This window comes from Hydra vulgaris, chromosome 03 (assembly GCF_038396675.1).
Source record: "Hydra vulgaris chromosome 03, alternate assembly HydraT2T_AEP".
In the NCBI taxonomy this organism is placed as follows: domain Eukaryota; kingdom Metazoa; phylum Cnidaria; class Hydrozoa; order Anthoathecata; family Hydridae; genus Hydra; species Hydra vulgaris.
This window is the reverse complement of record NC_088922.1, coordinates 27,092,214-27,164,302: the sequence shown is the minus strand read 5'-3', so window position 1 is coordinate 27,164,302 and position 72,089 is coordinate 27,092,214. Positions and strand designations below refer to the sequence as shown.

The 72,089-nt window shown below is 27.9% G+C and overlaps 4 protein-coding genes across 4 annotated transcripts; all 4 read left to right on the top strand.

Moving 5' to 3' along the window:
• Nucleotides 1-29,408: 29,408 nt before the first annotated feature.
• Nucleotides 29,409-30,746, top strand: LOC136078594 (uncharacterized). Its single transcript, XM_065794375.1, has 3 exons — nt 29,409-29,436; nt 29,483-29,782; nt 29,995-30,746. Exons 1-3 carry the CDS (start codon nt 29,409-29,411, stop codon nt 30,744-30,746), a joined length of 1,080 nt encoding a protein of 359 aa, XP_065650447.1.
• A 30-nt stretch (nt 30,747-30,776) lies between these two features.
• On the top strand, nt 30,777-31,934 carry LOC136078593 (zinc finger MYM-type protein 1-like). The gene has a single exon (XM_065794374.1). The coding sequence runs from the start codon at nt 30,777-30,779 to the stop codon at nt 31,932-31,934; it is 1,158 nt and encodes a 385-aa protein (XP_065650446.1).
• A 4,442-nt stretch (nt 31,935-36,376) lies between these two features.
• On the top strand, nt 36,377-43,293 carry LOC100202227 (large ribosomal subunit protein eL32). Its single transcript, XM_065792814.1, has 3 exons — nt 36,377-36,496; nt 37,032-37,284; nt 43,099-43,293. The coding sequence occupies exons 2-3, from the start codon at nt 37,042-37,044 to the stop codon at nt 43,255-43,257; spliced, it is 402 nt and encodes a 133-aa protein (XP_065648886.1). The 5' UTR covers nt 36,377-36,496; nt 37,032-37,041; the 3' UTR covers nt 43,258-43,293.
• A 15,804-nt stretch (nt 43,294-59,097) lies between these two features.
• On the top strand, nt 59,098-60,848 carry LOC105847178 (muscarinic acetylcholine receptor M3). The gene has a single exon (XM_065792813.1). It carries the CDS (start codon nt 59,537-59,539, stop codon nt 60,671-60,673), a length of 1,137 nt encoding a protein of 378 aa, XP_065648885.1. The 5' UTR covers nt 59,098-59,536; the 3' UTR covers nt 60,674-60,848.
• Nucleotides 60,849-72,089: the final 11,241 nt, after the last annotated feature.

Here is a 72,089-nt window from a genome sequence, read left to right as displayed (position 1 = left end):
AACACGGTATAGTTTGCGATGAATATTAGTTCCTTTATTTTAATTATCTGCAGCTGATTTTTTTAGGAATTATTAAGCGATAATATATGTTCAAATTATACTATAAATATGTTTTAATAGCGAACGTTGCATTTTACATAGATTTTAAATTTACAAAAATATGCATTTTTTAAAGTATATTCATCTAGTTAAATATATGGAATATTTTATAAAAATAAAACGAAAATGAATATTTGAACTATTTTTAATAATTTTGGTAGCAAGTACGATTGTATAAAGAAAAAAAATGTTTTTGAACATGTATTTATAAAAATAAAACAAAGAGACAATAGTATTTTTGATGTCATAACATAGGTATATTTTAGGAACTTTAAAGCTGGTTTGAATAATTATATATTTTTTAAACAATAAATGTATATTAGGATTTAATAAAATCATATCGATCAAGTCCATGCATGCGGACTTTAGTTTAAGGAAGAAGTTGAAATTGAAGAAAAAACTTTTATTTTATGCTAATTTCAAACATAAATAACTTGCAAAAATACAAAAATAAAAAATTATCATTATTTTAAATAAAACTCTATACTAAAATATTTGTTTAAAAAAAAGAAATCGATGTGCATATAGTTATAAATTTATAGACAAAAGAAAAAATGTTGTATTTTTGCACGAAATAATTCATCGATTTTTAATCGCTCTTGGATACGGTTATTGACTTTTCTTTCAAGAAAAAATATGAAACCTATATATTTTGAAAAGCCTGGATAATGTTGTGTTTAAAAATAATAATAATAAAAAAAATTACAAGATTTTTTTTTTAATTTTGGCCAAAAATCAAGTTTTTCAGACTACTGTGGATTGGTTTAATAATTGTCGTTTTTAAGAAAATTTTATTTATTGTTTATTACGCATACGTAAATAACTTTATTGTTTATAAAATATTTTTAGGTTCACGTAGACTTAGAGATTATAAAATTAGATAACTGCATGTTCGGTTTAGTCTTTTTTTAAATCAAACCGATTTTTAAAAGGCAGCTTATTAGCATTAAAATAATCGTAAACTTTATTGTACATAATTTTTTTAGTCTTTAAAAATACGCAAATGAAAAGATTTTTATAATTACTGATAATACATTTTTATTTTATCTTCTTTATAAATCGGAATAACTTTGGCTGCATATCTCGCGTATCTCAAACAACCCGTTCAGTAAGTTCAAAAATGCAAGTCTTAAGCAAAACGAATATTATTAAAAACCACACTCTAACCAAAACCTAATTTAAACCATACCTTTACCCTTAGAATCAGGATTAAGGTATGGTTTTTAATAATAACTTTATTGCCTAAGAATAATTTTAAAGGACTTACTAAAATGAGGTGTCTGAAATTCACTTCCGTTCAGCAATATATAATATATTGCTGGGGTGGATGTATGTATACAGGGCCGTATACATACATCCACCCCTAGAGGCGAATGCAGGTTATTTCGTATTTGAGATAGCTAACTTTTAGACATAGAGCAAACTCCAAACATTTGTATGTCTATACTTATTTTAAGTAAGGATGCTTTGCAAAAAGTTGCGTTGATTGTAGCCTCGGTACAAAAAAGCCCTAATATATATATATATATATATATATATATATATATATATATATATATATATATATATATATATATATATATATATATATATATATATATATATATATGTACATATATATATATATATATATATATATATATATATATATATATATATATATATATATATATATATATATATATATATATACACATGCATTTATACATTTGCCCCCCCCCCCCCCCATAATTTTTCAAATAAATAATTTTGATATAAAGTGACTGAAAAAATGACTGAAAAAAAAATTGAATGAAAAAAAGGTTCTTAAAACTATTTTAGGGTCACTTAATTCAGGGCTCCCCCCCTATAGTTTGTGTTCCTAAGGGCCTGTTATATATATATATATATATATATATATATATATATATATATATATATATATATAAATATATAGGGGAACCTGCTGTACCTTTGACAATTTTTTGCTTTAAGGCGTTTTTTGCATAGTCCGTTGAGTAAATTTAAACTATTCAAACTATATAATATTCTCTCATATTTTGCTCAAAAATTATACTTAGGACTTTTTTTTCATTCAACCAAGAAGTATCTTTTTCTCGCGTTTTAAAAAAAGAAGTCAATTGTAGTACAACACGTACAAAGGTACAACACGTTTGTTGTACCTTTGACCGATGCGCGTTGTTCCTTTGACCAAAATGTTATTATTAAAAAATCATGCAATGTTTGAACCTCTTTAATATTTTAGCTTGTTACATATTATATAGCAACTTCTGGCCTACCATATATCAATAAAAAAACAAATCTAACTATTTTGTAATCAATCAATTGTCTTAAAAAAAATTAGAAAAATCTATCCTTACAACCTTGCAAAGACTTGTGTATCGAAGTTACGATACTCAGTATTACTAATAGTATTACTAATTTTTTATAAATAAAATCAGTTATTATAACTATTTAGATAAAGTCACATTTTTTCTTTAGTTTTTGTTGGTCAAAGGTACAACATCCTAGTCTGGTCAAAGGTACACGAGATGGGTTTCTTTAACAATTATCGTCTTAATCCCTATTTACGGTCAGACATAATCATCCAAACTTTTCCATAACAAAAATAAATATGTTGGGTAATGTTTATAAAGTCGTAGATGAATCAAACAACAATTTATCATATTTTAAAAATCAGAATAAGATTAACACAAATATTTTCTTTTTAAGAGCCAAAACTTATAATTACTTGTGGATCGATACCGTCTATCCCAAGTATGATGTTTTACTATAAGAACAGTCGTCATGAACTATTATTTTAAATGGCACTTCACTTTTTTTTTTAAATGATAGTAAGTCGACAGAGTAGAGTGACCAAAGGTATAACGTTGTCAAAGATACAACAGGTTCCCCTATTTACAATGTATATTTGTATAATTCGTAAATATTTATTTTCATTGTTTGTACAATTATACAAACAATGAGAATAAATATTTAACAATTATACAAACAATTTTTAAATGAAGCGCCTTAAATGTAAACCATTTTACCAGTATTAAATCAGCATTAAATTTTTTTCAAAATTATAGCTGCTAAGAAGCAAGATGCAGGTCTTTTTGAGTATCCAGATATAATTAAGACCCCGATGTAAGCTCGATATAGTACGAAAACTCTATTGTACAGGAGAGAATAGCAAGGAAAATAAGCAGTGTATATAAAATATAAAATGTTAGATAGTAGCAAGAACTTTTCAAAAACAGTTGTAAATAGTAATGATGGTAAAAAATCACTAAGAGGAGATTGCAGAATATTGTTATTGTTTGTGTTCTGAAACTGTTTGTTGTGTTCTGAGAGTGGAAAATATTTGTTCTATTTTGTAAATAATTCAGAGAAGTTAAAAAGTCAACCTCCTTGTAAAAACATCGATAAACAGTTGTATGAACGGATAACAGAAGAATTAGATACAAGTTATTTGTTGTAACCTAATTCAGGTTTTACTAGTTGCAACACTTTTAGTTAATATACGTAATAGGAATTCCTGAAATGAAAGACAAGTAGGGTTGGAAGCTTCCGAAAAAATTTTTATTGCAATAAACTTACAGTTATTATATAGTTTTATAAAATTAATTTCTTTGTTTCAAAAATATGCTTTTTATCACCGTAGGGTTTGGGAATTCTTTAAATATTTCAATAAAAAATATAAAATAATAAAGACCAACAAGCGAAAAACACAAATTTTTATTTGACACAATTTGACAAAACAAGTCAGAACTTTTTATAAATTCACCTCCCCCCCCCACCTCTCAGTTTTTAATTTATTATTCATCTGCGACTAGCGGTAGGCAACCCGTAATACGGGTTTGAAGTAAATAAATTATTAATAATAACTTAATTTGTTTTCTCTAATGAAATATAAATTTTTAATACGTTTTTAGTTCTGCTAACTTTTATTTTTCTTGGCTTTTTAGTTAAACAATACTGTTAGCTTCATTAAAGATACAGTTAACCATTTATTTCGCAACGTTCGGACATTAAATGCGCAAATCACAACAAAATCGTTTTGTTAAAATATGACTTGAATTATATGCATAGATCATCCAAGTCTTATTTAAAAATTTTGAAAAATTGTTTAGGTAAAATATCGGAAACATATTTTCCATTTCCTTTCTCTTAATTTTGCTTTTAGTTGAGTAGTTTCTAATTTTTTTTAAACTTTTCTTTATTTTGCTTAGAGTGATGAGTTAAGCTTAAAAAATAAATATTCACAAAAATTATACCTTAACTTGTATCTTAATATAACTTATTAATATATAACTTGAAACTACTCTAGCTGAATTGAAAGAACTGAAAAAAAAAACGCAATTCCAAATGTCGAACTAACAGATAACATAAAGTTTAATGACAAAAACAATGATGTGAAAGACAAGCTTGCCGAACTTGAAGATCGAAGTCGTAGGAATAATTTTAGGTTTAATGGAGTCGAAGAAAGCGAGAACGAATCATGGGAAGACAGCGAGAGAAAAATTCAAGAAGTCTTAAAATCTAAGTTTGGTTTTACTAATGATTTAGAAATTGAAAGGGCTCATCGAATAGGAAGAAATGAAAAAGGAGTTAAAAAAAACAGAACAATAATAGTCAAATTTCTTAATTACAAAGAAAGAAACGCAGTTTTTGAAAAGTTTATCAAATTAAAACTTTGGAATGAAAAACTATGTTAATGAAGATTTTAGCGAAAGAACAACGAAAATTAGGAAAAAGTTGTTTAAAGAAGCAAAGGAATTAAGAGCAAAAGGTAAATTTGCTAAAGTTATTTACAACAAACTTATTGCGCGCGATTTTTAAATGAATTCTTTTATTTCTAGTTATTTAAATTTTAAAAATGGATTCTAAATATCAAAACAATTTTAAATCGCTATCATTTAACTTTTTTCAATTTAACGACTTGGTGCTCGACACTAATTCAGATCCGGATCTAAACTATTTTAGCAATGTAGGAGCTTTGCGAAACAATTGTTCCTACTTCTATAACAATGAAATAAAAGAATTTCTTTCTCGGGATCATTTAAATGTTATTTATTTTAATATTAGAAGTCTTAAAAAACTTTGAAAATTTGTGTAATTTAATTGAGGAAACTTCAAATACATTTAGTATAATTTGCTTAACTGAAACGTGGTGTGAATTTTTTCTATTTTCGAGGTTTTAATATGATCCCACTAGCGCGTAAAGCAAATAAACGCGGAGGTGGTGTACTTTTTTATATTACGGAAAATTTGAGGTTTTTTATTAGGCCTGAGATGAGTATTTCTGATGACAATAAAGAAATTTAACAATTGAACTTTTAACCAATAGTTCTAAAAACATACTTATAAGCTGCTGTTATCGCCCACCATCTGGCCATATTGAAAGTTTTAATGCATTTTTGTGTAATGATATTTTAAAAAATAGTTTTAAGAAAAAGAAACTAAATTATATAATGGGTGACGTAAATTTAAATTGTTTTGAATATCACGTTAATAACAACATTAAAAAATTTTACGATGACTTATTCGAACATGGAGCAATTCCACTAATTAACAAACCTACTAGAGTAACCTCAACTTCAGCTACCTTAATTGACAACATTATAACAACCGATATCTTTAATGAAACTCTTAAAAAAGGGATAATAAAAAGTGACGTTTCTGACCACTTCCCTATTTTTTTCTCTATTAATATTGACAACAAATTAATACAACAACATAAAAAAGTCATTATCAAACGTTTTTTCACCGATGCAAATCTAGCATCGTTTAAGGATCAATTATCTTTAATAAATTGGAACCATATTAACAGTTCATTTGAAGCTAATGAAGTATACGATACATTTTTTCAAACTTTCTATGAAATATATGATGCAAATTTTCCAAAACGTGAATTTATTATAACCAATAAAAGTTTAAAGTCACCATGGGTCAATAAAGATCTTAGGAAATCCTAAAAAATAAAGCAAAAACTGTATATAAAGTACTTAAAAAAACCAACACCAGAAAATAAAGTTATTTATAAAAAATTACGCTAAAATGTTTGAAAGTCAAAGAAAACAATTTATAAAACGATATTACTATGATTTACTAGAAAAATATAAACATAATCCAAAATGCACATGGTAAATTATAAGTCAAATTACTGGAAATAGTAAATTAAAATTATGCTCTGTGCCTAACACTATAAAAGTTGATGGCGTATTTTTATATGAACCCAAACAAAGAGCAAGAGAATTAAATAAATATTTCGTGTCTGTTGGCCCTAATTTAGCCAAAAATATTCCAAATATGATTAATCCAATAAATGATTACGTGTTTCCATTAATCTCTAGTTTAGATAAATTTGAAGGTCTTCTTCAGAATTTGAAAGTGCTTTTAAAATGCTTAAAACTAATAAAGCAGTTGGTCCTGATGATATTAATTGTAATATAGTCATATATTCACGAGATACCATAAAACGTATTCTTTTTAAAGTTTTTAAATGTTTTATAAATAAAGGGAATTTTCCCCGATCAATTGAAAATAGCCAAGATAAAGCCTATATTTAAAGGAGGTGAACCATCAAATATCAGTAATTACCGACCAATATCTATCCTCTCTGTTTTTTCAAAAGTTGTAGAAAGAATTCAGAACCAAATATCTAATCATCTTGCTGTTAATAATATACTTTACAAAAATCAATACGGTTTTAAAAGAAGTAACTCTACTGAACATGCAATAATTCATCTTACTCGTAGTATAACTGATTCATTCGAAAAGTCAGAGTTTACTTTAAAACATCGCAAACAATTTGTCTATGTCGACGGATCTTCTTCACAAAATTATCTAAATATAACCTGTGGTGTTCCACAGGGATCTATATTAGGGCCCTTATTATTTCTGATTTATGTTAACGATCTCCATGAAGTCTCAAAATTAACAACTATAATGTTTGCTGATGATACAAACCTATTTCTATCTAATAATAACATCAATAAACTTTTTTATGATATGAACATTGAACTACCAAAAATATCAGACTGGTTCAAGTCAAATTAACTTTCACTCAACATTGATAAAACTAAATGGATTTTCTTTCATCCACAATTTAAAAAACATTTACTTCCAAGTAATATGCCTCTTCTTCATATTGATAATATTCAAATAAAAAGAGTAATTTTCACAAATTTCTTAGGTATCATTCCAGATGAAAATCTATCATGGAAGAATTGCATCGGACATTTATGCAACAAAATTGCAAAAAGCATTGGAGTTTTGTATAAAGCAAGAAGTGTTTTAAACAAGCATTCATTAACTCAACTATATAACTCTTTTATACACTGTCATATTAATTATGCCAATATTGCATGGGGTAGTACCCATAAAAGTAAATTAGAGACACTTTATCGTCAGCAGAAGCATATTGCACGTCTTATAAATTTCAAAAATCGTTTTACTCACTCAAGGCCACTCTTATTTAACATGAATGTTTTTAATATATATCAAGTAAATGTTTATAATGTTCTTTGTTTTATGTTTAAATTTCCAGCTTCCTTTTTTGATTTATATTCTTTAAAAGAAAAAAATAAATATTCTTTAAGAAATGATAATTTTATTAAACAACCAAAATTTCAAACAAACTTTGGTAAACTTTGCATTTCTTTTCGTAGAGCTTTTTTATGGAACCAAATAATTTTAAAAAATTTTGATTTTTCTCATAAATGGAATTATTATATGTTCAAATGAAAACTAAAAAAAGTAATTTTCTCAATTAAAAATATATTTATATACTTTTAATTGTACCCAGTTTTGTCATCACTCATTTATATTTTACTTTTATACAATATTGATTTAAAGTTTATGTGAGAAACTATATTTAAACACCATTATTTGAATTTTGTTAAAAGTTGCACAGACATTAATTGTACAGTAGTCATTTATTATTTACTTGTTTACTTTAATTTTTATTTTAATTCGTAATATTTGTAAATAATTTGTATCACGAACGAAAAAGTTTAAAATTTGTATTTATTTATTTTATTTATATTTACTAAGTTCAAAGTTCTTCAACAGCGGTTCTCGGTGACAAGACCTGTATGGTCTTCTTTGAGTATCCGCGTTCTTTATCTTTATTCATTATTTTTATTTATTTATTTTTAACGATTTCTTTGCATGTAATTTTTCTTATTGATATGTTTGTAAATATTGTGTTAAATATTGTAATAAAGAACAAAAAAAAACAACAACAAAAAATAACTTGTAAACTTGTATAAAAAGAAATTGTTTTGGATATCCGGAAAAACTATAAGTTGAAAAATATATCCGCAATTCCAGATAAGGCTAATCCCTGTTTACTGCTCCTATAATATTAAAGCTTATTACTCAAGCTATCTTTTTTTTAATAATCCAGCAGAAATTATAATAATTAAAAAAAAAAAAAAATACGGTAAACAAATATGTCGATTTACTTTATATTAACGTATATTAACATATATTTATTTCAGCATTCATCCAATCCAAATTTATACTAATGCAGAAAATATTTAGCGGAAAATGTCCGGAATATATTTTGCCTTGCGTTTGTCTTAACTTTGCTTTAAAATTATTAGTTATATTTAAAACTTTTTAATTATTTTTGTATAAGTCAGGTTGATAAAAAAAAGCAATTGCTTTTATTCGACATTTTTAAAGTAATTCTTACGCTTTACGTTAATACAAATTTGAGCAAAATCGATAAATATTTTCATATAAAGGTGAGCAATTAGTCTAAAAGCGTTGAATAAAAGCAATTGCTTTCCTTTATTCACCCGGCCTAATGACCCAGCGGGCACAACAACGTTGATACAACGTTAAATGACGTTGCTTTTTTGGTCGGATTAACGTTGGATTAACGTTGGAAATGGAAAGGATGGACGACGTCAGATTTGCCAACATTAGCTAACGTTATAATTTGGACGAAGATCGATATGTTATAATGTTCCTCGATGTTTTTCCAACATTAATTAATGTTGTATTAACATCGAGCAACGTTGGTATAAAAACATTCTAACGTGGTTTTTTAGGTTGGTTTGGCATTGGGTTAATGTTGGAAATTGAAAGGATGGGCGACATCAGTTTTGCTAACGTTAGTTAACGTTGTAATTTAAACGCTAAAACGAAATGTTACAATTTTTATCTTGACGTTTTTTGTCAAGATAAAAATTATAACATTTTTTCTTGACGTTTTGACATCGAACAACATCGGATTAACACCATTCAAACGTTGCTTAACGTTATTCTAACGCTTATTAAACGTTTGAGTAGATCTACTTAGCTGAAGGTTAACGTTCAATAAACAACAGGTTTGACAACAAAATGAGAAGAAATTGTTTAAAAACGTCGATTTACAAAAACATTACAACGTGGTAGAGTAATTTCGTTCATTAAGAAATATTCCGAGGGAATTTTTACATAATAAATTTAAAAATAAAAAGTTAGTTATTCTCTTGTTGCTGTAGTTTTTTGGGACGTCATTTAATTTGTGGTTGTGCTTTAATTTTGTTTTCGCCCGCAATCTTCTACGTTCACCTTGTCTGGTGCTTATCTCAGAACTTTCTGTATTTCAAAATTAATCTCTTTCAACGTGTTTTCTTTCAAAGACATTACCAAGCCTAAAAATGCATAGCTTGGTAATATAAATTTAATTATCTATAATATCTTTAACTATATTTATTATTAATTAATATTAATACTTGTAATATTGATGACAAATAATAATATTAAAATTTATGATTTTAAACTTTGGCCATGTTGCAAAATAACAATAAAAGTAAGATTTGTGTTTTGTGTCAAACACACAAAAACTTGAAGAAATACAAATAAATTAGAACTCTGTTAGAAAATAAAATTTATATACATTGATTTATAAATTTTATTTCCTAAAATTTAATACAGTGAAAGTATTTAAAATAGTATTTTAAATACTTGGCATTTAAAGTACTCCCAGCACTGTATATATATATATATATATATATATATATATATATATATATATATATATATATATATATATATATATATATATATATATATATATATATGAAAAACACATACTCGTGTCTATACATACATACATACATACATACATACATACATACATACATACATACATACATACATACATACATACATACATACATACATACATACATACATACATACATACATACATACATACATACATACATACATACATACATACATACATACATACATACATACATGTAATTAGTTTTACCAAAACGAATTAAAATTATATATGGATTTCCTCATTTGTCGCAAAATGCGACTCAAGAGGAAACACATGTTGACAAAAAATATTTTAATTAACCAAATCTAATTGCAAAGAAAAAAAGTCCGCTTCATTTAACGTTAACAAAACGTTATAATTCCGATTTAAAAAAAATGTTAGTATAACCGACGTTGTTATAACGTTGTAATTCGATGAAAAGAAACGTTAGTGTAACTAACGTTACCACAATGTTACGATTCCGATAAAAAATAACGTTAGTGTAACAAATGTTACCACAATGTTGTAATTCGGATGAAAAAAAACGTTAGTGTAGCCAACATTAATACAACGTTGTATTTCCGATGATAATGGGAATTAGTGATGCCGATGTTATTACAACGTTATTACAACGTTATAACACAAACGTTACAAAACCACCGTTAGTACAACGTTGAAATTCTGATGAAAAATAACGTTAGTGAAAATAACGTTATTACAACGTTAAATATAGTTGGTCGACGTCGCCCAACATAACCTATCCTAAATCCAACGTTGGTTCGACGTTGGGTGCCCACTGGGGAGCTAAAAAGGCTATAAAAGAGGTGTTAAAACCATGTAAAACAGTTGTAAAAATTAAATATTTAAAATTGTGTTCACTTTTTTTTTAAAATAAATGTATATACATGATAAATAGTTAAATATGTAACAAAAATATTTAAAAAAAGTCTATATAAAACATATTTTTCTTAAAAAACAATTAACGTTGATAGTTCTTTTTCCAAATGAGTTATAATAGCCGCCATCTCCAGGACCGAAGAGTCAAGCATAGCCTATTGTAAAAAAAACCATACTAGAATAATTAAAAATATTTATTATCGATAGAACGATTAAACATTAAAAAAGCTACGCGATTCCATGCTAGTAGGAAGTAGAAAAATAAGTAAAAATTAAAAAAAAAAAAAAAATTAAAAATGAACAAAATATTCGCAGTCTGACCCGGATATAAATTTTCTGTTATTTCACGCCTTTTTGGGTTGCAAGTAAAAGTCATGAAAAGATCTGGTTTACTATACTTTTTAATAATTGCCATAGCATCTTCAAAGTTTTCTTTTAAAGCTCTCGGACTTCTTACATAAGATGATGGCAAAACAACTACTCGCCCTGGTCTAACATTACGTTCGTTTGAAATGTTGTTAACATGTTCATGTAAGGCATCATACTGCTCGCTTCACAGTTTATCTTGATTATTTCTGATAAAAGCAAGACGCTGGCCTTCAATTTTTACATATGCATCTACAGCACATTGCTGAAATAGTTTCTTGCCATAAAATAATGAACAGAAAAATTGCCGAACAGAAAGTCTATAATTGTAGAACAGAGATAATGTAACATGATTTCTAACCAGTGTGGCACGCCTAGGGTTATGCACTACTGATTATGCCAACCATCATCACCTCTTGGGAAAAAAGAGAGGATAAATCATAGGATCTAAGTTGGCTGACATACTTGATACAATTTTTAAAGGATGACCTCTTGGGTAAAAAACAACTTCCCTGGAAGTTATGGGAGTACCATCTTTGCCAACAAATACAACTGCAACTTCATCGTGTGAAGGTAGATTATAGCGACGTTTATCAACCCCTTCAAGTAAAGACATTTTCACAACAGAAGCTTGGCGACCTTCTATAGCCGCTTGACGAATTTCTTCATCTTCTACTTCAGCCATTTTTTTAAATGCATGAGCAAATGGACTTTGTTCAGTAATTATAGCAGTTGAAACATTAAATCACGTAAAAAAAGATCATTACCACGTTAATGCATTCTAAAATTTACTGCTGCAAGTGGATCATATATATATAGTTGAGAATATATTGGTGGAATACCTTGATCTGGCCTAAGATTACCTACACGATGATAAATCTGGCCACATATTTTAAAACATGGAGGCCCATGATTTATTGGTTGAACTACAGTTGCTTTAAATGAAGCGAAAGAAAGACAGGCATTATAATTTCGAATATGTTTAAAAAAATTAACATTAGCATTACGATCTACATAACTGTAAAATAAATCCTGTAAAACTTGTGTAAAAGGTGAAAGCGGAGGCAAAGCTATCTTACCATTATGGCAACATAGAAAATGTGTTTCATCTGGAAATTTCTTAGCACCAGAGTGCTGACAAATTTGATTCATTTCTCCTAATAATTATAATCTGGAATAGCATTACTTCTTGCTATAGAATACATTCGTCCTTGTCCAACAGATCTTCCTACATTTTAGTGACGATTAACTTCGCCTCGATTTAGCCTATTTCTTTCATTTTGGCGACGATAAACTTCATCTTGATTAAGCCTATTTCTTTCATTTTGTAAATTATTAATTTCATTTCGCCTAAGTTTATTTCTTTCATTTCGCCTTCGATTATTTTCAACACGCCTTATAGCACTTACATCATCTTGTAAATACATAACTTCATCTAGCCCATCATCCATTTTAATGTCATCATTTTCATTAAACATATTTATCAAAGCAACACTAATTATTTCTTTTTTTTACTACTCTAACGTTAACAATAAAATAAAAAAACTTAATAAATAACTAAAAAAATCTTACTCGAAAAATTACAAAATAAAGAAACCAAATAAATGCAAAATAAAATTAATTTGCCATCATCAAAAGTAATACACCTGTATTACTTTTTCTTAAGTTTATTTAATTAAAGTTAAGAAAAACCTGCAACCATATTAGCAAAGACTTATAAAAAAAAGTTAAAATTTATTTTGTTTCTACTAAAAAAAATTCAGAAACAAACAAATATCCTTTTTTTATTAGAAATAGTAAAGTGTTTATAATAGTAATAGTAAAGTATTACTTATAAATGCGTAATGTACAATACAAAACAGGTTATTAACGCAGGTTTGTAAACTCCCCCCCCCCCTCCAACACACAAGGTATGACACTGCGGCGACTCCAAGGATATATATATATATATATATATATATATATATATATATACATATATATATATACATACATATATATATATATATATATATATATATATATATATATATATATATATATATATATATATATATATATATATATATATATATATATATATATATATATATATATACATATATATATATATATATATATAATATATATATATATATATATATATATATACATATATATATATATATATATATATATATATATATATATACATATATATATATATATATATATATATATATATATATATATATATATATATATATATATATATATATATATATATATATATATATATATATATATATATATATTGAACTATTTATTAGTGAAAACATATGAAAACCAAAATTTTCTTTATAATTTATATAGCATATTTTATAAATAAACCTCTACAATTTCCTTTGTACAACAACTTGATTATGATTAATTTTCTAATAATCTAAATCTTAATAAATTATAAACAATTAAACTTAAATAAAAATGTACGAAAATGATTAATGCTATATTAAATATAGAAAAACAAACATATAATAACACAATTATATTCCAAACCACAATTCATTCATGCAAGAGAAATTATTATACCTTTATTAAAAATGCCAGAAATATTTTTTTCAAACAGCAAAGGTTTTAACAATACTATAGATAAATTTTATTTATAACAAAATGTTATCATGGCTTTTATCCCAGTTATTAAAAGTATGTGAAAGCATGTAACTACCCATAAATATCTTCTAACGCTAGACCCCATCTAAGAATTATATTAATCTATATTTTTAATATTAACATCTATAACACGAAGCTTTAAATTTAAAAGTACAATTTAAAAAAAGATTACAATAAATTAATAACTTAATAAAATTTTAAAAAGATTTTGTATTACCTACCATTTCAAGCTACTAAACATTATCTACCTAATGTCTACTTAAACATTTTGAACTCGTACCATGAAAGGTCGTGACTTCTTTAAGAAAATACTTGGTTAAGAAAAGTCTAGAAACTACTTAAAAACTAAGAAATAGTGTATTTTAAAGAATACAGAAACGTAACTAATAACGAACAATAGGTGTAACTATGCGCACTAATAATAATAATATTCACTGTGCTATTTATATTAAGAAACAAAATCAGTGAGTTCTAGTAATGAAACTACCTATTAATCATTTTTAACAACAGACACTAACATAAAGATAAGCCAAAGGTAACAACATTGCACAAAAAATTATCAAAGATAATGTTATGCATTTTCAGAATAGTTATATTGAAGGCTAGACAACACTTAGACCTAAAGCAGTAACACCGCTTGACTGGTAAGGTTGACGAATTTTGCTCTAGATCTATATCTCAAATATATTGCGTGTTATAGTTATACTAACTATAAAACACAATATTTTTTTTAATGTTATATAACATCCCAGGTAGCAAACAATATTGGCGCGATATTGTTCACAATATTGTAAACTATATCGCGCCAATATTGTAATGTCAACATTTTGCCAATATTGGCAATACAATATTGCGCCAATATTGTTAAATCAATATTGGCCAATATTGGCAAAATGTTGACATTACAATATTGGCGCGATATAGTTTACAATATTGGCCCAATATTGTAAATAATATTGCGCCAATATTGGGGATTTAATACTGACCAATATTGGCGTAATATAGTTTTACAATATTATGCCAATATTGTAAACTATTGTATTGTCTGTTACAAATTTTTATTTTATATGTATATTTTAATAAAATACAATATTGTATTTTATTAAAATACTGTACTATAGTACCAATTTGCGTTATTCTTTTGGGTTAAGCAATTAATTGTTTAACCCAAAGGATTAACGAAGACTATTAGATTGTAAACTTAAGGCGACAATATAGGAACCCTTCTAAAAAACAAGATTTTTTAAAATCTAATAATAAAATTATTATTGGTTATACCCAACTGATACAAATGAAAAAAAGAAAGAAAACCAAAATATAACAAAATAAAACAATCAATGCTATCTAAAAACAGTTTTCTTTATATATATATATATATATATATATATATATATATATATATATATATATATATATACACACACACACACACACACTACTGCATTATAGTCTCGCTATCAAATAGTGGTCATTGAATTTCAATATCTCGTCGAAAATCGTTTTCATCGCTCAATAGTGGACGTGGCTCAGTTGTGGTTCTATTCTTTCTTCCACCGTCTCTATCAATGGCCGTGGCCAGAAAGCTACCAATTCTTTCTTTAATGTTTTTGTCATTAGCATTTTCAAACTTTTTTTTTATGGCAGCTGTAAACAAATTTAAATTTGATAATGGTAAATGAAACATAAATAAAATGTAATTTTACATATTATTAAATTTGTAAATTAAACAAATAAGAGGATAAATAATTATATAAATTACCTATAACCACCTTGCATGACGTAAGTGCCGAAAATGATTTCTTTTGTTTTCTGCCATACAATGAATATAGCAAACATACTTCTTTGGCCATTAGCTGTTTTAAGATAGCCGTAGTGAGTTACTTATAATCGTCTCCTCCAACTGATGCAAGGAAGTTCATCTTAAATAATAAAAAAAAAACCCAAATATTTAAGAAAAAATAAAAAATAAATGTAATTGATTTTGAAAAAGATGAATGGTTAAATAAATGTGTGTATTTAAATATGATATAGAAGAAAAAAAGCATTAAAAATTTGTTACTAATAGACCCATGAGGTCAACCTGTCTTGCAGATCAAGATGGCAAATTTTCATAAATGTTTTATAAAGTGATAATAACACTAGGAAAGAAACCATACAAAATTCCTTTCAGGTTTATGAGCTTCTCATACCCTTACCCACAGTTATACAATATTAACAGATTTTCATTCACCAGCATAGGTTGTCTTTGCCACACACAAAAGCGGACCCTAAAGTTGCTAAAGTGGGGCTCCATATGACTCTAAGATTAATAGACTCATTGCTCTACTAAATGAGCTAACTGTGCATAAAAGTTAAAAATCACAACACAATTTAGTAAGTATACTTTATATAAAGCATTTTATTCCATATCTAAATTAAAATAAATGTATCGTATATATAAATGTAAGGTATACTAATTTTAAATGCACATGGAACTGTTTCTAAAAACTATTAACGGATATGAATTCTTTGATACATACCAAAGATTCATAGGTGTCTTTATTCCTTAATTTTTCATCCAGGTCTAGAAGATCTTTTTCCTCTCTAACCGGCAAATAATTCCATTGCATTGATGGGGATGATACTGCTATGCTATGATTGCAGACTGTAGAAGGCAACACTAAACCTTTTTCTAAATTGATTAGACGAGTGTTTATTTTTTTCAAATCATATTGAATGCCCACAAGCAGATCTAAACTTTTCTTTTGAAACGCTGCAATAAAATATGTAAAATAACATAAATAAAAATGACTGGCTATGACTTAAATAAAAAGCAAACAGATTAGATCTAAGAACACACAAAAAAAAAAGGAAAAAAAAGGTATAAACAGTACATTCAATTAAACATTCAAATAAATAACCCATCTATGGAATTCTTTACCAGCAAATCGGGTGCCTAAAGCAGCCACAACAGTAGCCAAGCTCTGGTCAGGAGAGGGAGATATTGGTTGATAATGGTTCGATATAGATGGTTCAATGTATTGAACAGCATTACAACCTGCTAACTTTTTAGCTAGAGGCATGGGATATTCGTCGTCACTCTCAACGGCCGTTTCAGCACTTGATGTAAACTCTAATGTTTCCATCTGTTCTAAAGCAGTTCATAACTGTCTAAAAATATATAAAGTAAAGATGAATATAGCTGTTCACATCATTAGCATCTTGCACAAATGTAACCTAAAAGACAAAGCAAGACTAAACACTAAAACAAGCAAAAATGACATAGTAAATAGCGACAATTACCAGAATAATAAAGAATTCTTATTTTCAGATGTTTCCAATTACTTTCACGAGTAAGTGTGGCTTCCCGAATTGCAGCTGAAAGGCGAGATGATCGTAAGTGATTTGGCCAACACACCAAACTTTCACTGATCAGCCATGACGAACAGATAACGTCCATGGCACACATACCTTTTTTTTTCATCAAGAAATTCAGCAACAGCAAATTTTTAAAACTTGGTTGCCATCTTTAATTTAACCGTACAATATATGTATATAAATAAAAAAATTCTAAAAATTCAAAAAGTAATATAATTAAATAAGCAATTTTTTAAGTTTAGTGGTTCCACACTTGTGTGATCAGCGTAATCAAGGAAAGAGCCGAAAATAACAAAACTGTTTAGGTTCTATCTTTTTTGGGTGCTTTTTTTTATCTTTATTGGTTCATTTTTTTAAATCATGAAACTCACTGTTTTATTTTGTTTTTAAATGATTTTAATTTCTACGAGTTTCAAGTTTAAACTAATTACAATGGGGCAAGTGTTTTAAATGTTTTCACGGTATATGGAAAGGTAAATTATGAGGTGATTTATCAAATATTTTAATGCTGGAAACAAGGAGACTAGATACACTTGAATGAAAGAGACATTTTCAGATTGAAAATATTTAAAACATTTGTTTGAACTGTTTTATGCTGCCCTTCCGTGTTATATATTTAAGTGATTTTATTTTGTTTGATTCTTGGATTAAAAAAAGATTTACAAAAAATAATAAATTATATATGAAAAGCCTATAATCTACTTTTAAAAAATATATAACATTAATAGTTTAAGAAACGCTATTTGTTAGGATCTTTCCTCAACTACGCTAAGATGCAACACTAAAAAAAATAAAAATTAATCGGTACTATTTAATTTCATATTCATTTTTATATAAAAAAAAGAGTTTGTTAACTTGCATATTGCAGTAAATATACAGTGAATTGTATAAATTTGCTTTTTAAGATAAAAAAAACTACTGTAAACTTAAACTCAACCTGAAAGCAAAATCTACTTTAGTGAATAAATTATTATCTCTTTCTATAAAATAATGAAATATATAACATTAGAATAGCGTCCTAACATTTAGGACGCTATTCTTTGTACGTTTAGTGGCCCCAATGAAGTAAAGCAAAACTAACAAAATAATTTTCTCTAGGTAATAAGGCATTTTTCAGTATAGGAAAAGCAAAAAATTGATCAGATAGTTGACTAACTCTAAAAACATTGAGCAAAGAAGATTCACAAGGATAGGGGTAGAAATTTTCTTTTAGTCCAAAAACACGTGTAATTATCATAACATCGTAAGCATCAATAGCATTTTCAATAAGGACAACTTTTCCATTATCAAGTAAAGCACAGTTGTTGGAATTTGCAGAAAAATATGAGAAACCAGCATATTCAACCTTTAGATATTGCTTTCCATAGTACCCCATACCCGTTGCTGTGTATCCTTTTCAAACTTGCTATCAGGTTCATATTGCGACTAACATATGTGTTGCTATCAACTCTTTCTGACAAACGTCGACACAACTGCTGCAGTGGTATGTCACCACTTCTTAACAATCGTTTCATAATGCCTAAAGCATTTTCAAAAGGAAATGCACTGTACTCATCAAGTGAACCATACTGTCTTACGTCATCACAAATGTGACAAAGGCTATGCATCGTGTAGCTTATGGAATTATTGCCATATAATTCTGGCTTTTGCATGACAAATATGTTTAACAACTTTTCTGCATAATCAACATGTGTCCAACACATATTTGGATTAGCTAAAATACTAATTGCAACATGCAATAACATAAAATGCTGGTACAGATTATTGGTAAGATGGCTTCGTAATACAAGAGGCCCAAGGTAGCACAAAAATAACCGAAACTCCGTGGCTTTCCATCGATCAATGTCCTTTAGTGATCTTGGCTCACGTGCAAATTCAACAGTAACATTAGCTGCAAAATTTTTCAAGCCATTTGAAATTATATCTGCAATTAGCGTGCTTATTTTTACAGCACGTTTTCCACGAATCTAATGCAGAAGTAATCTTCGTGTGGCACCAAGACAAACTAGATGCATATATTCTAGTGGAAATTGAGAGATGTGACCAATATTAAGCTCTAACAATGGGAATACTGCATCTGGTTTGTGATGCTGAACTTGTTGGAATAAAGCAAATGAAGCATCTGTTCTCTTCAATGCATTTATATCAGGAAAGACAGTTCTATTATCTACCCTAGTTCCCTTTTGAATGCATCGCTCACAACCATAAAACCCATTATGTCCTTTTATACATTTAACAAAAGCACGTGCCTGTGCATCACACACGAAGCCTTTAGCATGCATGGTAAAGTGATTTTTACCTATAAATAAACCTTGTTCCTTCAAAACATTGAATTCAGCTACAAAACTAGCTAGAAAAATAGCTGAACTTTTTGGTTTGCTGTTGCCACATAATATGCTAACTACAAACGGTTTATAAATATTGTCGCCAAGTGTAACACTGCAAAGTATCGGCCAAAACTGTTTTCCCGAGCTCTTATACAAAGGCAATCCATCAATGCTAAACAATAAATTGACTTTGCAGCTTTTAATGCTGTTAAACACTAGTAAATCAGTTAACTGATGTTTCAAACCAAAATAAACGAACTCTGCTTTTTGCCCATATATGTCTTGCATGATAAGTGATGTATATATATATATATATATATATATATATATATATATATATATATATATATATATATATATATATATATATATATATATATATATATATTTAATGCTAAGATCTATTTAAATTACTTATTAAATTAGGGATTACGCATAAAAAAGAAAAAAAAAATTTCATAAGATTTTATTTATCAAATTAATTAACAACATCAAGGCTGCAATTGTCAGTCATTATTGGCTCAGTGTGATTAAATACTGATCGACTTCTACAACCTCCATCCCAGTCTCCAGAAGTTGCAAGACAAGATCCGATTCGTTCGCGTAACTGCTTTTCCGTTGTTTCTGGAAACTTCCGTCTGACAGTAACTAAATGTTTTAAAAATATAATTGAATTTGTTAACAAATTTTTTTAAAGTAAAAGTTGTAACTAATTAACTTCTGTAATTAATTAATCTTCTGTGATATATGTATATATATATATATATATATATATATATATATATATATATATATATATATATATATATATATATATATATATATATATATATATATATATATATATATATATATATATATATATATATATATATTTATATATATATATTTTGCTCATTTTATGAAACAGTTAGCGCAATTGTGCGGATTGTGAAATCTTGATTTTTTATTGTTTATTTTAATACATACTCTATATAATATATATGTTTTATAAATTATTAGACTGCCTGCTTATACCAAAACCCTTCGTCGATGCATGTACATTCCCCTGCGTGTTCTTCCTAGATTGTCAGTCGATACATGTACACTCCACTGCACAATTTCCTATTTAAGTCAATTTCAATATATATTATATATAGCATATATGAATACTTTTAAAATAGTCAATAAAAATTCAACATTTCACTATCTGCACAATAGCGTTATCCAGTTGACGAAATAAGCAAAATATTACCCAGTTCGTGGTTTTGTAACTTTTCAAGTCGATGTTTTTTTTAGGACTCGCATCCCTAATATATATATATAAATATATATATATATATATATATATATATATATATATATATATATATATATATATATATATATATATATATATATATATATATATATATATATATTATGCATATAATATTAAAAATATAAATAACGAAACTTGCCAATTATAACATTATAGATTGGGTGTTTGATTAGTGATTTTTTGCCTTTTTTGTCGTGTACAGAATATGTAAGGCTAAGTTGCTTTGAAAATATGGACTTTATTACATCCGTTGTCATTCTTTTATAATTTTCTCCGCCCAATGAAGCAAGGTGACAAACCTAAAATTAGAAGTAGATTTATTAACTAAATATATTACAACTGCTTCAATTTAAAAGAATAATATAATACATTAAATAAAAACTTGAATATATACTTATTTTATTATTATTATTATTATTATTTTATTATTATTATTTTTATACTTATTACCAATTTTGTTAATTCTTCTATAAAACAAAATTGGATTGCAAAATGCAATAAAAAAGAAGATAAATATGGTTAAAAAGAATCCATACCAACTTTAAAAGTTTATTAGATTTTTTTTAATTCTTCTTTCAATGTTAGGCATATACATAGATATTATACATATATCAATCCCCCCCCCCCCATGCAACTCTCTCTGGTACGCCACTGTAAACAATGAAGATAATCTCTTATTATACATAGCATGTATCTCAAAGCCATAGCCTAAAACATTGTAGTAGCATGCAGTGTATGCATACTACTGCAGATATTAATTTTGCCTTGTGTACCAAATCCTTTTTCTTAAATATTACATTGCAGTGGTATGCAGTAGTATGCAGTGTTGATGAACATATATGTTCATCAACACTGCATACCAGTCAAATATTTAAGACAAAAAGATTTGGTGCACAAGGCAAAATTAAATAATAAAAGTATCTACAAGAAAATTTAAGTTAACTTGCATATTCAGTATATTATGCAATATACAAGTCAAGTTCCGTATACAACTTGACTAACTGCAACTTGCATATCACATTTACCTGTAATTATAACTAGCATTAACTTGCCCTTTTATTACAATAATACTGCACACTATTAAAATTTATTATTTAAGAGCGATGTTTGGTAAACATAGGAAAATTATAGCATAAAATGCATCACATCTTTATTTATGTCTATCATATATACTGTCTACAAATAATTTATCACATTACTTAAAATCTAACTAAAAATAAGGAAAAGACTGTAAGAAATTTGAAAATATACATTACACACCAAAGACTCACTGACAGTTTTTTCCGCTATCATAATTTCTATATTTTCTAAGTGTGTGTCACTTAATACAGGCAAAATATTATGCCATTGCGTTTGGAGTATAGTTGATGCTGCTAACATGGTTTGGTCAACAGCAGGTTCTTTAAAACTTTGCAGGGCGCTACTGCAGTTTCTCCCCCCCCCCCCTTTTTTTTTTTTTTATTGCTAAATATGATAGAGAATTTTATCCTGATTAAGAATTGTATAAAAACATAGGTCTGAAAACCAACAAAAAGTGCTCTAAATCACTGTTGAAGTTTAAAAAATTACAATAAAAAAAAAAGCTAATATTCGCCATTTTTTCATACTCGGTAATAGATAAAATTCTATTCAACGATGAATTAAAAAAAGTCTGGTTTCTATCAATAATGTAAAGCAAATCTGTTGAAAAATGCTGAGCGCATCATTTTCTGATTTATCTCTAGCTCAAACCCTAACCCTGTCTCAAATCATGTACTTTTAATTGCGCCAATCCCTATTTGTCAGTCGATGTATGTGCATTTAGTTGTGCCAATCCCTATTTGTCAGTCGATGTATGTTCATTCAATTGCGTCAATCCCTATTTTCAGTCGATGCATGTACATTTAAAAAGCAAAATCTTAAATTAATTTTTAAAAAATTATTTAAAAATATATAAAATATATCAATAAAAACATTTAATTTAATTTAAATATAATTTAATTTTGACGACAATAAAAACCGGGTTGCGTAATTAAAAAAAAAAAATCAAACGTTTTTTCAAAACGATTGATTTCAAAATGTAAACTTTTTAAAAAACGTTTTAAAAAAATGGCGAATATTAGCGTTTTTGAGTGTAATTTTTTAAAACTTCAACAGCGAATTAGAGCACTTTTTTTTCCATGCTTTATATAAGGTTACTTTCTATATATAAATGTTTGTGTAGCACAAAATTTGAAATCAATTTTTGATACCATTGAGAAGATCTAAGCATGACTTTTAAAATGCTATAAAAATAAAAAACACAGTTCATATTAAGATCCGCAGTAACTAAAAAGAATAATTCTTATTTATTTATTCATTTATTATATTCTAATATGTTCATTTTGCAAGCACCTACACTAGTGAATCCTAATCCGGATTTCGGAATTCCGAAGTTCCGTCATATTTTGAATTTTTTAAAAATCCGGAATTCAAAAACGCAAATTCCGGATTTTTCGAATTTAGAATTTCGATTATTTAATTCTTATTTTATTTTTGAAGTTATTTAGAACTGTTTTTATAAAAATTTCAAAAAAAACTTTTGTTTTTTTTTATATTATGTATTTCTTCCGTTTTAAAAATTTTAATTTTTATTACTGAAAACGTTTTTCAACAACAAAGTTGTCATCCTCAGTAGTATAATACAACAGTTTTTAGTAATAAAAATTAAAATTTTTAAAACGGAATAAATACATAATATAAAAACAAAAGTTTTTTTTTGAAATTTTTAGAATTTCGAATTTAGAAGAACTTTTACTATAGATGGCAGCATTGTGTACTTTGATTGTTATAAATTCAAAAAATTTAAATTTTAGTAAGCTTAGGCAATGCAATTTTTTTAATGCAAATGCATTAAAAAAAATTTTTTTAATGAAATATTAACATTAAGAAATTAAATTGTATGCAGAGCAGACAAAGTAAGTCATTATATTAATTTTATGTTTCAAAAATTTTGTAGACTTACATTGCTATTGTTTTAAATTCCAACCCAAGTATGGTAGATAAATCTGAAGAAACTTTTATGGACATTTCAAAAGAAAGCTCATCAAATTCAGTGTGGAATATTTTCTACAAGGGAAAACAAATCAGGTGGCGAAATGCATGCAATGCAAGCAAGTTTTAAAGATATTGGGTGGATGTACAACTCCCATGCACACACATCTTCGTTCTAAACACAACACAGTTTTGAACAAGCGAAAGTTTGATGAAAATACAACAGCTTCTACATCTGACAGTAACGATAGTGTTGTGAGCACAACTAGAAAAACGAACACGATCATTGATTTTTTCAAGTCAAAAAAATATGAAACTTTTCCTGCCGTAGTAGCTAGAATGATTGCTTCTGATGGTTTACCGTTTCGTGTTTTTTGTACGTCAAACGATTTAAGAAAATGTTTAACAATGCGTGGATTCGGTGATATTCCAAAATCACCCACCAGCATACAGAAAGTCGTGATGGATTATACTAAAAAAAATTAAACAATTGCAAATTGCTGAAATAAATCAATTAAAAAAGAATTTATGCTTTAGTCTAACATTGGACGAGTGGACGTCCTCTCGAAATAGACGTTATATGAACGTTAACGTTCATGGGTCGAAAAATATCTGGAATTTGGGTCTTTCTCGAATTAATGGTCGATTTGCGGCTGAAAATTGTGTAAAATTGTTAGAGGACAAGTTAGAATCATTTCAGTTAAATATAAGGAACGATATTTCGTGTATTGTAAGTGATGGTGCTTCTATGATGCAAAAAGTGGGTAGATTATTACCATGTGAACAAATTTTGTGTTTTGCTCATGCAATTCAGATTGCAATTGTAAATGTGATCTACAAACAAACAGAGAAAGAGGTAGATGAAGATGATTATGAGAGTGTCCTAGATCTGGACTCTGATGAAGAAGATTTAAGTGATGATGAAGGAATGCAAGTGGGGACGAGAAATGAATGTGATGTAGAAATTACTGAAAAGTTTACATTGCGAAATGTAATCATGAAAGTTCGGGTAATTGTTCGAATGCTTCGACGTTCCCCTTTAAAAAATGAAGTGTTGCAAAAACATGTGAAGGAAGATCATGGAAAGGAATTGCAGCTATTGCTTGATTCGAAGACTAGATGGAGTAGCCTGATGTCCATGTTAGAACGTTTTAATCTTTTGAAAAGTTCAATAAAAAAGGCAATAATTGATATCAAAGCGGATACATTTTTGAATGATTCAGAATGGAATATAATATCTATAGTTTCTAGAAACTTGAAGCCTATAAAATTAGCCGTAGACGCGTTATGCCGTGCTGATGCAAATTTACTTTCTGCGGATGCAACATTTACGTTTGTGTTAGAAAATTTTGATGAGAATGAAGAAATTGGCCGTGAAATGAAAAAAGAGTTTGAAGTTCGAATTAATCGAAGAAGAACTGTGGTATCCGATGTTCTTCAATATTTGCATAATGGGCGTAAAACCAAAATTCACAAGAACATTTTGCGTCGCTCGAAAACTGAAATAACCAAAATTATCATATCCCTAATCCAAATACTTAGTGGTGAAGTAGCATTAGAAATAGACCCGACAGTATCTGAGTCTACTAAAATGGATGACGATAAACCTATCGAATCATTGGAAACTCAGTTAACCTTGCAGGAAATTCTTCAGCAAAAGATAAAGGAATCACTTTCGGAATCACGGTCAAAAGTTCTACAAAAATCATCGATTCATTCCAAAATTCGCAGTGAAATGACATTTTGGGATGAAGGGGGATCCCGCGGAATGCTTTTGGAAGATCTTTACAAAAGTTTATTAACAATTCCACCAACTAGTGTGGAGTCAGAGCGTGCTTTTTCCGCTGCAGGAGCATTTTCAACAAAAGTTCGATCAAGGCTCAACGACAAAACATTGGATACTTTGTGCTTTTTAAGAAGCTTTTTCAAAAATCAAAATGAAAATTGAACTTTCATTTTGCAATTTTATTTATGTAGTTCAAAAATATTTTAATATGAAATATTTCCTTATTTTGTAATTTGTTTTAATTTTATTGTTTTGAACTAAATACATTTATGTTAAAAAATAATGTACTTTCTTTTTTTTATATTTTTTAAATTCTTCTATAATAATTCCGGAATTAAACCGGAATTCCGGATTTCATCTCCTGTAATTCCGAAAATCCGGAATTCAGTTTTTTACAAAAAAATGGATTCACTAACCTACACCTTATTTTATAGTTAACTTTCAAAACTTAAATTAAAGAAAATTTTAAAAGTTCAAAAAAGTGAGAAGTTGTCCTCTCAAAAGAGTTAAAGTTAATTGATTTTAAAGAAATAACTTTAATTATACAACCCCAATAAGAAATCAAATCTTACCCGCAAATCTCTTTATGAAAACATGATGATCAAAATGCGTCAGTTTTGCTTCATTAACTGCAAAATCTACTTAAGATTCTATTAATGAAAATACACTTATATAAAAAAACATCTTTAACAAAAAAGAAAAAAGAAAGGAAGTGGATCATGTTTAAATGAACTGCATGGCTCTCTTGCAGTTATTTTAAACATGATTAAGAACATAAGACATGGTTAAGATTTTGGACACCTAAGGACTTATCAGAATCTTGTTTTCCAGCCTGCTGACAAGCAGCATTTGTCGTCCCTATTTTTAAAATATTCATATAATTTGCAATCCTCCTAATTATCAGTTAATTGTTATTTTGCAATAATATCTGTTAATCGTCAACTGTTGGTTCTTCCATTACATTTAAATCTAATAGTGGTTTCTTGCAGCCTTGTTGAAAGTTGAGATTTTGAGAAAAAAAATAGGCTTACCAAATCTTGTTGGAACTTCTTTTTTTTCACCATCTGGTAGATTGAACCTGTGGTGTGTTTTAGAAATAAGAACTGGATCATCTACTGAAAGTGATTTAGATTTTTTTTTGATTTTTCTAAAACTACAAATTTCCGCAGACACATCAGAAATATCACTATCACTTACTGCCTCAAGAAATGTTTTTTTTTTTGCAAAATGGTCTGTTTCTAAAACACTGTCCTCTGTTTCTACATTGGATGTGTAAAGAAGTTTTTCTGCAAGCCCATTGGCAGTCTTCAAGTTGTCTACAAATAAGTAAATATAAAATAAATAACATCAAAGCTTATGTTTGTGCACTCTAATAGTCAAATATAACTGTAACAATAATCATTACAAAGTATGTATTATTTATTAAAACGATACCATCACCTGTACTTGAAAGTATCTTTATGGAATACTTAGGCCAATTGAATTCAGATTTAAAACATGTTTCAATAAAATGTGTAATTCTAGATAAACTTGTGTATTTAGGTGGCCAATAGCACAAATCACTTCCAATTAGCCAGCAAGATGGTATAACTTCCATTGAACCTGACCCTCTGTTATCATTTTCATATTTGAATGCAACACTAACAAACTTTTTGCTGTTGTAATTTTCTTTGTCCATGTTTATGTAGCTTTTAGACTAGCTTTAAAAAAATTAGTTAAACTTAATTGAAAAATTAAAAAAAGTTGAAAATAAGAAATATAGTTAAACAAAATTAGATTTTAGATTAGAAAATAATTGACATGAATAAAATAATTCTATTATAAACAAGAATATATATAACTGCTTTAAATTGAAAAAATAGATAATAAATCATAAATAAAAAACAAATAATTTTAACAAAAAGACACCAATTCATATAAATATTTAGAATACAAAGGATAACAAAGTAATGTTCTAAAGACTAGTTGTATGCCCATGAAGTAGCGGAGAAACTACAAAGTAATTATCTCTTGGTATAAGCATGCACTTTTTTAAAATATTAGTTGCTGGAAAAACAAAAAACTCAGCTGACAAATTTGTGACACGGTACACTTGAAATAGTGAAGATTTACAAAGATAGGAATAAAAACTTTTTTATATATACATATATATATATATATATATATATATATATATATATATATATATATATATATATATATATATATATATATATACACACACACACACACACGCACACATATACACACACACACACACACGCACACACACACACACATATATATATATAAATATATATATATATATATATATATATATATATATATATATATATATATATATATATATATATATATATATTATATACAGTGGCGGCGTTTGGGTAGGGCCTGGTTGGGCGATGGCCCAGGGCGCCGAATATAAAGGGGCGAAGCTAATTGGTTATTTTACCCTTTGCCTTATTTTTTAATGGGGTTAAATTGAGCTAGGGGCGCCCTAGAAATCTCGCCCAGGGCGCTGGTAGTGCTAAAACCGGCACTGTATATATATATATATATATATATATATATTTATTTATTTATATATATATATATTTTTTTTTTTTTTTTTTTTTTTGTTATAACTACACATATAATATTTGTATATATATATATATTTATATATATATATATATATATATATATATATATATATATATATATATATATATATATATATATATATATATATATATATATATATATATATATATATATATATATACAGTGGCGGAACTACTGGACGCTTAACCCTGCGTTGCGGGGAGGGCCTACCAGCTATAGGGGGCCCTCATATAAAACAAATTATACTCTCAATAATATTTATACTATAAAACTCTTTTCCGCAGGTATAGTGGGCCCTAAAATATAAAACTTGGATAAAAAAAATGTCATCCATCGTATTAAAATATATTGTTCAAAAATTTATTTTTGTATCGGAGTGCGTAGTTTACATTTAAACGAAAAGTTGTAACCTTTTTAAAATTGCATACGCAATTGAGAAATAAAGTACGATTATCAGCTGCGAACTGCCAGATGTTATTGTATAGTTAATTTTTATACCGTTATGTTGTGTTTGTGTATGAATTAGACAATTAGACTGAATTCGGTAAAAGTAATAATTTGTTGCGTATAAATTTTTTTTAAACTGTAAGAAGTTCTTCAATTTATAAGTTCTTAGTTGCATATTCAATGTTTTTAAAATATAAACAATATTGTTTGTTATGTCGTTGCATATCAAAGATAATGATTCTATAATCCTTGTTGCATATACAAAATAACTTTTAAATGTATATTCTCATTTTCAATTTTATATTAAATCTTCCGTTGTATTAAGTTAACTTTTCATTTCTTATTTTATCTGAATTACTAGTCTCCAATTTATTTAATCGTGTTACGAATGATAAAGTATTGTTGCACGAGAGTTTATTACTTCTTTGATATATTTAATAAAAGGTAATTAATAAATTTGTAATAATTAAAAATTTTACAACAGGTACTGAATTTATAAATTTGTAATAATTTAGATTTTTACTCATAACAATGGAAAAGAAATTAAGTAGTACAAGCGGTGCAGCAAAAAAGAAGAAAGTTAAAAGAAACAAGAGCTACTTTAGCTAAATTGCCGAAGCTAACAACGTTTTTGAAACCAATCGAAAAGCGAGCGGAAACGGAAGTGGAAAGTCAAAACTCTGCAGAAGTGGTATGTATAAATCAGTCAGTAGAACATGATGATATCGAAGAAAACATTGCTACTGGTAATAAAAATGTGAACGAAGAAGATGTGAATAGGTCTCCGAGAAACCACCGAAATGAAGAGAAGGAGGATTCAAACTCTGATACGAATGACGCCATTGAACAAATTAATTTAGAAAAATCAAGTGAATTATTTTCTACTGACATTGCAAATTTTCATGGTAAAATACTAACAAAAGATATTAAGAAAATAATTGTATTATTGGAATCGTGTCGGCCAAAAGGTTCATTTATACGCAACCTCTTGCAAGAAAACCGTAGGTTTTCCAAGGAATATTTTAAAACTACCACAAAATATGAATAGAAAGAATGTGGCTTTGCTATTCCCCAAAACTTGATGCCGTTTATTGCGAGCCTTGTTAGCTTTTCTCAGAAGAACGAAAAGCAAAGGATAACTGGCGTGAGCATGGTGTCAGAGATTGGCGTGGTCTTTCTAAAAAAATTAAAATTCACGAAAATAGTCAACAACATATATTTGCTTGTTGCATTTATGAAAAATGGCGACATAATGAAACAATTGATAAAAATATAGAAGAACAAATACGATACCAATCAAATTTTTGGGTGCAAGTCTTAGAGCGGATAGTAAATATAACATTAGCACTTTGTAAAAATTCTTTGGCTTTTCGTGGTCATCGTGAATCATTTGACAATGAATATAATGGTAATTTTTTAACCCAAGTTCAACTTTTAGCTAAATATGATAATGTTATGAAGCAAGTTTTGAGTATGCCAAATGGATCTATAAAATATTTAAGCCATCAAATTCAAAATGAAGTCATATATTGCCTAGCAACGCATTTAAAAGCCACTCTTACTGCTGATATTATTAGTTCACCTTTTTATTCAATTATAATGGATACAACACAAGATATTACTAAAAGAGATCAGCTCAGTCAAGTATTTAGATACGTAAAAATTATTAAAAATGAAAAAGATGTAGCCAGATCAATTGAAATTAAAAAAGTTTCGTTGGGATTCACGGAAATATATAACCACACTGCTGCTGGACTACATGAAGAAATTTTAAATCTGTTAGAAAAACATCATACAAAATTAAGTAACTGCAGGGGTCAAGGTTATGATGGTGCGAACGTCATGAGTGGGATATACAATGGGGTTTAGGCCCTTTTTAAGAAAAATCAACCCAATGCTATGTATATGCATTGCGCAGCTCATAATTTAAATCTTGTTATTAACGATGCGGTTAAATGTTGTGTTGAAGTTGCTTCATTTTTTGTAATGCCAGAAGATGTGTATTCATTTTTCGGAAATAGCATAAACAGGTGGGATCTACTATCCAAATATACAGGAGAATCACAAATAACATTAAAAAGGTTAAATCCAACGCGATGGGTAGGACGATATACTTCTCTTTTCGCCGTTAAAATTCGCTTTCTTGATATAATGAAAGCTCTTTCCGAGATATCAATAACAAGTACAAAACGTGAAGAACGCGAAGAAGCAGTACGAATACAAAAAAATATGAGCAGTTTCGAATTTGTTTTGTTATGCGTGCTTTTGTCTAAAATCCTTAATGAGGTACATATACCATCAAAATTGCTGCAAACTAAAAATATAGATCTTACGACAGCTTCAGGTTCTCTAGAAACTGCCAGCAAAAATTTAAAACAATATAGAAAGATGTTTGATTCAGCAAAACTTGAAGCGGTAGAAATAGCGACTACGTGGCAGATTCCTGCAATTTTTTTTCAAAAAAGAAGAAAAATTGTGAAAAGGCATTTTGACGAATTATCTACAGATCACCGTTTTGATAGTAGTGAGGAAATTTTTCGCATCAATATTTTTATAAAAATTTTGGACGTCGTTATCAACCAACTCGACAATAGATTTAAAGGAATGCAAGAAGTGGTACAATTATTTTCCTGCATCCATCCAAATAAATTAATGGTAATGAAAGAACGTGAGATCATAAGCTGTGTAGAAGCCATTCAGAGAAAATATAGCGAAGATATAACAACTGAATTTCCGCTGCAAATGGTTATGGTAAAGTCAATGCTACACGATGAAATATCAAAAATATCATTTATACGTGAATTGGCTGACCTTTTAATAGTAGAATTGTCAACAATAACTGCAAGCGTTCCACAAGTGATAACAGCATTGTTATTGTTTCTTACATTACCTGTTACTGTTGCATCAGCTGAACGTTCTTTTTCGAAACTTAAAATAATAAAAAATTATTTACGAAATACCATTGGTAAAGAACGTTTAAGCGACCTTGCAATAGTTTCTATTGAGGCAAAAGCGGCTGGAAAAATGGAAATGAAAAACATCATTACCAAATTTTGAAGTTCCGCCACTGTATATATATATATATATATATATATATATATATATATATATATATATATATATATATATATATATATATATATATATATATATATATATATATATATATATATATATATATATATATATGTATATATATATATATATATATATATATATATAGTATTATTATGTATATGTGATGATATATAGTATATATATGTATACATGATATATAACAATATTTAATAACATTATTGATATTATATTATATAAAGATTATTATATTAAGATTTATTATTGTTATCAAAAATGAATTTTTATTCATGATATAAAAAAATATATTACTTCTAATAATTAAGTAAAGTTTAACAAAAAGTATGTTCAACAAAATATTGTGTTTCTTTACTACATATTTTTTTACTACATCGCAAAAGATATGCTGAGTTTTAAAAAATATCTAAACAAATGTTGCAGACCGGAAAAAATGTTTGTTATCACCGAGAACAATCAAGACAAAAAAGTTTGAGATCTTGCATTAGGGTAAAAATTTCTCAAAAAGCAAGAGGCTGCACCCTACATCACCAAATTCGCTGAAATTTGGCAGAAAAGTTTAAAGATATAAGTTAGGAAAGAATGTAAAATTTTTTCAAAAATTTCTTATCCCTTTTAGAGTTACAGCAACTTGAAGTAAGTTAGTTTTTGACAGAAAGATGAGGGGGGAAAAGTGTTGGAAATAGGTCAATTTACAATTATCCTTTTAACAATCTTGTGGTAATGTTGCAAATATAAAATTTGTACCAAAGGAGTTTAAAATCAGCTGAATCTGAAAATAATAGTCTCGTATCTGTCAAAACAATAGAATATAGTTTATTGTAAGATCCACAAAACGCACTTACTAACAATAATAATAAGGACATTGACAAGTATAGCTCAAGAAAAGTACTGACTGATGGAAAAAACTTTTGGTTTTGATTTTCTTAAATATTCGACATATGTCTACTTTGCGAACCAAATTTTTATTGGCCTTATGTTTTGTCGAGAAGTTATTAATGTTTTGCTTTTTCAATTTTTCTAAAGAAATTTTGTAAAAAAAAAAAAGTTCGCAAATGTTACATTTACATGTTACATACTTTTCAGATGGGTATGCAGGTCAATATAAGAATTGCAAAAATATTTTAAATCTTTGTTTCCATCTTGAAGATTTTGGATTTTCTGCTAAATGGAACTTTTTTGCAACTAGTCACGGTAAGCAACCTTGTGATGGGATAGGTGGCACAGTCAAACGTTTAGCAACACTAACAAGCTTGCAAAGAGATATGGGTAATCATATTCTATCTCCACAAGCAATGTATAAATATTGCAATGAAAACATTGAAGGTGTACATTTCATATATATCTCATCAGAAGATTTATTTTTGGTGAGAAACACTCTTAAAGAACGATTGGATACTGCAAATACAATACCTGGAACACGTAGTTACCATCAATTTGTACCACTTGGCCATCAAAAGGTAAAAAATATATGTTTAATATAACTTTTACTATCTTTTAAAAAACATGCATAACTTTTATTGATCAAATAGATTTTTGATTTGAGCAGAATCATTGTCAAAAATATTTATATTTTATTTTGGGCTCACAATTTTCTTTCAGTGCATTTAATAAAACATGTTTAACAAAAATGAATAAATGCATATGTTATTTTTTTGTCTAGGTAGGCACAAAGCTATGCATTGTTGATGAAGAATTTGCTTTAATTCATGACTTTGGAAACATCCAGATAACAACTGTAAACCTAGTACCAGGTGATTTTGCCTGTGTTTCCTACGAGCAAAAGTGGTGGATAGGAGTCATTGAAAATATTAATCTGAAAGAAAAAGACGTGCTTGTAAAATTTATGCGTCCGAATGGTCCTGCACGCTTGTTTAAATGACCACCAATAGATAGCCAATGCTGAATTCCAGATGTCCACATCATTTGCAAAGTTGAGATACCGATAACAAAACAGGACTTTGCTACTATTTAGCCAAAGACAACTTTAAAAAAATTGTTTTCCTAAGGAAATAAAGATTATTATGTCTTATCCATACTTTTTTTTTTTTAATTTTAATTTAATTTTATTTTTAGGTGCCCCAAGAAGTCCTAACGGTCTTGTCACAGAGCACCGCGGAATTGCATTTAACCGGGAAGTTCACGCCTCCTTCCTTACCGTGACGCGGTAAGGAAGGAGGCGTTTTTCCTTACGTGAAAATTTTTCCAGTGCTCGTTTCGAACCGGGATCTCCTGCTTATAAAGCAAGCGCTCTAACCACTGCGCCACGGCCGCACTTAAACCTTATGCTTATGTGTACAACTTGTAAACCTTATGCTTATTATACTTAAACTTTATGCTTATGTGTACAACTTGTAAATAATGTGAATGTAAAGCATGTATAAAATCACTAAAATTGAGTATTTCTTTTTTATAATTTTTTATACCCTTTATAATTTTTTATACCTTATAACATGAATAAAATAACATGAAAATAAATAAATAAAAAAGTAACTAAATTGTTAATTTCTGAATTGATTGATTGGTAAAAGTTTGGGATCGAGTGTCTAGTTTAATAAATATCACATAATTTTGTGTCCACATCAATCATCAATAATTCCTTAAGTAAACGTAAGACCAAAATAAATTTGGTTCGAAAAGTAGATGTTCATCTTATCTTTAGGAAAATCAAAATTAAATTTGTTTTCTATCAGTCAGGCCTTTTTTATAGCTATAAATGTCAATGCCCTTTTGTATTGGCATTATTGAGTGTATTTTATGGATGGTAAAATAAACTACATTGTTTTCTTTTGACAGATAAAAACCTATATTTTTTGGATTAAACAGGCTTTAAACTCTTTTGGTACAAAGTTTCAGAACTGTAGCATTACTACAAGCAACATTTAAAGGGTAAAAGTAAACGGAATAACTTTCGGCACTTTTCCCCCCTCATTTTCCAGTCAAAATCAAGAAAACTTCAAGTTAAGTTATAAACGAATAGGATTTTTATGAAAAAATTTTACAGTCTTTGCTAATATATATCTCTAAACATTTGTGCCAAGTTTCAGAAAATTTGGTAATGTAGGGTGCAGATTTGTGTTTTTTGAAAAATTTTTACTCATTAACAGCGTTGAGAACGCTGATTTCGGATTTAAAAAAAAAAAAAAGTTGAAGCATACAAAGTACGATCTTTTGATCTTGAATAAAAGACGAAAGATTTTTGTGTGAAATGAAGAAATAGCGGAGTTATTATTGAAATCTATCAAAAAATCAAAACCTGAAAACTATTGGTTATGCCAAACACAAAAATAAATTAACATGATCATATTTGCATTTTATTTCATATTGGTGTCACCCCTCTGTGTCAGGTCGTGATGCTGTTACCCGGTGTGGGCTGCACTCCCCCCCGCACCCCCAAGTGACGCCACTGACACTAAAGCATGCACTAGGACTTAAATTTCGGTGTATCAGCCTGAGAGAAGAAAGGGGTTCACAAGGACTACAATAACACATAGAGAACTAATGTCTGGGCACCAAAGAAAGTTTTGTTTAAAATGTTGCAATCTATATTTTAACTAAATATTTTATTACGTGTAAGCGAACTGAAAAAAAGTTGAATTCTTTTTGCGGTATTTGTGTGTTTTAAGGGTCTGACTATAAATATATATATATATATATATATATATATATATATATATATATATATATATATATATATATATATATATATATATATATATATATACATAGTGAGAGAGGGCATTTTTGAATATAGATTATTTTTGGCCAATGAATCATAATAGACTGATTTTAAAATTGTAGGAATAGTGAAGTTGGCACACCTAAGCGTAAGAGATATTTAAAATAAAACTAGTATTATAGGTTCGAATCCTTTGATCATTCCTTTATGTGGTTCCGCTTAGCACCTCTTCACTCTATCACCTTTCTCTTTGTTATTTATTATTCTCCTTTATCCCAAGACTGCACTCTTTTAGATATAATTTCTGATCAAATTGACCATGCTCTCTCTCTTCACCCCTCTTCCAATATTGTTCTTACTGGTGACTTTAATGCTCATTACACTGAATGGCTTGGCTCATTTGACATACGGCTAGCTAAACCTAAATTCAAATTTTGGAAGGGTTCTTCTTTTAGATATCATATAATAAGTCATTAATTATTTTTTTCTGAGAACAATCAATTTGCATTTTAAAGTGATGCTGCTTTCATGTCACCTAATTAAAATATTATATTCTCTTATCGCCCTTCCCCCCACCCGTCCCTTGAATATTAAAATTGAAAATTTCTCCTAGTACCTTAAAGATTAGTACTTTAACTGAAGTAAATATAAGTAATCTTTTAACCAATTAAAAAAACCAGGTTAGGCTCAGTAAAACTGCGTTTTAGTTTTATAATTTAAGTTTTTTAATTAAAAGCCGTGTTTATTTTTGAAAAGATTCGGCAAAATAGTACCCATAATGGCAGACCGAACACTATAGCAGTTCTTTTAATAAACAATCCGCAGCAGAGCTAGAGTGAGACCGCCTGTAAGTATTTAATCGATGCGAATCGCTGGAATCTTTCTCGTTGTACTTTTGAAACTGTACTCTACAATTTGTTTTACTGTTTTTGGACGTTGCTATCAAATTATTTAAACATTTAAGTTTATTTAAACATGCTTTAATTTCTCGTTACTTACACGACGGATCCCTTATGCGTTCATTTCCTAATAAACATTTTATATTCAAAAATCGGATTGATTGTTGTTATACATCTTTTTCGACGAATTAGTCAATATATTTTGTTAAATAGTCAGGATAAATAGATGCCCTAAATTTTGTGTAAATAGTTAATTTTATAGGCCTAATTTAGGCTATAGAATTCTTGCAGTTTGTAATACAGGCATCTACTTTACAAGTTACTAGGAATATGTATAAAAATATTTTTCTTTTTAGCCACTCTAAGTTTTACACTATATACAAAATTTTTTATTATTTATAAGACTTTTTATGATTGTGACTTTGGGTTGTTTCTATATTCATCTCCTTATTTGTTGTGAGAAACTTATCTTCAATAATTTAGAGCCATCACTATGGTTGTACCAGCAGTTAAACACAAAATAACCAAAAAAAGAACAAAGAAGTTTGTTCGTCATCAATCAGAACGCTATGCTAAATTAAAGCCAAACTGGAGAAAACCTAAAGGTATTGATAACAGAGTCAGGAGGCGTTACAAAGGACAGTATTTAATGCCAAGTATTGGTTATGGAAGTAATGCTAAGACACGTCATCTTATGCCTGATGGATTTAAAAAATTTGTCATTCATAACATCAAGGTTTGTATTAAAAAATTTTATTTTTGATAAGGTGATTTTAAAAAAAATGAAGTTAAATTTAAAGAAAGAGGAATATTTTTTGATACCTGAACAATAAATAGAAAGTGTTGAGTTCTGCCTTTAAGGGGGCATAAAACTTCAACATTTGCACAATAGCTGGTATAGATAGAAATCAGTGAACTAAATATATATTTGTGAGCTAAACATATTTACAAATAAAACATAATTTGTAAAATTTAAACTCAATTAAATAGATATAAAAGTTCCAATGTTTACCTATTTGATATAGTAATCCTACAGTAAAGCAGCCTTAAATAATTTAATTTTTGTATTTTTATAATATATAAATGATAATTATTTTAATTTTTGTCCGGAAAATGTGTGATTGCATGATGACCATGCAAATAATACTTTATTTTGACAATTTGACCATGGCTGTTACCAATATTTAAAGATTTTAACATTTAAAAAATGAGCTGAAAAAACTACACTAAAGGCGAGAGAAAATAAAAACAAAATTACCTAGAACTAAAACATTTAAAACTTGTAAACAATAAAAACAAAACCTGAAAAGCAAATGACTAAAACTATTTTAATCAAGTTTTTAATTATGTTTTGAATGAAAAACTTTAAATTTTTTATATTTGCAAATGTTTTAATGGGAAATTATGGTAAACTCTCATCAATAAAGTAACAGCTTTGATTGTTTGAATGATCAAAAAATATGTAAATTAAGTAATTTGAACTATAGTTGTTCTTTTTAGTAAAATATAGTAAGTTTCCATGCAAATGCTGGGAAAAAAATTAAAATTTAGCTTGAATCATTTTGATAAAAAATGTTTTAAATAGACAATTTTATCTTTATAAGCGTATTTTTGTACTTTGATGGTTCTTATATAAACTTAATTTTATTCAAACAAAAAGATTATTGTTGTCTAAAAAATTTGTTTATAAAATCAAAATGAATTCATCTTTTTTAAAAATACTATTGTTATTAAAAGTGCATATTGTGCAATATAACATGAATAAAAGTTGTACAGCTGTCATTGGTACTATAAATAAAAATAATTATTAATTTGTTATTTGATTTAAGTGTTTTGCTTATATAAAAATATTTTTAATGATAAAAGTTTTGATATTTATAATGCGTAGTTAATAATCTTTTAAAAATCTCTTCAATACATTTTTGATGTGTAAAAAACTTTGGTCAAATTGTCAAAGCAAAGTATTGTTTGTAAAGTCATTAGGGTTATGACTGAAAATATCTCCTGTGATCATAAATGATGAACTTTGGTGACTTGATTATTTATAATTACTACAAGTTAGTTCCACAGAAAAGTTCCCTCACCAAGGCACAACATAGGTCTCATTTTACCAAAAATATTTTTCTCCTAAAGTATATTATACTGGGCCTCAAAAGAAGTGAAATTTTATAGAGATTTCATAAATAACAATCTTTTTTTAAAGTTTAACCTTAATTTGGTTAGATTTTTATTTGTAAACTCTAAATTTTTGACTTCCTACAAAACTTTGCATCTTTTAAGTCCCAACTTGATATTCTTTTGGTGAGAAATACAGAGTATCGCAAAATAAGCAAAATCTGTTAGTTCGATTACAATTAATTGTTAAAACCAAATACATTAAAAATTACAAATAAACATTAAAATTAAGATATTGTAAACTTAATTTTATAGTTTATTTAACCATGCTCCAAATGACCAATAGTCTCAGATATATTTAGTCAGCAATCTGAGTTATCAATCACTTAAACATTCTTCTCTATTTATTGCACAAATGTTTTGCATAATAGCATATTTTAATTCAGCAACAGTTAGATGATTACTTTGATAAAGTTTGTCCTTTAACATACCCCACATGTAGAAGTCTGGGGGATTCAAGTCAAGCAAATGTAGCGATATTTTTTGATCATGCTGCCTACTCAATCAAATGATCAGGGAATCATTGGTCCAACCACTATTGTGATATTGGCTGTATGTGGAGTAGCTTGATCCTGTTAATACCTTTGCATATTTTCATTTATTTCCTGCTGTGATTCAAGGTCCATCCAGAACTTGTAAATCACCTAAATATAATACTCTCTGCTGACAGTTAGTGTTTTTTCATTCTTATTCTCAAACCAATATAATCAAAAATGCTGTTTTAATATGGCCACCTATGCTATATATTTCAGAGAGTACAGTGCCATCTGAAACACCTCCTATGTGCTTGTGTACCCCAAGAAGACTTTATTCTTGCTGTTGACATGCCCAGAAAGTATGAAGTGAGCCTCATTGCTGAGCCATACATTAAGGAAATTAGGGTTACCTTCATCCATGTTTTGAAACATGACATATTTCAACACAGCATTGACATCAACAATTAAGGGACAATGCTGTTTAAACATTAAAACAATTTAAAAAATGTGAAAGTACTTTAAGTTTTATTATTATTTAAAAAGCTGCAATAATCATAACTGTAAAGATTTTTTAATTAATTGTGTTTTGTCGGTTTTGCCTATTAGTCAGTTAGATGTAGCGGTGTTGCTACATCTAATGACAAATAAGGATCATGTCCAAGAAGTGCTGCTACATTAACTGACAAATAGGTAAGTTGGTGGTTATTTGATGACTCATACAGAACTTGTTGCTAAAGAGTTACAATGTTGTGACAAGGGGACAGTCAAAAATTGCGTGGTGTAGTTTGTGGATGACTCGTTGAATTAAGTGATCACAATATGCCAAATCTGGAAAAATATCTGGTCTTTAGAATTTTAGTTTATGCAAAACAGTGTACATTATTTTTATGGACTAAATTAGCTTAAATTTGTTAGCAAATAAATTATAAGAATAAAACAATAAACTTCAATTAAAAAAGTAATACTAAAATCACTAAATGCATTATAAAAATAATAACACAATGATAGTGTTATTACTTTTATAATGTACTAATAACTTTTATGGTTCAATCTTTGTTCAAACAAAATAAGTAATCCCAAATTTTAATTGAACTAGAATAGCATCTTGAAAATAGTGGGTATATAGTGGGTATTCAAATAATACTTGAAACTTCAGGAACTGAAACAAGTATGCACTTTATAAAGAGTGTAATACATTTCTAAAATATTACTAATAGTCTGTAAAAACCGACATTAATTTTAAAATCAACCTATAAAAATTTCTAATTAGTAGATTATAAAGTTTATGCGTCCTTTTACAGACAGACTATTTGTAACATTTTTTGAAATAATAAACTATAAAGTATATATTAATTTAGATCCCTTAAGTTTCAAATATTATTTGAATATCCGCTCTATTTTTTCAAGATGCTTTTCTACTTCAATTAAAATTTAGGAATTATTTTGTTTGAACAAAGAATGAATCATAAAAGTTATTAGTGCATTATAAAAGTAATAACACCATTATAGTTTTATTACTTTTATAATGCAGTTAGTGACTAAAGGGCTATTACTTTTGTAGTTGTATGTTTATTGTTGTGTCTTTTACAACTTTTTTGCTAACAAATTTAATTTTATTTACTCCTTAGAAAACAAAGTACACAGTTTTGCATAAAACTAAAGTTCTGAAGATTAGATATTGCAAATTGCGATTGCTTAATTCAACCTATAAAGAACCTTTTTGAATACCAGGTATATATGTGTGTGTGTAGACACATACCTACATACATACATATATTTAAAAAGAGAAGAAATATTTAAATTGTGCATGCTAACAAAAAAATAAACATCCTGCCATCGATTTTTTGTGTGCTGGCATTAAATTTCAAACAGAGAAGACTTTAATAATACTAATTTTAAGGGTTCACAATCTAATATTAAAAAAGGTTTTCAATCTATTATTAAACATTTCTTTAGAGTTTCTTAAGTTCCAGATTAATAAAAGAAAAAATAAATAAAATCAAAAAACATGTTAATAAGCTGAAATTTTACAGTTAAGCAACTAAAATTATTAAAAATCTATCGATATCACTTGATGTAATATTATCCTCAATTATTATTTTTTTAACAGAACATCATCTTTTAATTTTGTGTTGTGCCACCTAATTCTACCTGTGCGCACCTCCATTCATAATATGTATTTTTCTTTATTGTAGACCTGTAGATTGATGTGGTATTGTTGCTCTCACTTAATTTTTTTTTTAAGCAAGAAGTTCCTAGTTTTATTTCCACCACTTTCCTGATATACTATCATGCTTAACTTGTCTCTCTGTGTAGCTACCTTTTTTGTCAAGGTCAGTGTTACGGAGTTCAAGAGTTGAGAGAGCGTACACAACACAATAAAGAAGACTCCTAGATTGTAGTGGGTCCTCTCAGCCTTGAGGAGGTGAATTACAAGTGTTTTTTAACCTTAATGTTATGTCGTGATATGTAGGTGAATAATTAGGATATTTACCTCTAACTCTTAATAAAGGTTTCTTATTTAAAAAAGTAACAAATGTGTTAGTATAATTATTATGGGTGTTCAAAAAAATAAAATTTTCAAAACGCCAAAGAAACCAAATTTGGGGGAAATTTAAAAAAATAAAATTTCAAAACAAAATTCCAGAAATATTGACATTTACCTTGTGCTCAAGCGGCAAAATGCCCTAAATTGTTCCTAATTTATTAGGCTTAAAGCGCAAGGTCAATCTCAATATTTTGTAAAAAAAAAAATTTTTAACGTGATTATAATGGTTTTAAGTTTTTTTATTTTTAGATTGTTTTGTATTCTAATTGTTTATATTAAAAAAAAATTTCACAAAAAATATATTAGCACAAATGCACAAAAAATGATTTTTTCTTATTTTAAACAACGCTTAAGAAAAAACCAGAATACACATCAATTTAAATAAAAAAAATTTTTATATTTTCTTCAAATTTGGCTTCTTGTGTATTTGTATTTTAAAAATTTTTGTTTTCTGAACACCTATTAAGTATACACATATATGATGAGGAAGTGAAATTCTTTTTTCTCCCACATGATTTAAAAGGTCTTAAATGTGATGATATATAAATGTAATAATTTTTTAGGTTGAATTAATGTCTCTTTAACTGTGGCTCTGATATTACAAAAAAAAAAATTAAGTACCAGCGAGTATTATTATACCAATTAAGTAACAATTAGTACCTGTTTTCTACACATGTTTAAAGAAAAGTGATTTTTGCTGGAAAATGTAGTAGGACCTAATTTTGTTACTTTTTAAAGGGATTTGTTGTTTAATCTTGATACCCCATATGACACTAATAAATGTACGTTGCACAGAAAACATTTGCAATTGCATGTTAGATTAGACCTCGTGTGGTTTTTATTTTATGTATATTGTTGTATTTCATTTATGACATGTCATTTATGTATATTGTTGTATTTCAGAATTATACTAGTTGTGATTTGTATATTATGCTCACAATTCATATATATGTGGTTTGTATATTATGTCTTATGTGGTTTGTATATTATACTCAATTCATAGTATAAATAGAATTCTATTTAATAAGATTATCGACATACAATATATTAAAATATACTATTTAATATAATTACAGTCTGAAATATTATCTTACAATATTCTAATCAGATTGCAAAAATCAAGGTCATATTTAAAACGTAAAATTTTGTTTAAACATTGTTTTTAAATTTTAATTGTGGTTCTATTTGAACATATGAAAAAAGTTGTGTGTAGTTAAATGTGTCAGTTATTTGAGTGACCAAATATGTGCTACTCTTAAGATTTTAGAAGATAGTGATGTTGTAAAGCTCACCTTTATCCTAAATTGACTGACTTATCTTGTGTTGAAATTGTTTTATTTTTTTGTTATAGGAGCTTGAGCTTCTGTTGATGCTTAAAGGTGTATATGCTGCAGAAATCGCTAGCAACGTTTCTAGTCGCAATAGAAAAGAAATAGTAGAACGAGCTAATCAACTATCAATTAAAGTCACAAATGGCGCTGCGAAATTGAGAAGTGAAGAAAATGAGTAACATGAAAAATGAAAAAAAATGCTTGTTTCTGTCTCACTTTTTTTTTTTAATTTAAGTTTGAAGAAATCATTTTATCAATTAAGATTCCGCGTTTCACCTTATATGTGGAAACCTTCTAAAGATATTTTTTGAATAACAATATTTAACTTATACATGAGGAATGGACTTGCAAAACCTGATAATTCACTTTTTCAAAAAATCTGACTTGCGCACACCACTGGATAGTTCTTGTAATTTTGCATCAGGAAAATAATGCAGGACATGCAGAATCCAATATTTGGATTCACATATCCAAATATTCTGCATGTCCTGAATATCACAAATTAATATGCATATGCGTGTTTCAATTACAACTGCATAACAAACAGATTTTCTGAAAACAGTTTTTGCTAATTATCTCGAAATGACGAAAAAGTGAATTATCAGGTTTTGCAAGTCCGCTCCTCACATACTCAAACATAAAAAGTAAATAACAAAGTTACTCAAAAAATAATACGGTGCTGTTTTGACCGAATAACACCTAAAGTCTGCGCCAAAAATCATAATAATATTGAAAGATCCGATACCGTCCAATTTACGTATAAAATATAAATAAAGACCCAATAATTAGAATAATAAGATCCAATACCGTATTAAAAACTCCCAACCAGAGTGCAAGCAATCACCAAGTTGAGAGCAACTCGAGAAAAAAAAGTTAAAGCAGGGAAATGGTCGACTTGTCGGGAACTCAAGACGTTCCTAAGGCTCAAAGCGCGAGGGGAACAATCTATGCGAACTAAAGGGTGCAGAGATAAATAGTAAATAAATGCGACTTGTGAGTCAAGTGAGAATGAGTTGAATTTTGGAACTAGTAATACAGCTCCTTTAAGAGAGGCGCGTTCTTAGCAGATATTCTCACTTTATTAGGGCATCGTTAATCTGTCCTCCAGTTGAGTTTATCGAAATTGGAACCACATTTTCTAGCAAGTAGGTAAACTAGGTTTATTTAAGCACTTCCAAGTTAAATATAAGGAGGTCCTAGAAAACACTTAAGATATTAAATACTATATTTACCAAAATAACATAAATACTATATTTAGTTTAAGGTTAGGGACACAAGTTTTATGGTATTCTAAAAAGAGAGTTCTTTTGAAAAATATGAAGAAAAAAAAATGATTACGATTATACAAAGCAACTACGCAAGATAAAAGCCATGGAGTAGAAAGAGACTTGATTTTGAACCGACGGGAAGAAATAAAAGCTTCCATTCCTTAGCTTTAGGGTAGTAGTGAGTGTGAAAAGGAAGTACGAGATAAAAAGTTTATAGAGATCTTTCCATGGTCAGAGTCACCTAAGGGAGTAAAAGGAGAAACTAAACACAAGCTAGGATCAGAGAAAAGGGACATAAATCAAGAAGTGAAGGTAAGTGATTAAGGTTGTTAGGAAAACAAGTCACTAAGTTAACAATCTGAGTAAGAAATTGATTGAATTAAAGGTTATATTTAGTATAATTTAGTATAACTTTTAACTTAGTAATAATAAGTTAATAAAAATTTTAACTTAATATAATTTAACTTAATGTAATTTAACTTAACTTTAACTTAAGCTTTGAACATTCATACCTTAGACATAAAAAAACGTTTTTAAATTTAGTTTATGATATAAGTAGGGTTGAAAATTTCCGGCTGGAAATTTTTCAAAAAATTTAATTGCAATAAACTTATAGTTATTATATAGTTTTATAAAATTCGTTTCTTTGTTTCAAAAATATGCGTTTTATCAGTAGTATTTGGGTATTCTTTAAATATTTCAACAAAAAATATAAAATAATAAAGACCCACAAGCTAAAAATGCGCATCTTTTAGTCAAATTTTATAGTTAATTTAAGAATAGCAAATTTTTTAAAAAAGCAATAAAACGCCCAAATTTTTATATGTTACTTACATTACTTTTGTGAAAGAACAAAAAAGTAGATGTTTTCCGAGTTAGCTTGTTTTTTGAGCTTGTGAATAACATATTTCTAGCTTTTACTTCAATGTAAAATATTCACAAAGTACAAAGAATAAAATCTTTTTTAGATGGTTATTATTTAGGTTTTATTGTGTACTATTTTTGTAGAGTGTTTTAAAGAAAAAAGATTTTTTTATGTGTAAAAATTGCATACAAAGACAATTTTGGGGGGAGATTGTGTGAGGGAAGGGGTGTTCTACCCCACAATGAAAGTGATTTTTAAGTTATAGTTGGTTTTTTTGACGAATTTAGTAGGCGAGACAGGTATTTGACACAATTCAGTCGGGTGAATTTTAGTTTTAAGGACCTTTTTTTAATTTTAGTTTTTAAGAAACCGTCGGTACTTTTTATGGATCCCCCCTTTCCCACCCCCTTCTACCTACTCGTTTTTTAATGTATTGATTAATAAAGTCAAAAGTGCCTTAGCAAGGTTGTGGCAGAAAAAAGTGCTTTAATAAGTGCTTTAAATAAGTGCTTTTAAAAGTGAGACTTTTAAAAGCACTTATTTAAACATAGCGGAGAAATTTATGACCTCGAAATCACTAGTATTTTATTTTTATTACTTACTATATTTTTGAATAGTTAAAATTTAGAAAAAAAAATGTCTTTACTTTTTTCCTTTCATTAATCAATAACCTCTTTAAATCAAAAAAAAATTGTAAAATACTGTAAATATTTGATCAAATCTTTTAATATATAATTCTACAGTTTTCAATATCTATTAAATATTGACTCAGGCCAATTTAATAGATTAGAAAATTTCGAAACAAATTATCACAGTTGCTACTTAGAGTTATAATTAAAAAAAACTCAACAAAATACCAAAAAAAGTGTTTTTAAAGGGGGCTTTCTATACTTTTATAACCTACTTTACAATATTTTACCATAAAATTGTCCATAACAACTGCCTTAATAAGACAATTTTACCCGTTAAATCTAAAACAACTTTTTTTCTTTTTGAAAATAACCAAAATTTCCGGAAATGTTACGAAAATTTTCCGGGAAATTTTAAGTTAAAAATTTCCGGGAAATTTTCCACCCTAAATATAAGAGTTATATGAATTTTTTTCTGAGTTATACCAACAACTGAGTTGTACCAAAAACTATATCGTTAATTTGTATTGTAAAAGTAAAAAAATATTAATGAAAACTTTTATTCGATACTTTGTTCCAAATAAAAACAGCTAAGTTCGTTTACTATATAGATTTTTCACCAAAACATCGAAAGCTCAATGTTCATAAAGAACAGATCAATAACAAATTCCTTCTTGATGAACCTACTGATGGATAAACATGGTGTTGAAGACAACTAAAAATTAGATAAGTGTTTTTACTAATTTATATATATATATATATATGTAGATATATATATATATATATATTAGAAAAAATAAATTTAAACTTTAAATTTAAGGGACAAAATATCAAAACTTTGAATTTGTTTTTATTAGCATAATTCTGTTTCACATAGAACGCATTATTACTCGAAAATTTCGAGTTCCCTATAACCCTTGAACATATAAAGAGTTCCTAACATGGGTTTGATATACGGTTTCCAAGAAAAATCGTAAGTAAAAGGTAATTCTAGAATATGTAGGGTAGATAAATTATTGAGTACAGCTCATAAATATAGAAAGATTTAGATTATTGCGATAACGATTAGCGGATAAAAATTGAGTTTTATCTCAGTAAAAATTCACCAGCCACTAGGAGCCCCATGTTGTAGCAGAAGTGAGATTTTTTTTTTAAGTTCAAATGTCTTTAAGTTCTATGTGAAACAGAATTATGCTAATAAATATATATAAAAGTATAGGGTCAAGGATAAAACCTTGGGAAACCCCTGAAGTTAAAGGATATAAAGGAGAGTCCTGTCCATTGAGGACAACTTCTATACTATAATTGCTAAGAAAAGACTCAATAATCTTAAAGATGTTACCTGTTACACCGTAAGAAAAAAGCTTATGGAGAAGACCATGCATGCTAAACTTTATCAAAAGCTTTAAAAATATTGAAAGCGATTGCCTTAATCTCTCTCTCCATCTATCTAATGCACGACAGAATCTATTAGTTATTACCGTTACCAAATCAGCAGTAAAACGAGATGATTGAAATCCATATTAATGGTCAAAAAGCAAGTCATTAGATTCAATATCAGAGATTAAGTGTATTATTTAAATTAGAATAATTTAAAATATAATATTTAAACAACTTAAAAAACATTAACTTACAACAAAATTTTTATTTATTTAAACTAGAGAATTTAAATTTCTATTTGCAGTAAGTTGCAAATGAAACCAACTATTAAATTTAAAAATAGCCACGTAAAGCGCGTGAAAATGTCTTTCCTGTTTGCATTTGTCCTACTGTTAAAGGGACGTACACTGTTTTTAAAACGCTCCTAAAGCTACTCCATTCCATCATACATTCAATCAAACCCAGAAAACTTATAAGTTGATGGAAACCTTCAAGTCGAACAAATGTATTTAAACTTTTGTGGAGACTATTTCGTATGCTTTTATGTACAGTTGCTGGCCAAACGTCATCGCATTGTAACATTCACTTTTTTAAAATGATCAATGATAAAGCAAAGTAGTGAATATAGGGCTGTGAAATTAGTAGCATGTAAATTGGTTACAGGTAGTATAGCAATGTTAGATTTCTGTTTTATAATACTGTTTGTTGCACATCTCATTTAGCCAGACCAACTTGCGCATGAATTTTTAATAAGGTAGCCAATGTTCCATAGAAGATTAACAAAACGAGCTTGAATTTTTTCCTAAAATGAAATAAATATATGTTAGTTTTCAAAATGCGTTGAGGGAACCTCATTGTTTTTTATAACTTGAATTAATAATGATAATGCATGAAAAACCAAATGACCGGCTTGAATACTATTTTTTTTAAATGAAGGTATATCAGGTATCAAGGTATTAAGAGCAGATATGTATTATTGTTTAATCATTGCGGCCGTGGCGCAGTGGTTAGAGCGCTTGCTTTATAAGCAAGAGATCCAGGTTCGAAACAAGCTCTGGACAAATTGAAAATAAAAATTGAAAAAAAAAAAAAAAAAATCAGGGTAAAAAAAAATCTGAATTATGCAACTTTAGTGAAATATTCCAGGGTTGGAGTTAATTTAGAATGATTTAATTTACTAAATTAAACTTCCGTCGTGTTTCAATCACAAGGCAACCAAACGCTTATGCACTAAAAATCATTATACTACTCATAATTTTTTAGGGGACAACTGAATAAGTGCGAGTTTCATAAGTTCAAACTGGTATAAATGTGAAGCAGTAACAAAAACTGGCACAAGTGTGAGCTGGCATAAGTGCAAATTGATATAAGTGCGCCAAAAGAATTTGCATTGGCGTAAGTGCGAATCGGCATAAGTGCAAACTGGCATACGTGCAAAGCAGTTTCAAAAACTGTCACATGATCAAACTGGCATTAATAAGAATTGGCATAAGTGCACCGAACAAATTTGAAAACATTGGCATAAGTGCGAATTGTCATAAGTGCGAAGCAGTGGCAAAAACTGGCATAAATGTAAATTGGCATAAGTGCGCCGAACAGATTTGCAAATAGTGGCATAAGTGCGAACTAGCATAAGTGCAAATTGGCATAAGTGCAAAATACCAATTTGCACTTACGCCAATATTTGCCATTCTATTCGGCGCTATTATGCTAATTCGCACTTATACCACGTGCGCCAGTTTAACTTATATTTTTGTCAAGTTTCTAAACAATAGATATAGGTTGGAGTCTTTGTTAAGACATGGTTTGCTTTGTCACAATTATACCAACACCAAATATCTGCACCATCAGAACAGTGAGGGAAATGTAAATTTTTTTGATTAGACAACATGATAAAGGATACCTCCAAAAATAGAATTCATAGCTTTTAATTGATTTTTGTTTAGCGGATTGCACAATATTTATGAAGAAAATAGTTGCATTTTCTTACAACCATTTAGATCTTTTTTCCTATTTTTCAGGTTACGCAAACATGAATTTATTCTAAATTAGAATATATGTTGTTCATTGCTTCAATGAACATCTATTATTACTCCGGAACGTCTATTATTTCTGCTGTATTGAAATAACAGAAACAACGTCATTGTTTAAGAAGTAGCCTTGTCACAAATGAATCATAATATTATTTGTTAGATCTTTTAATTTTTGAGCAGCATCTATCTTTGTGTCCCCAGCAGCAGATTTCACTGTATTAGTTAATTCAAGGAGCTATAATAGACTGGAGGGAGAACGAAGATAAAATATGTTATTTCCCAAAGAACATTCTTAGTAGTAACATAATTTTTTATTAAACACCGCGGATGTATTATAATTTAGAGCTAACCAATCACATTCCAGCTTAAACAAAAGCTATCTAATGATATTGTTTCAAAATGTCATAAGCAATTGAAGCATCGCAAATAAAAGATAGAAGTTTAAAAAATTCTTCAACAATGTTTACATAACAATAAACAACAAAGTTAGTTTATTGTTATTTTTTTGTTGTGCTTTTTGAACGACTAATTATAAATTTATAGATTAGAATTGAATTAATAAATGTCTAGATAAGAATTGGTTGTATTTTTGCTAGGTATTTTATATCTCTATTTTTAGAATAAAGCAATTTGCTTTTAAATCCAGCAAAAATACAACAACACAAAATAAAAGCCTGGAGGGATTTAATAAGTGCCTGGCTGAAAGAATATTCTTAAAGAATATAACAAACCTAGAGCTGAACAGAAAAAGCAAAAAATAAGGTTCAAACAGATAGTAAATATTGTCTAAAACTTTGATATTTATACCTATAATTGAGGTATGCAAGAAACAGTTATTTCGTCTTAATCGTGATTTTTATTGAAGTTAACTTCTTAATTGATCGAATAGTTGTTATAAACCTATCCAATAAACTTTTAAGAGATTAATTCACTTCGATTACAACTTTCAAAGCTTACAAATTATATTTCAAAATTTTTTATTTTTTTGCAAAAGCGCTATTTTGACTTGCCGCTGGAATAATTATACAACAAAGACTATATTGGGTTTGAAATTATTTTCAGCTTCGTTCTCCCTCCAGCAATTATATCTTTTTGGTTAATTTTAAAAAATAATTTTAATTTGATTGTTAGCAATCATCGGCAATTTTAAAAAATTATTTTAATTTGATTGTTAGCAATATTCTTTTAAACGTGTTTCAAAGCTTTAAATTTTTTATAACGTGTCCACTGCTACACCGAAAAGCAAAATTGTTACTTCTATAATATTACTCAATGTATCTGATAGTGAAAACAGTTTTTCTTTAGCAAATGGAGTTAATATTTACCGAAGTTGTTCGATGTCCCTTAAAATTGTAGCAAGACTATATCTTTAGAATCTTCAGGTTACCATAAAGGTGGATATTTCAGAACTGTGGTAAAACTTTAAAAAATCCAATTGATTTAATTTAGTCTATATATTTATTGCAATGTTAATGTCGGCAAACAGAGTGATCTTTCATAAAAAAAGCAAAGAACTATCAAAGTTAGGTTAAAACTTAGCATTTTGCATCTACACTTGCAAAACAATTTTTTAAGTTGTGGTAAATTGTGGTAAGTTTTAGCTCGCTCTGAAACTTGGCAGTTATGTGCTAACTCTAAAATAAAGGGAGTATAATCGAAATATACAAAAGTCAATTACATTTAGCTTTTTTATTTAAGATTTTGTGTTTCTTAGGGGATAAACCTATAAAAAACATTAAAATAACATAAAATCAATAGAAATTATAAAAATGCGAACATTTATTCCCTTCATCTAAATATGTTGAAAAACTCCTAAAAATTTGAAGCAAAATGCTTGAACCAATCTTAAGATATCATATTGAAAGTCAAGTTAAGTATTGTTAAAAGAATGAAAAATCAGATCAAAGAACATCGTTCTCCAAGGTAAAGCAAATCAACATCAGTCAACCTGAATGACCAATTAAACTACAATCAAAAAGTACTCAATCTTATTGGAGCTTGCAAAAGCAAGAATCTAGCTTACTAGATTACCCCTACAATACAGGATCGATAGCCATCACACTTCCAAACAAAAGCGACAGTAACTAAGTACTAAAACTGTCCGATCTGTACTTCCAAGTCCCAGCAAACCGAGTTAACTATACCACATTCTTTATTAATCCTGAATTGACTGGCTCAAATTCAAAAATAACTTAGCAAATCAACTAATTTTTTTTTTGTCATTTACACATTTTACAATGTTATGTATAAATTTAAATAAATATATATAATTACAAGCTGACTGGGTCAAGTAGAAGTCAAAATGACTTATCATCAAGCCCCTTTGTAAAATAGAAAAAAATACAATAAAATTTTACAAAAAAATAAAATTTTATACCTTCCAATATTATATAAAAGAGTAAAATTAATAAGTTAAAAAACAAAATTAAAAAAATTTGAAGGTTAAAAAAGAACTTAAAGTTAAAAAAAAAAACTTAAAGTTAAAAAAAGAAGAAATTTAAGATAAAGTTAAAATAAAAAATAAAAAACAAAAAAATACAAATCTGTACATATTCGTATACATATTCAAGACAATAAAAAAAAAATTTAATTCGCTTCATATGCATATACATATTCAATACAATATTAAAATTAAATAAAGTACATAAAAAATTAAAAATACAAAATTATTTTAATTTTTAAAAAAAAAATGAGAGAATGTACGTAATGTTTAAATTTAGTAAGTGTTTTTTTATAGTTCTTTTAAATGTAGCAAATGGATTTTATTTTTTTCATTTTTTATAGTTCTTTTAAATGTAGCAACAGATTTTATTTTTTTCATATTTTCGTCAAGAACCGAATTCCACAAGCGTGGTCCTCGGCATATAGTCGAGAAGTCAGATTTTTTGAGTGATGTTAGTGGGATGTAGTAATTACTCGTTGAATGTCTTGTTTCATTTTTATGATTAATTCGAGTGAAACTTTTAAAAAAATATTTTGGAATAATTTCATTTTGAAGTTTAAACATGAATAAAAAGTTATGGTATATATTTAGTTTGTATACATTTAGAGCATTTATTTCTTTGAGTAACGGCTCGGCACTTTCGTATCTATTTGCGCCCAAAACTAATCAACTTGCTTGCTTTTGTTTTGTATAAATAATTTTTAGGAAAGATGAATGATTGTTTGCCCAGGCAATATTATAATAGTTAATATGACTATGTATAAATGAAAAGTATAAATTTTTTAAACATAAATTATTTAAAAGATGTTTTGTCTTGTACATAATCCCCAGAGTCTTTGAAACTTTGTTCTCGACTAGCTTTATTTGGCTTTTCAAATTTAAATGCTCATCGAAAATTATTCCTAGTATTTTCATTGAAAAAACTCTTTTTATTTTAATATTGTTAATTGTTAGTTCAGGTAATTTGAGTGGAAGGTTCTCGGATTTAGATGGCTTAGCAAACAAAATATATTTCGTTTTTTCAATATTTAATGAAAGTTTATTTACTTCAAACCACTCATTAAGATATATTAATTCTGTGTTTACAATATAAAAAATATTTCTTAAATTTGAGTCAGAAAAGAAAACATTTGTGTCATCAGCAAAAATAATATAATTAAGTATTTTTGAAGACAAATAAATATCATTATTATAAATTTAAAACAGCAGGGGTCCAAGTATTGATATTTGGGGAACTCTGCAATTTATTGATTCAAATGGGGAACATATTAAGTCATATGGTACTCCTTGTTTATGATTTTGTAAATAACATTGCAGCCACTTTAAGTTGGAGTGAACTACTCCATAATTGCGTAGTTTATGAATAAGAATCTTGTGGTTGACAGTATCAAATGCTTCTGATAGATCTGGAAAGATTCCGAGTGTGTAACTGTCGTTATCAAAACCATTTAAAATTTGGTTGGCAAGATCAACTACTGCATGTTCCGTGGAATGGTTGTTGCGAAAACCAAACTGTTTATGATAAAGAATGTTGTTGTTTTCAAGATAATTGAACAGTCTGTTGTGCATAAACTTTCCCGCATCAATTTTTGTAGATATCTATGCTCTGAATTTGTTTTTAGAAATCTATTGTCCAGATCAATAACACTCTTAAGACATAAAAGGTTGTCAAAAACAAAGTGTTTTTGAGTTGAAGTTTCAAAAACATTAAAAATAACAAACTGAAGTTTTAAATCCAGTTTTCTCATGGATTTGGACTTGGACTGTTTCGATTATGATGAAGAATATTTTGTTGCTTTAGAATATTTGGCAAATCAGTGACAACCGCGAGAAACTGTTCAAACAGTAATTAAACTCTTAAGAACTTTAAAAGTAAAAAAAATGAAACTGTCGTTAATTTTTTACCCATCCCCATAACAAAATTTCCATTGATTTTCTATAAAAATAATCAATACTATATTCTTTAGGCTTTTGAAACAAATGACCTATAGAAATAGAGCTTTCTTTAGACTAACTATTGCTATTCAATACAATATTCTATAGACTTTTTGTAGTTGGAATTCTAAGACCATTTGTTTCAATAACCTATAGAAAGTTGTGTTGATTCAAATATAGGAAATCTATATAAATTTTGTATATTTGTTATAGGAAGAAAAAATAGGGAAAATTGCATATATAAACTTTTTTTAAATGATTTATAATAATTATATTAAATAATTGAAAGAATTTTTCAGAAAATTATTATGTAAATTCTTATAACATAAATTTATATAGACACAAAAAAACATTTAAACTCTTTTTTTTCTTTTTTAATTAGTTTTCATATTAGCTTTTTACATCGTAATATAAGCAAAATATACTTCCGTTACAAAAAATTATATTTAACCAAATACTGCTAAAATACGTTTAACAGAAAAAATAACACTCAGTTAAAAAAGAAGAAACAATTGAAAAAAATATATGTAGGAAGCATTAGTTGAATATATTATGAAGGACTTGTTAAGATAGATTATATTGTTATAAGGAACTCGTAAAGACTGAATAAGTCTTATCATCGAGAACTTTGGGGTATTACGCAAAATACACATAAACATATTGTGATTCTTATGCACAAATATTTTAAATATTATTGCGATAAAATTTTGTTTCATTTTTTCTAGTTGTATTATGATTATTATGATTTGAGTGCGTGTATTTTTTTTTATTTATTTATTTTATTTTTTTAATGTTTTTTAGAAAAATTCGACTTTTCTCACGTTGTAGATTTTTTTAGTTCAAACTTTGCCGTCGATAAAGAGACATTAATTTTGTCTTGTGTGTGCTTCCCCAAGCAATGTTAGCGTATGTAAGATGACTATGTATAAACGAAAAGTAAATAATTTTAAGTTTTTTTGTGATAAAAATGGTCTAGCTTTGAAAAGTAAACCAAGATTTTTAGATATTTGAGTGTTGATGGCCTTTATTTGGGCTGTCCACGAAACATTTTTGTTTATAACCACTCCAAGAAATTAAGTTGTTTGGGTTCTTTCAATATTGTTGAAATTGATAATTAGAGAAGAAAGAATTGATGGAAGTGCCTTTTTTTGTTGCTTTGAATGAAATAAAATATATTTAGTTTTTGTACGTCTATTGATAACTTATTAGCACTGAACAAAGTTTTAAGTTGTTGAAGCTCAAGGCTGACTTTGTCAAAAAGGTTATCAATAGAAGAAGATGAATAAAAGAGATATATATCATCCGCAAACATAATGCAATCAAGATTTGTAACTATAGGAAGGTCGTTAATGTATATAAGGAACAACAAGGGGGCAAGAATTGATCCCTGTGAAACACCACATTTTATTTTTAATAGCTTTGAATTAGAAATATTGTCAATTATGACACATTGTTGTCTATTATTTAAATAACTGGTGAACCATTTAATAGTTTTGTTTTTTATACCATATTTTTTCATTTTTTCAATCAGAATTTTATGGTTGACCGTATCGAGAGCTTTTGTAAGGTCAATAAAGACTCCCAATACAAACTGTCCTTTATCAAAAGATGAGCTGATTTTTTTCATGATTGGATGTTTTGTTGAATAGATGAGTTCAATGATTGGATGTTTTGTTGAATGATTCGTTAGAAAACCGTACTGATATTCACTTAAAATTTCGTTTTCTGTGGAATATTTATACAGTCTATTGTAAATTGTTTGTTCAAGTGCTTGGAGAATACTGGAAGAATTGAGATAGGTCTGTAATTGGTTAGTGATGCCGCGTCTCCAGCTTTAAATCTTGGTAAAATTTTCGCTATCTTAAATTTTTCTGGGACAACTCCTGTTCGAATTGATGAGTTAAAAATATTAACAAGAGGATCTTTTATAAAGGGTAAGATATCTATTAATACATTGCTGGAAATGTTATCAATACCCGGAGTTTTTTTTTTTTAGTGATTTTTTTGCTTCTTCGATCTCCTCTAACTTTAGATTATTATCGCGATGTAAGCTAGTATGGTCAGTAAAATAGTTATTAAATGATTTATTTGAATTATTTATTTGTGATGCTAGATTTGGACCAACATTTACAAAAAGATTATTACATTTTTTGGAGTTTCTTTATCTGTATACTCAAATTCATTCAATAGAACTTCCATTATTATTTCTGTTGTGTTTTAATATTTTTTATAAATCTTATACTTTTCTTCAACTTATTATTTATAACCTTAACTCTGAGCTTTTATTTATCTAATTTTTTTTCTCTTTTCTGTTGTGATTTATAATAATAAGTTGAAGAAAAGTATAAGATTTATAAGCAATATTTTTCTAAAAAGTAGTTATAAGAGAGAAGTTTTTAACTTTGAGAAAGATTTCTTACATGAGTTTTTTCTTACATTTCTTACATGACAAGTTCAGTAGAAAAATATCAACAATGAAATCGCTTGAAATTAAAATTTATCAAAAATTGTGCACTTAACTAAAATGAGTGAATCTGTAATAAATTTTCAACTTAAGATAAGTACTTTAAAAAGTTCTGAACCACAGTTTTGTACAACTAAATACTCATATCATTGGATCTTCAGCAAAAGTTTCCGTAGGTCTCTCCTCCGGAACATTTTTCGACTGTAAAGGTTTCGGCTGTAAAAAGCTTATTGCCGTTTTTTTTAGTTATCAAGTTTATCGTACTTTTAAAAAAATTTTATAACATTGAAAAAAATCATTTAACCCGGCAAATTTTACCGCCGATAGCATTTTAAGCCGATAAAATATTTGAAAAATCCCCAACAAACTATATAAAATAGCAACACCAGACAACTTTGTCTGGTGTGGCTATTTCATGTAGTTTAAAATCAAAACTACAAAAACCAATACGACCAATATTAAACCCGGAACAATTTATGTACTGGGCAAATAATCCTTGCTTACTCAATGACCACAAAACTAAATGCTAAACTCGCCTCAATAGACGTTTTACTTCAATCACACATAATATTTATGACTGAGATTTGAAACATCCGACACAAAAATAGAAGGTTATCGACTTCTTAACGAAAACAGAACTTCTAAAGGAGGAGAATCAGCCATCTACTCAAAAAAAAACCTCAATTATTCTTACACCAAAGTTGACCAACTCAATACCAACACTAGCATGCAAGTCTAGATCAAATTTAAGCTTCACAACAAACTAATCCTTCTAGGCTCTATCTATCGCCCTTATGACCTTAACGACTCAACATTCGAAGAAATAACAAACTCAATCAGCACTGAACGCAAACACGCAATTTAATTTAACCTTATTTGCGTATGACAAATTTTACTTTAGCAACACTACGTATTCAAACGTCAACGTTAGAGGTGGTTTCTCGACTGCTGCATATGTGCAAAACAACTAGCCTACAGATAGCAAATAACAATATAACAAGAATTATTTGACCTAAGATGTAACATTTCCAACCTACCGCAGTACTAGCGAGGATCCTCCTAAAAATACACCCGACTTGATTCTAACCAGTTATAACATTGATAATAAACTAGATCAATCAATCAACATAAAAGAAGCCAGTACTTTTGGCTACACAGCCAAAGAACAGGCACACTTTTTTATTGAGAAAAGTATAGTTCTTCTTGACCAAGAAACTTGTGAAATAAATATTAACTATTATTTGTTATTATAATTACGTCTCTAAACTCTAAAAAAAACGTTCGATATCGAACAAAACCAACTACGGCTCAACCTCTATGAATATCTCAACATTCGACTAGTATTCGGCTCTTGACAAGTTAATAATTTCCAAAAAATATTAACTATTCATAGAAAAGTATAACGAAGCAACATATACTATACGTTCCAGCAAATACCACCTCTATGAAGCACAAAATGTGAGCGACCAAAGACATCGATTGATACCGGCGAAGTACAATCTCAATCAAAAAAAGGTGAAATCACAATCAAGTTGAAGTCTTCAAACTACCAACCTATCTCACGCACTTTTTTTCTCTTGAAAGTTAATGGAAAGTCTTATACACGCTATAAACATCACTGATCACCTGACCACTATTAAACTTATCAGCCCTGTTCAACACGGATTCAAAAAAAGAAAGTGTTGTCTCTAAAAATTGCTCAAATTTTGCGACATCTTTACAAAAGCTGTCCACAAAGATTACCCAACCAACATTAAATTTACAAACTTTGCAAATGCATTAGATAATGTTCCTCATCATCGTCTACTACACAAGCTGAAGTTGTATGGGGTGACTGACATCTTGCACAAATGGATCGATAGGTGGCTAACATACCGCCAACGTGTAACTATTGCTAATAACAAATCTGAATGGAAAATATCAGCGGTGTACCACAAGAATCGTTTATCGAAGCACTTCTATTTCTCATTTAATTAATAATCTACCAGACAAAATACTACACCATTTTAAAAACGTATGCAGACGACTGTAAAATAGGCGGGGTTATCAAATCGACCAGAGACGCCATAAAACTCCAAGCTGACATCAGTGAAATGGTCATAAACATAGTTCATGCCTTTTAATGTCAATAAGTGTGAAGATATAGCTAAACTTGAGCAGGTTCAACACCGAACCACAAAATACATCTCTACCATAAAGCACTCACCCTACACTCAGCGACTATCAAGACTAAACCTGACAACGGTAACCAAACTACGAGCAAAAGAAGATCTTTTTGAATAATACAAAATCAACAGCAAAATCGACATATTTAACCATACAGTCCCTCAGTGACAACCAAATTCAACGTCTTCAAAGTACAGTTTTCGACCTCACAGACACACCAAATAACTCAAAGCACAACTTGTTTGAAACTGCGCAGAAAGAAACAACTTCCTCACTAACTATGTGGTCAAACCATGTATCCCTTTAACCTTTAAACGCAGCGAATTTAATAAATCTAAATAACATCAAACACAAACTATCTTTGCTATAACACCTTAACTGTAATTTGAAAGCTAAAATTTTTATTTGAAAGAATTTTTTTTATTACTCTTCATTCAATAACTTGTAAATTATATTGATTGGGAATAAATTAAATTAAATAAATTTATTAAATTAGTTTTTTATTTTCGGCAATTTATTTGTTTTAAGTCTTTTACTTATTAATTCTTTGCTTATTTTGAATTTTTTTCGATGATTACAATGATTATTTGATGACAACGATGATTCGATGGTACAATCATTTTTCTGAGAGTAAATTTTTTTCATTTTTTACATCAAATAAGCGCATAAATAAATCAAAATAGAAAACTATGCTGCGTTTCTTTAGCTGGGTTTCTTATACTTTAATAATCAGTGTTAAAATATTAAACAATTTGAATTATTAACATTCTTAAAAGTAATTTTAGAGATATAAAATATTGGAAGTATTTTTAAAGTCTGAGGAGCTTTCATCGGATTTGTCTTATTTACTCTTTAATAGTTTTTTATGCAAAATCGAAAAATCTTGATAATCAGAATTGATGGTAGCTAATTGTTTCGGTAATTACTTAAAACGTAACTTAACACTTAACAGTTTTTCATATTATTATATATTATAGCTATCAGTTATAACAATGGGATAATAATAATAAACAATACTGAAGTTGAATGTAGATATTATTAATAGAATTTGATATATAGAATTAATGTGAAATCAAACGAATTAAACTTTATATTTTGTTGATCAACAGATAACAACTGATAACAGTTGATAACAATCGATAAAAACCGTAACGTCATTATTGCATTCACAAGAGCAAATCATTGTTTTCAAACAACAGAAAAAAAATTGTATAAATTTTTGTTGCAAAACTCCTAAATTGTTGGCAAAATTGTTGACCATTCTAATAAAAAAAAATGAAAACTGCAGTTGGAAATTTTAAAGCAATTTTTATCCTTTCGTCAAGTTTAGTTTTAGAAAATACTACTCTAAATTCAAGCCTATCAACAGAAAAAGGAGACAAAGTTCACGACATAATTATAATTTTTTTAACTTGCTTAGTAAGCGCTGTTGCAACCTCAGGAAATCTGTTTATAATCTATCTTTACTATAGCAACAAAAAACTTCAAACCATTAATAACATTCCTTTAATTTCCCTTGCAGTGGCTGACCTAATTATTGGACTTTACCCAATAAACACAAATACGCTAGAGACAATTATAGGGTATTGGCCCTTTATTAATTTGCTATGCGAGCTAACGTTAGTCACAGATTACTCATGTTGCCAAGCATCAATTTATCATGTTATTATAATCAGTGTTGATCGTTATTATTCGATAAAACAACCTTTAGTATATAGAGGAAATAAGAGAAAATCGGTTGTGAAAATTTGTTTATTATTTCTTTGGTCTATATCTTTTATGTTGTGGGCACCAATCATAACATTGTACAAATATGTATTAGGAAGATCCATTAAAACACTATGTTATAAAGATTTTTTAACATTTGATAACATGAAAATTTATAACTTTGAAACATATTTTTTAATTGCATCAATAGGAGTGGGATATTTTGTTGTCATTCCGGTGGTAATCTTGATATATTGGAAAATATACTTTTTGATAAAAGCTCGTTTCAGTGTTATGCAACATCGTAATCATCGAATTTCAGTAATTTACAGTTCGAGAAAAAAAAGTTCAATAGGCGTTGAATTTAAAGATCAGACTCAAAACCAGAACAACACAGCCTTTCAAAATTTTCCTTCAAACAAAAAGTTTTTACAACAAAGAGAACTTTTAAGAGAAAAAAAAGCTTTAAAAATGATAGCTGGTATATTAACAGTTTTTGTTGTAACTTGGTTTCCATACAATTTGCAAATGGTATTGTTACCGTTTTGTCCTAATTATTACAACAGCTATGCGTTTGATATAAGTGACATTCTCTCATATTCTAACTCGGCTGTCAATCCCTTTTTGTATGCATTTGTGAACCCAGATTTTCGTTCGTCAATGAACAAAATGATTAAAAAAGTAAGTGGACTTGTAAACTTTTAATGATTTTTTGCCAAATAAATACTACAAACGTTTTAAAAAGGTATCCATTTAGACTTATTGCATTTAGAATAGTCTCCAACAGATGAAAAATTTTATATATACTAATCAATAATATATAATATTTTAATTTTTAATTTAATTTGCAATTAGTTATTTTAAAGGTCAAATTTAAAAAAATTTGTTTAACTCCGAAATTATAGAAGGTGTTGTTCAAACTTATAGGTAATTCCTAATAATTTTCTTGATTTGTTTTCTGAATATAATACATGAAGAGGTTGTTGACATTTTCTTGCATCGCTAACAATCATAAAATAAATCAATTGAATTCATTTCATATATTTTTTAAACTTTTTTTTAATGTAATAGTTTATTCAACATAGTAAATACATATAATTAAAAAGCAAAAAATGTATTGAGTGAAATTGAACTAGTGAAGTTGTTAAAGGTTAAAATTGCTGACATATGATGTCTCATATATAAGCTTAAGTAAAAACTAATTATTAAATAATTAAACTAAAATTGATTAAAGATGTAAAATGATTTGAATTTGTTTCTTTTACTTTCAACAATTGATGTACAAATTTATGAATGGATAAAAGTTATTATATAATAATAAATAGAAAATTAGGAAAAAAGTTTTTTTTTCTTTTAAATTAAGATGTCGCTACATTGTCCACACGTATTAAAAATAAAAAGTTAGTTGGATAATTTATAATACCAGAAGTTTTTTGAAGTGGTATAAGATTTGAGGTGGGTGTCCAAGAGTATTTTGAAGTATCTATGAGGTGGGTGGATAAGATATTTAAACCATCAAAAAACAAAAGGTTTATCAAAAGTTTCCGGTTGAATTATATTGAACCGGTAGTCTTTGAAGATTTAATTTAGGTATTGAATATTAAATAACAGCGAATAAATAATTGATCAATTATGTAAAAAAAAAAAATTGTTACTTGTACGAAATGTTGTTCTGGCAACTAGGTTACCTGAATATTAGGCAATTTCGTTATCTGAATTGTTTCAATGTTTGCCATTTTTACTTTCTAAACTAAAATGTCTACGATAATGCAAACACACTAATGTGAACATTTTCGTATTTTTGTGTTAAAAACCATGACTGTTAAAACTATTAAAAATGCCAAAATTTAATTTTAGTGGCAAAGTTATATAAAACACAGAAAGTCAAATTTCAGTTCAATTTTCTGATCATTTCTCTATATAAGTTTATTAAAAATGATATTAGTCTGTTTTCCCCAAAGTGTACTCAGTTAAGTTAATTATCCTTGGTTTTAAGTTGGTACCTACTAGCTGTAATGTTGGAGGTTGTTAAAAACAGTTGTAGTAGATAATTAAGCTTAATTATTACAATACTTGTGCTTATACGAGCCAATTAAGTGTAAGATGATTAAGTCTATCTACGACCATAAACCTTCGAACGTTGAACGTGTAAAATGATTTCAAAATAATGTTAAAGAACTTAAACAAAGACGTTAAATGTTAACGGAGATTATTTAGAGAAAAAAGTTGAAAAATATAGAGAACTTATGTATTTCATTAAAAAAAAAGCTGCAACATAAGATAAAATTTTTATTTAATTGTATTTCGGTTACCACTATTGTAATTTTTTGCATTTATTTAAAAAATTTTAAAAGAAAAATTTTTTTCAATACTTTAATTTAGCTAGGTTTTAACACAAATTTTGGTGTGGGTTAAACGAAATTTGAAACATTTTTATTTATTTATTTAAAAACTCAACATAATTACAATATAATATATCTAAAAATATTTAATTAAATTCGTCATCATGAATTAAATAGGAGTTTATAATTTATTGGCAAAACGTTTCAATCCAAGAAATATGGAATATGAATATAAATATCCAGAAATCTTCACATAAACATCTTACTACAATTTTAAACCTTTTTTTGTGCCTAATTTGATTGATACTGGGTGGTTAAACTTACTTTGCTTTTAATTGAACCTGGATTTGATATTTTTATTACATACTAACTTTTTTTATAAAGACAAAAATTATTTTTAAATAATCACTGATTAATTATTAAACTATTGTTATACAAACTGTCAAAGAAAAAATCTAGAATAAAAACGGAAAAAAGCTTAAGTTATACAAAAAGTTATAATAATTTCACGACGTTGGCTTAAAAATGTTTTTTACTTTCAAATAAACAAGCTAAACTAGTTGTGTTTTCTTTTTTTCTGCAGTTCATCTGGTGTTTTTTTTCTGTCCTCATCAAGGCCAGAAAAAAATTATTATTAAAAAACTCTCAAAATGGAATTTTTTATTTTAAGTTCAGAAATTTAATGCAAAAAAGTTCCAAAATCATAATTTATAAAACGATTTTTGAAACTTATATAATTTTTCTTCATTTGAGGCCAAGCATAAGACATATATATATATTTCTATAATGTTAGGGATCCATTAAATTTTTTTTTAAAAAAAACTGTTTTTAGGGACCAATTTGACATTTAATCACTTAATCATTTAAGTTGTGTAGTTTCTTGCAGAATGGAATTTAGTACTTCGTGACACTGCGTAACAATTGTTTTAACCAAGCAATAAAAAAATTTTAGGATAGGTTAAATTGTTAGGAAAGTACGGTTTATGTCTAGAAGTTAGTTTGCGGCATATATAAAAGGAATTTCATAATCATTACTTGGGCAAAACAGTTCAAAAGGAGGTAAACTAGTGATGCTGTCTTACAAAAAATTATAAATAATGTGAAAAAATCAAAATGTTGTTCCATCGTAACTGTACATCTGATGCTGGTCAACAAGAGCAAATGACTATGATTTTGAAAATATGCAACATTTGGAGGAGACCAGTAGAGAAGACCTTATCCATCTGGTACGATTTATTGTTTCAAATCAACATCATCACCAAACTGATGCAATCAAAAAACATTCAATTTGACATTGCATTGGAATCTATAAAAAGTGCAACCGAGTTTATGAAAAATTCCAAATGGAAATGTATCTGCTCTAATATCAGCCAGCGGATTGTATCTGGATTTGAAAATGAATTTGTATCTGCTCTAATATCAGCCAGCGAATTTGCTAAATCAAATTTCTAGTTACGATAAACCTGAGAAGAAAGAAAGACAGCAAACAGTTTGATTATGAAAGCATAGATGAGAGATTGACAGATCTAAAAGTAAAGTATCGAGTTAAATTTTTTTAATTTTTGCTAAAGCAAGCAGCTATATCGTTAACGTTTTATTACACGTCTCGAGAAAATGGAAAGTCACTTTAGTGTTTTTGGATTTCACCAAAAGAGTTATACCAAAATGGTTTGATAAAATGTTGCTGTTGTTGTTGTTAAAAATTTCGCTCACAGCATAATATCACAACATCTGGTACAGATAATGATCCGAAGAATTTATGCGGCTATTTGCAAATAAATTTATTTAATAAACAGATAATGTTTCGTCTTCTATTGATGCTTTACATTTTATTTATGATTATGGTTTGAATACTTCAAAATGTTGCTATAGCCCTGTTGCATTGTGTGAAAAAATTTTTATTAATCAAAATCTATTTGCAAACGACTAGGACTTATGCCATAGTTGTTCTTAAATAGGTTTTGCAACAGCCTGTTTTCTAGTCTCTTTCTTATTCACAATCAATTCAAGACTTTGCTGCTACTAAAGCACGAAAGTTTATGAAATCTGCGTGACTTTAATTCAATTTAGTTTCAAAAAATATAGTTCAACTGAACATGCAGCCATCACATTTTAGATGAAACTCAAAATCATTTGAAAAAAATTACAAAGTACGTTAGGAATTATCATTGACTTATCAAAAGCTTTGGATAAGGTCAACCACCACATTTTAGTGTAGAAACTATCGAATAACAATAAAGCTTTAAATTGGCTTGTAAGCCAATTTTTATTATTAGATTGCTTGTTTTTACTTTAATTATAAAATTGTACAACGACCAACAAAAAAAAGTTATAAATGAAATAAAAGTTACCAAAATATTATATAGCTACATTAAGTGTTAATAGTAATTACGCAACATTAAGTGTTAATAGTAATTATGCAACATTAAGTGTTAATAGTAATTACGCAACATTAAGTGTTAAATTAAAGCTCCGCAGTTAAATAATACTTTCGATATTTAAAGCTCTGAAACCAATAAACCAGCGCCAAACCTCCAAAATGTGCCCCCAATACTTTTAATTCATTGGTTACATATTGTTCGCTTATCGCTTTCAAAAAAAACTGCTCTGGCTGAGAAAACAGCTAGAAAGTGGGTTAATAATTAAGTTGGAACTTTTTTATGTAACAATATAAGTGTTTTTTATTATAAATTTCAGATTATAAATTCAAAATAATGTTTTTTACAAAACACGCATAAAACTATTTAATTCTAGCGTGACTTGCGGCCACGCTAGAATTAAATAGTTTATATGTTTAGAAAATACAAGAGACTTGGTTATATGGCCATATCACCAAGTCCCCTTTTTTTTCTAGACATTTATATAAATACGTTGTAACTAAAATTAAAAATTAAAAACGAGAGAAAAAAACAAAATGTTTAAAGAAATTTATATAAAATACAAAATAGTTTAATAGAGTAAGTTATCAAGGCCCTATAATTTTGGATGGGCTTAGATGACATTAACTCTGAATTTAAAAAAGACCTATAAACATGTAGAAATAGCCACACAAAAGTTTTTTCGTTATCAATCCTGCTTCTAATTATTATAACTGGAATTTCCGTGGTAAAATACTAGTTAAATAATGTATTAAGTATTTGCCTTATGATTTTAAAAAACCGAACTCCTGTTTTAAAATATATGTCCGGGGCTACCCTCCAATTTTTTTTTCTAACACTTTTTCTTTTACGTTTTATGTTATATTTAAGTGCACTGTATTTATTTTTTTGCTTTTAATTCAATAAATAGATGTTTTTACTTTCATAAAAATCATTTGGCAAATCATGTTTGAGCAATAAACTACATGTTCCTTTAGTGGCTACCCAATTTTTTGACCCGACTTTCCCCTAATCCAATATTTTTAGAAATTTTATTTTCAATTATATTAATGTGGTCTTTCCAATTTATGTTTTCATCTGTAATTACACCTAGAAATTTCATTGAAAGTTCTCTTTTTTCGATGTATTCTCCAATAATAAGTTTTGGAAGTGCAAGAGGGATTTTATCTTTTTTTATGGTGGCGATGAAAAATAGTATACTTGGTTTTAGTTAAATTAATTGAAAGTTTATTCATATTTAATCATTCGGTTAGTTTTAGAAGTACAATGTTAACTGTTTTAAATAATGTTGTTATATCACTATAAAAATAAGATAAATTTGTGTCATCAGCAAATAAAATAGAATCTAGAATATTAGAAGCTTTGCTTAAATCATTAATATAGATTAAAAATAAAAATTGTCTTAATATAGATACTAGAGGAACGCCGCAAGTAATCGTGATATTGTTAGTTTTTTCATTGCCCAATGAAATATATTGTTTTCTATTAGATAAGTAGCTTTTGAACCAAGCTATGTTTATATTTTTGATTCCGAAGTTTTCTAATTTTTTAATTAAAAAACTATGATCAACAGTGTCGAATTCCTTATTAAAATCTATGAAAACACCTAAAGTGAACTTATTTTTGTCAAATCCTTGAAAAATAATCTGAATGAAATAAAGAATGGCATGATCAGTAGAATGCCCTGTTTTAAAGCCAAATTTTTTGTTATAAAGAATATTATTTTTTCCAAAAATGAGAATAATTTTTATACATAATGCTTTCTAGTATTTTCGAGAAGCAAGGAAGAATGGAAATAGGTCTATAGTTAGAAATATTATTATTATCTCCAGATTTAAAAACTGGTATTACCCTTGCAATTTTAAGTTTTTTTGGAAAGATTCATTGTTTAAACGAACTATTAAATATATGCAAAAGAACTTTTTAATACAGTAAATACAATTAATTACAACATTACTATTAACATTATCAAGGCCTTGTGCTTTGTTTAACTTTAATAAATGCGCAGAATCTAATAACTCATTTTCAGTTAACTCAGCATTTATTGATTTGCTAGGAGTCAAGTATTTCTCCTTGTTAGACTCACTGTGTTTTAATTTTGATGCTAAATTCAAACCTGCATGGACAAACACATCATTAAATGTTTTAGCAATTATAGATTCTTTTGTAATATCTTGATGATCATAATTTAGTTTTTTTGGAAGACCATTTAGCTTAAGTGTTTTTTTTCATATTACTTCTTTAATGACTTGCCACGTTTTTTGAGTATCACCTTTAAATTTTATTATTTTATTTGAATAGTATAACTTCTTTGAAAGTTTTATAATTGATTCAAAGTGACCCTTATATTTTACATACCTTAATTCATTTTCATAATTTCTTTTTTTCAAAAACACTTCATACAATCGTTTTTTGTTTTTGTTTTTTTGATGATTTTATTATTCCTGGTGTAATTCAAGGGTTTATAAATGTTCGAGTTTTTATAATTTTTGTAACCACCGAGAAAGATTTATCATAGTGTTTTTTGAATATCCGAAGAAAACTGTTAGCCAGTATCTGTGGTTTGAATTAGTAAAATTTCGTCCCAGTTTTCAGAAAATAGAGAATTATTAAAAAGTTCCATAGAATTGTAATTACATATTTGATTTGTAACTATTTTTTTTTTGAGGGGTGTGTTCGACAACTTTATGTGCGATTATGAATATTGGCAAATGATCCGATATATCAGATATTATTATTCCAGTTTTTATTTTGTTTTTTGTATATTCATTAATTATTATTTGATCAATTGAGATTGCGCTATTCCTAGTAATTCGTGTTTGTTTATTTATTGTTGGAATAAACCCATTTTGAAATATGATGTTCATAAAATTTTTTACATTTTTATTTGTGTCGTAATCAAGCACATTATAATTAAAATCCCCTACAAAAAAGGCACGTTTGCCACATAAATTTTTGTTTTTAATTAAATTTTTAAAGTATTTTTCAAAAAATTTGTTATTACCAGATGGCGGTCTGTACATAACATGTACAATGATGTTTTTAGTGATTTTATTGATAACTTCGATCGTTAATGATTAGCAATTATTACTAAATACATTAAATTCGGTTAGCGGTTTAAAATTTATAGTTGTGAAAAAAAAACATTCTCCTCCTCCTATTTTCTCAGAATTTCTGACTTGATGAATAACTTTATAGTTTTGTAGTTGAAAATTTGAATCTTTTTTAACTCGTTTATCTCGACACCAGGTCTCTGTGAGACAAATAATTTTAAAATTAATTTCCAGACTTTATAAAAACTCTTTAAATTTATCAAAATTTTTTTGAAAGCTCCTTATATTCAGGTGTAAAATAGAGAACTCATTAATATCTATATCAGCAGTAAGATTAGAAATATCGGAATTATAATAAGAAGGGCATATGTTGCTAATTATTTCATCAGTGTTAAAAAAATTTACATCTGGATCTGAATGATTCTCCAAAAAAAATTTTTTTGTTTGTTTGGAAAGCCTTAAAGCCTAATTCACGAAAATTCATATCTTCCAAAGCAACAAGAAAGGTTCCATAACAACAAGAAAGGTTCCATAACAACAAGAAAGGTTCCATAACAACAAGAAAGGTTCAATAACAATAAGAAAGGTTTCATAGCAACAAGAAAGGTTTCATAACAACAAGAAAAGTTATAGTTACAAAATATTTAAAGTACAAAGTAATTAAAGTTTTAGTAATTTTCTGAATTCTTTTACTATTAATTTATTGTAAATTACAACCGAAAACATACCATTTTTCCTATGTATCTTCGTTAGTTTCCAATGAATAGTCCTCATTGATATATATTCCCAATCCTTTTAATTTACTCGCACTTTTTAAAAATTTTACTCTATCTTTGTAATTTAACAGTTTCATTACTATTGATCTTGGTCTACCTGCTTCAATTTTTCCTGACCTGTGTGCTCGTTCAATTACAATTCCTTTTAAATTAAGTTTTTCTTCAAAAATATTTAATACCTTCAGGTCAGTGTGATCCCAGTTTTCCTTTTCATTTTCCGATAAACCCTCTATTCGAAGATTATTCCTTCTTTGTCTATCTTCAAGCTGCCTTAGTTTTATCTTCCGTATTTCTGCTCTCTGATTTTGATAAAGAAAATTTTCTAATTCGAGATTTTTTTTTCTTGTATGTCTTGTGTAAAGTTTAGACTTTCTTCGATATCTTTTTGCACAATTTCATTTTTGTTTAATCTTTTAACGTAACTTTTTTGTTCCTCTTTAATTAATATGTTTTCTTTTTGGAGTGTCGCGCACAAAACTTTTACAATATTTATTTTTTTTAGCAGACCATCAATTCTATCGTTTGTTAATTTCAGATTTCCGCTTATTAGTTTTAGAATATGATTTTGTTGCTTAATAAACATTTCCTTGAATATATCCCGAACAAGCTTTATTGATATAATTTGCTCCTCGTTTGATAATTTATCCGTGACGTATTACTTTATTTTATTTGTGTTACTTTTTTTTATTTGTGTCCTAGTTTTAAAGATGTATAAATACTAAAACTTAAAAATACTACGATTTATTTTCTTTTAATTATCACACAAAAACACATCAGCTCATGAGAACGTTATACACTTGAGAACGTTATATGGGAGAGTTTTTTACGGTGAGAAATAAATCAAAAGCTTATTTTCGACAAATCGAGATTTACTAGGTCGACGTTTTTTGAAATCTGTTTACATTGAAAATTTTTGTTTTTATCAGTGACTGAAAGAACCATTTTCTAATTTTTAAGGCCGATTTTTGCTGATTTTTTTTTTTTTTTTTGGGGGGGGGGGGGGGTTTGTGGTATAAATTTTTTTTTTTATAAAAAGTAAAAATTAATAAACGGGGGAGGAGGGGGGAGTCTTAATAACCTTGGGGTGGGTGGAAAAATTTTTCAAAAATTAATAAACTTTGTATTACTATAAAAACATATACTATAGCATACTATAAAAAAAGAGACAAAAGTATTCAAACAAAATCAAGGTATAACTTGAGCCAAGAAAGATGGAAGGCCACTTGGATCAAAAAAAAGGACTATGAAAAAAAGAATAAAAAATTACTAATATTTAACAAAGTTCAATCGTTGTAAGTTTTTATTAAGTTATTAGAAACAATAAGCAAATAATTGCATTTTTACTTGCGTCTCAAAATGATGAGATGCTTTCACCTGAATAAGAATACAATGATATCACAGATTATGATTTCGGAAATCATGATTATGTTATTAAAGAACTTATTTCAACTCAAAATGATAGACGTTTTAACGTGTGCTAGAAAGTCTGTTTATTCCAAATATTTCTGCGAAAGTCTGTTATTTATTCCAAATGTGTCTGAGAAAGTCTGTTATTTATTCCAAATGTGTCTGAGAAAGTCTGTTATTTATTCCAAATATGTCTGAGAAAGTCTGTTATTTATTCCAAATGTGTCTGAGAAAGTCTGTTATTTATTCCAAATGTGTCTGAGAAAGTCTGTTATTTATTCCAAATGTGTCTGAGAAAGTCTGTTATTTATTCCAAATGTGTCTGAGAAAGTCTGTTATTTATTCCAAATATGTCTGAGAAAGTCTGTTATTTATTCCAAATGTGTCTGAGAAAGTCTGTTATTTATTCCAAATGTGTCTGAGAAAGTCTGTTATTTATTCCAAATGTGTCTGAGAAAGTCTGTTATTTATTCCAAATGTGTCTGAGAAAGTCTGTTATTTATTCCAAATATATCTGAGAAAGTCTGTTATTTATTCCAAATGTGTCTGAGAAAGTCTGTTATTTATTCCAAATATGTCTGAGAAAGTCTGTTATTTATTCCAAATATTTCTGAGAAAGTCTGTTATTTATTCCAAATGTGTCTGAGAAAGTCTGTTATTTATTCCAAATGTGTCTGAGAAAGTCTGTTATTTATTCCAAATATGTCTGAGAAAGTCTGTTATTTATTCCAAATGTGTCTGAGAAAGTCTGTTATTTATTCCAAATATGTCTGAGAAAGTCTGTTATTTATTCCAAATATTTCTGAGAAAGTCTGTTATTTATTCCAAATGTGTCTGAGAAAGTCTGTTATTTATTCCAAATATATCTGAGAAAGTCTGTTATTTATTCCAAATGTGTCTGAGAAAGTCTGTTATTTATTCCAAATATGTCTGAGAAAGTCTGTTATTTATTCCAAATATGTCTGAGAAAGTCTGTTATTTATTCCAAATATGTCTGAGAAAGTCTGTTATTTATTCCAAATATTTCTGAGAAAGTCTGTTATTTATTCCAAATGTGTCTGAGAAAGTCTGTTATTTATTCCAAATATGTCTGAGAAAGAATGTTCCCGGTGGGGTATCGGCTAGCGAATAGCTAACTATAACTGTAACGATAAAGACAGCAATTTGGCAATGAGGATTGCTAGCTTAATAAGCTTAAGACCCACTGGTTATTGTAGCTAGCGTCATATCGTAATAAAATTGCTGTCCTAAAAATTTTGATATGTAGCTACTAACCAGCTGTAGATTTTTAGTTATTTTGTAGCTAGCTACAAAGCTGCTATATGTAGCTAGCGATACATTGCTACAAAATCGCAATGTTTAAAGTTCAATTATTCTCATAATTATAATAGATTCAACACTAAAAATTGAATTTTTAAAGAAGTTAAAGACATTAGGAAAAAATAAAATAAGGAAAAAAAAGCGCTTGAAAATTGCTAAAAAGCTAGCTAGTCGCTAGCTCATTTCACACCAGGTTATTTACTCCAAATGTGTCTGAGAAAGTCTGGTATTTATAAGATTCCAAACTTTGATGTAGTTGTAATCCTTAAACACAATAATATTTAGTTTTTTTATACTAAATCATATTTATGATTGAAGAACTATGTACAGTCTTTAAAACTCCTATCTTTCCTTAATTAAATTTTATGATTTTTACTCCTATCTTTCCTTAATTAATTAAATGATTTGTAAATATTTTATTTAATAGCTTCTTTGTTTTGTGTCAAAACGAGTTTTATCCTTTAGATTATTTTTAAAGAAATCTTGAAGAAATTTAAAAAAAGACTAAAACCGATATTAAATTTAATAATATTCAAAGTTACCCAAAATTCAAGTGCAACATAAACTTTTATTTATTTATTTTTGTTATTCACCTCCTCAAGGCCGAGAAGGCACTGCAGATGATGAGGTGTGTTTTTTCAAAAAAAAAATTTTCATGAAGTCTTATTTATTCATCACTTATTAAATCTTATTTATCGCTTCCAAAAAATCTTAAAGAGAAAAAATATTTTTAACAAATTCTTTTTGTTCTTGCTATTTTTCTTTTGTAATATTAAAATTCGAATTTTTTCAATCGAATTTTTTTCAATTGAATTACAATCGAAATTAAAATTCGAATTTTTCAA

Coding starts and splice junctions, on each gene's coding strand:
- LOC136078594 (XM_065794375.1), top strand. CDS start 29,409: ATGGAAAAGAAATTAAGTAGTACAAGCG. Junction 29,437..29,482: donor GAAATTAAGTAGTACAAGCG/GTGCAGCAAAAA, acceptor GAGCTACTTTAG/CTAAATTGCCGAAGCTAACA. Junction 29,783..29,994: donor TGACATTGCAAATTTTCATG/GTAAAATACTAA, acceptor AGCTTTTCTCAG/AAGAACGAAAAGCAAAGGAT.
- LOC100202227 (XM_065792814.1), top strand. CDS start 37,042: ATGGTTGTACCAGCAGTTAAACACAAAATAACCAAAAAAAGAACAAAG. Junction 37,285..43,098: donor TTGTCATTCATAACATCAAG/GTTTGTATTAAA, acceptor TTTTTGTTATAG/GAGCTTGAGCTTCTGTTGAT.
- LOC105847178 (XM_065792813.1), top strand. CDS start 59,537: ATGAAAACTGCAGTTGGAAATTTTAAAGCAATTTTTATCCTTTCGTCA.
- LOC136078593 (XM_065794374.1), top strand. CDS start 30,777: ATGTATATGCATTGCGCAGCTCATAATTTAAATCTTGTTATTAACGAT.